Source organism: Manis javanica, chromosome 10 (genome assembly GCF_040802235.1).
Source record: "Manis javanica isolate MJ-LG chromosome 10, MJ_LKY, whole genome shotgun sequence".
Lineage (NCBI taxonomy): Eukaryota > Metazoa > Chordata > Mammalia > Pholidota > Manidae > Manis > Manis javanica.
In genome coordinates, this window is record NC_133165.1 from 18,875,688 (window position 1) to 18,936,635 (window position 60,948).

Below are 60,948 nucleotides of genomic sequence, written 5' to 3' on the forward strand. Positions count from 1 at the left end.
TTGCAAGATTTTAGATACCAAGTGATATAATTCTTCCTTTGGTCCCCACATACTTTCAGTGAAGCCCAGAGAGGTCACTAATGCCATGGAGGGAGTGTCTGTGTGTGTGCGAGTGTTCATAGATACTCTGTCTCTCCTTCCTTCCCGACAGTGGGTAAGATTTACTTTCCTTGGTCTGCACTTACAATTAGCTGTGTCTTGCACCCACCAATAAATGCGAGTGTAAGTAACGTGGGTCATTTCTAAACATAAGCTTTTAGTGCCTATGCGTGGCTCTCCACATCCCCTTCTCCCTGTCAAGGTTATTGGCCACACTCCAGGCAAGGGAATCTCTGATGGTTCACGTCCCTGAATGCAGGCTGCATGCAGCAGAGCTTACAGTCAACCTGTGGCGGACACAATGTTAGCGGGAAATAAATATTTGTTGTCTTAGGCTGGGAAAGTTAATAGACTGTTACGGCAACAAAACCTGGTCTTATCTTAGATGATTTGGAAACTGACAGCTTGTAGTGGAGCATTGCTGTATTAAAAAAATAAATAAAAACACTAAATTGTTTGGCACTGGATTAGGGAATGAGATGTAGATGGCGAAGAAAACATTATTAGAGCATGGAAAGATGAAAATCTGTTTTATATAGTGAAAAGCCATTTGGCACAAGGTAAAGAAAACAAAGACCTACAGCAAGTATGAGAATTGTGACCAGAAAAGAGCAGACCAATCGGTACACGGACCTGACAGAAATCAAATAGGAAAGAAGGCATCAATATTTTTGAGAGATTTGTACTGCAAAAGTACCACCAGTGTGGGCTAAAAATAACGACTATTCTAGACTTCAGACAACCATCCGTCCCAATCCATGAGCAGGCAGCGAGGCAATAAAGCTGCTTGTCCCCCTATAAGATACAACCTCTGATGCACACTTGAGTTACGATCAAAGAGAATAATGGAAAAAGGAAGGGTCTCTTGCAGGTAGAAGCTAGGAGCCATCAGGGCAAATGGATGATGGAGGGAGCCCAGTCAGGCTTTGATCTAGGAACAATCCCTACAGCCATACAAGGGGATCTTTTCCTGTTACCCAGTTCCTGTGTACATTGCATGTGTGAAAGGTAATATTTTAGTTCATAAGTCTCCAGACCAAAAGAGGCCACATCCAGGCTGATAGAGACCATTAGGCATTACCTCATTCCTGATGAAGAGACCATCACACATCACCCAGAGACCCTGGACTTTGAGTTGGATTTTGTTAGGCCATTGGAATTTTGAGTAGTCTCCCTTGGAGAGAGGACAATTATATTTTGAATGTAGAAAGAAGAGGGAACCAAATATTTGGTGACCAGAAATTAGTTCTTGGGTGATCACTAAGGTGTTTGCAAATATTCCAGACCTTTCTATTTCCAGGATAAAGGTAGGACTGTTCTTAATTTTTAGAAATTAGAGGCTATAGATATCTATTCTGCTATCTAAGTAGAAATTATATATACCATCTTTGTGACAATGCATTAAGAGCCAGAATATGATCTCCTTGTTTCCCTCCTCTAGTAGCAACCACTAAATAATTTTCCAAATGGGTGACACCCTGAAAGCCTGTATCCCTATATGAGGAAATCCTCAGCTGACCTACGGCAGAGTAAGCCAAAAATAAGATTCACTGTTGTAAACCACTAAGAATTTGGGGTTGTTACCACAGCAAAACCTTGTATATCCTGACAGATATAATGTGATTGGTTTTCTGAGTAAACCAGGGAAAGGGGTGAGTTCTGTACAGCATGGTACAGTGCCAAACAGAGCTGTCCTGTGAGGACAAGGAGAGAGATGTCTTCCTGGTTACATTCAGGATATATGCATCCATATCCATGTATATTCATTGTTTTCTTTTTGTGCTATGAATTTTCAGTTTTTATCTCAGAGTTATGCCAGTCTTAAAAATGGGTGGAACTATGCTTTGGTATGATTTCTCCCTTAATTACTTTAAATTCACCTATGAAACCATTTTGATCAGAGGAATTTCACTTGCAAGGGAAAGATACTCAAGTTAAACAAGCTTTGGTAGAAAAACAAATTTAAAGAAAATTACTGCTTCACATGTAGGAAGAACAGGAGCAGCACTAGGGATGCAATGTTGGAATCTTTTTCTTTTCTTTCTTTCTCTCATGGAAACATACCTGTGTCTGAATTCTGTGTCCGCAGGTGTGTGCCTATCTCTCTCAGTCTCCATCTCCCAGTCAGAGGTTCTAACTATGTCCATCAGCTGTCACAACACCCCTGCCCCCATCCTTTGCTTTCTCTCTTTCTACCTTTTTATCTCTCTCTCTCTTTCTTGTCTCTTATTGCAATTGGGCTTAATTTATGTGGGAGATGGTAGCTGTGGCCATATCCAGTTATAGGCTTACATCATCCCCGTTTAGCAAACCAAACGAGAGGTTTTCCCACAGATATGAAATTAAAATTACAGATTAGAACTCTGATTGCCTCTGTTTGGGTCACATGCCCCACCCTGGATCAGTATATATGAGGATATATGTCAATGTGGTTCAACATGATGGGTTTACGTCTGTGGCAAGAATCAGTGTACTGAGATTTCCTGCTATCATAGTATCATATAATTGAGATGGGGCAGGATCCATCCCCAAAGGGAGGGGTGATACTGACTGATATAATAAAAAGACAGAGAAACATATAGGGAGAGCTGTAATTGTTAGGCAAATAAGCATAGTAGATATCTAATCCCCCCAAAATGGGCTTCACTCTGGAGGGGACTAAATCCTTGGTGACCTTGTGTAACCCCCTTCACAGTCATTGGTCTATTCAGGTTCTCCTGACTTTGCTTGAGTCCATTTTGATAATTTACTTTTTTTTAGAAAATCACCCATTTTATCTGGATTTTCAAATGTATTGGCAAAAAGTTGAACAGGCTTTCCCTCATAAAGACCATCAAAATGAAAGTCAATGGCATAATGCCAAGGGCAATTCTGTAAGAGCAGTCCTCTGGGGAACTAAACCAAAAGTATTTCAGGCTATAGTTCTCTCTTGATTTGGTTTAACCCAGGAATAAAATTGAGTGCATCTAGAGATAGATGAACTGCATATCCTTTAGGCAATCCTCCATATATATTATTTTCCACACCTGAGCTTTTGATAGGTCCTGGACAGCAGATATTCCTAGGTTATAACCTCTGACAAGAACTTGGAACTTATTTTACAAGGCTCAATTTTGTATGTTTCCTTGGTCCCTCAAAATGGATAGGGTTGACATTCACCTAGGAAACTTGAGACATCTAAACAGGACATATATCTGAAGTGAAGACTCCTCAGGATCAAACACAGGTAGGTCCAAAAACAACTACTCATGGGTAGGGCCAACCTTTTCTCAGAACAACTAAACAGCTGAACAAAACACAGGACAGAATGACACACATGCCAAGGATGGAGGACTGTGGGGGCAGAGAAGAAACGTTATCATGCAAGTTTCATCAAGAAAATGGCCATGGAGATGGACATAGTGAGTGAGGGATTTCAACAGGCAGAAGGTAAACAGAAGGGCAAGAGAACTTCATGAGCATGTCTTATGAAACATATTTCTTTAAAGTTTAGGGAATGGATGAAAGGATGAAAAAAAGTCTGGATAAAAAAGCTGAACCAGAAGGAGAGGGCTCAAGATGGCGACATGAGTAGGGTGGCAGAAATCTCCTCCCAAAACCATATATATTTTGGAAAATACAAGAAATACAACTATTCCTAAAAGAGAGACCAGAAGATACAGTACACCAGCCAGGCTACATCTACATCTGCGAGAACTCAGCATCTTATGAAAAGGGTAAGACACAAAGCCGTGACCCAGCAGGACCCGAGCACTCCCCCCACCCCAGCTCACCCAGGGGAGGAAAAGAATCAGAGTGGGGAGGGAGTGGAAGCGCAGGACTGCTGAGTAACCAGCCCTAGTAATCTGCACCGGGAGCACAGACACACATCGCATGGTGTACTGGATATTAGAGAAATGGAAAAGTAAAATTCAAGACAGAGACTGCGAGTGGGTCCCTACAGCCTGCTCCTCAGGGACAAAAGAAAGGCAGGTGCTTTTTAAAAGTCTTAAAGGGACAAGGGCTCAACAGCTGAACAAAACCGTCCCAGCACACTCAGCCCAGCAGACTGGGAATCTTCAGGAACTTCAAGCTCCCTAACCCCTTGACAGGTAATACAGCCCCAAAGCCCCTTATGGTGATAAGCAGCCTGCCTTCATTCCCCCCAACCAGTGCTGCAAGCAAGCCAGCTGACCTACCATAGCTGCAGAGCAGCCAGAGAACAGCCCCACCCACAGCAACCACACAGAGTCTCCTCCCAGCGCACAGCTAACCGGGATAGACAGAGGAATCCAGGACAAGGTCAAGAAGGCAGGAAGGGTCACCATTCTCACAGGAGAACATACCTGGGGTGGCTGCAACCTCCTGCAGTGCACTAGGCTATCCCGAGGGCCACCCTGCCCATGGCAGCTCAGGAGATTAACCCAGAGATTGCTCCCAGTGTGCAGATAGATGGTACAGGCAGCAGAAAAGGGCAAGGTGGCCAGCAAGCAGGAAGGGACTTTGTTCTCCCAGCTGACACATGTACCACCTGCCTGCAACCACTTCTATCACCAAGAAAAGGCAGAAGAATCTGGTCCACTCAAAAAATCACTCAGACAACCCGAGGGAGAGGGCATGGTGAGATAGATATAACCAATCTTCCTGAAAAAGAATTCAAAATAAAAGTCATAACCATGCTGATGGACCTGCAGAGAAAAATGCAAGAGTTAAGGGATGAATTCCAGAGGGAGATAACAGAAATGAAACAACCAATAGAAGGTCTTAAGAGCACACTGGATGAGGTACAAGAGACTGTTAATGGAATAGAAATCAGAGAATAAGAATACAGAGAAGCTGAGGCAGAGAGAGATAAAAGGATCTCCAAGAATGAAACAATATTAAGAGAACTGTGTGACCAATCCAAAAGACACAATATCTGTATTATAGGGGTACCAGAAGAAGAAGAAGAGAGAGAAAAAGGGATAGAAAGTGTCTTTGAAGAAATAATTGCTGAAAACTTCCCCAAGCTAGGGAAGGAAATAGTCTCTCAGACCATGGAAACCCACAGATCTCCCAATAAAGGGACCCAAGAAGGACAATACCAAGACATATAATAATTAAAATGGGAAAGTCAAAGACAAGAACAGAGTATTAAAGGCAGACAGAGAGAGAAAAAAGATCATCCACAAAGGAAAACCCATCAGGCTATCACCAGACTTCTCAACAGAAACCTTACAAGCCAGAAGAGAATGGCATGATATATTTAATGCAATGAAACAGAAGGGCCTTGAACCAAGAATACTGTATACAGCATGATTATCATTTAAATTTGAAAGAGGGATTAAACAATTTCCAGACAAGCAAAATTTGAGGGAATTTACCTCTCATAAACCACCTCTACAGGATATTTTTAAGGGACTGCTCTACATGGAAGCACTCCTAAGGCTAAACAGATGTCACCAGAGAAAATAAAATCACAGCAAAGCTAGGAGACTAACCAAATACTAACTAGAGGCAAAAAATAAAATCAACTACTCACAAAAGCAGTCAAAGGAAACCCAAAAGAGTACAGAAAAAAACACTGAACATATAAAGAGTCAAGGAGGAAGAATAAGAAGGGAGAGAAATAAAGAGTCATCAAACTGTGTTTACAATACCTTAATAAGAGAGTTAAGTTAGATGGTTAGATAGTAAAGAAGAGAACCTTGAACCTTTGGTAAACATGAATCCAAAGCCCACAATGGCAATAAGTACATTATCGATAATCACCCTAAATGTAAATGGATTGAATGCACCAATCAAAAGACATGAGTAATAGAATGGATAAAAAAGCAAGAACCATTATATGCTGCTTACAAGAGACTCACCTCAAACCCAAAGATATACACAGACTAAAAGTGAAATGATGGAAAAAGATATTTTATGCAAAAAATAGGAAGAAAAAAGCAGGTGTTGCAGTACTTGTATCAGACAAAATACTTTAAAACAAAGAAAGTAACAAGAGATAAAGAAAGACATTACATAATGATAAAGGGGTCATCCAACAAGAGGATATAACCATTATAAATATATATACACCCAATGCAGGAGCACCAACATATGTGAAACAAATATTAACAGAATTAAAGGAGGAAATAGAATACATTGCATTCATTTTAGGAGACTTCAACACACCACTCACTCCAAAGGACAGATCAACCAGACATAAAATAAGTAAGGACACAGAGGCACTGAACAACACACTAGAACACATGGACCTAATAGGCATCTACAGAACTCTACACCCAAAAGCAGCAGGATACACATTCTTCACAAGTGCACATGTAACATTTTCCAGAATAGACCACATACTACACCACAAAAAGAGCCTCAGTAAATTTAAAAAGATTGAAATTCTACCAACCAACTTCTCAGACCACAAAGGTATAAAACTAGAAATAAATTGTACAAAGAAAACAAAAAGGCTCACAAACATATGGAGGCTTAACAACATGCTCCTAAATAATCAGTGGATCAATGACCAAATTAAAACAGAGATAAAGCAATATATGTAGACAAATGACAACAACAGAACAAAGTCCCAACTTCTGTGGGACGCAGTGAAGGCAGTTATAAGATGAAAGTATATAGTAATCCAGGCCTCTTTAAAGAAGGAAGAACAATCCCAAACAAATATTTAAAGTCACAATTATTGAAACTGGAAAAAGAAGAACAAATGAGGCCCAAAGTCAGTAGAAGGATGGACATAATAAAGATCAGAGAAGAAATAAATAAAATTGAGAATAAAACAATAGAAAAAATCAATTAAACCAAGAGCTAGTTCTTTGAGAAAATTAACAAAATAGATAAACCCCTAGTCAGACTAAAGAGAAGAAGAGAATCTATGCACATAAACAGAATCAGATATGAGAAAGGAAAAATCACGACAGACCCCACAGAAATACAAAGAATTATTACAGAATACTATGAAAATCTATATGCTAACAAGTTGGAAAACCTAGAAAAAATGGACAACTTCCTAGGAAAATACAACCTTCCAAGACTGACCAAGGAAGAAACAGAAAATCTAAACAGACCAATTATCAGCAATAAAATTGAATTGGTAATCAAAAAACTACCCAAGAAACAAAACTCCCAGGCCAGATGGATTCACTGCTGAATTTTATCAGACATATAGAGAAGACATAATACCCATTCTCCTTAAAGTTTTCCAGAAAATCAAAGAGGTGGGAATACTTCCAAACTCATTCTATGAGGCCAGCATCAGTCTAATACCAAAACCAGGTAAAGACCCCACCAAAAAAGAAAATTACAGACCAATATCCCTGATGAACATAGATGCAAAAATACTCAACAAAGTATTAGCAAACCAAATTCAAAAATACATCAAGAGGATCATACACCAGGACCAAGTGGGATTCATTTCAGGGATGCAAGGATTGTACAACATTCAAAAATCCATCAACATCATCCACCACATAAACAAAAAGAAGAACAAAAACCACATGATCATCTCCATAGATGCTGAAAAAGCATTCAATAAAATTCAACATCCATTCATGATAAAAACTCTCAACAAAATGGGTATAGAGGGCAATTACCTCAACATAATAAAGGCCATATATGACAAACCCACAGCTAACATCATACTGAACAGTGAGCAGCTGAAAGCTTTTCATCTAAGATCGGGAACAAGACAAGGATGCCCATGCTCCCCACTGTTATTCAACATAGTACTGGAGGTCCTAGCCATGGCAATCAGACAAAACAAAGAAATACAAGGCATCCAGACTGGTAAAGAAGAAGTCAAACTGTCACTATTTACAGATGACATGATATTGTACATAAAAAACCCAAAAGACTCCACTCCAAAACTACTAGAACTAATATCTGAATTCAGCAAAGTTGCAGGATACAAAATTAATACACAGAAATCTGTGGCTTTCCTATACACTAACAATGAACTAATAGAAAGAGAAATCAGGAAAACAATCCCATTCACAATAGCATCAAAAAGAATAAAATACCTAGGAATAAACCTAACCAAAGAAGTGAAAGACCTATACCCTGAAAACTATAAGACACTCTTAAGAGAAGTTAAAGAGGACACTAACAAATGGAAACTCATCCCATGCTCTTGGCTAGGAAGAATTAATATGATAAAAATGGCCATCCTGCCTAAAGCAATCTACAGATACAACGCAATCCCTATCAAAATACCAACAGCATTCTTCAACGAACTGGAACAAATCATTCGAAAACTCATATGGAACCAATTAAGACCCCAAATAGCCAAAGCAATCCTGAGAAGGAACAATAAAGCAGGGGGATCTTGCTTCCCAACTTCAAGCTCTACTACAAAGCCACAGTAATCAAGACAATTTGGTACTGGCACAAGAACAAACCCACAGACCAGTGGAACAGAATAGAGAGTCCAGATATTAACCCAATCGTATCTGATCAATTAATATACTATAAAGGAGCCATGGATATACAATGGGGAAATGATAGCCTCTTCAACAGCTGGTGTTGGCAAAACTGGACAGCTACATGCAAGGGAATGAAACTGGATCACTGTCTAACCCCATACACAAAAGTAAATTCAAATTGGATCAAAGACCTGAATGTAAGTCTGAAACCATTAAACTCTTAGAAATAAACATAGGCAAAAATCTCTTGGACATAAACATGGGCAACTTCTTCATGAACATATCTCCCCGGGCAAGGAAAACAAAAGCAAAAATGAACAAGTGGGACTATATCAAGCTGAAAAGCTTCTGTACAGCAAAGGACACCATCAACACAACAAAAAGACATCCTACAGTATGGGAGAATATATTCATAAATGACATAACTAATAAAGGGTTGACATCCAAAATATATAAAGAGCTCACACACTTCAACAAACAAAAAGCAAATAATCCAATTAAAAAATGGGCAGAGTATCTGAGCAGACACTTCTCCAAAGAAGAAACTCAGATGGCCAACAGGTTCATGAAAAGATGCTCCACATCGCTTGTCATCAGAGAAGTGCAAATTAAAACCACAATGAGATATCACCTCATACCAGTAAGGATCACCACCATCCAAAAGACAAACAACAACAAATGTTGGCGAGGTTGCGGAGAAAGGGGAACCCTCCTTCACTGCTGGTGGGAATGCAAATTAGTTCAACCATTGTGGAAAGCAGTAGGGAGGTTCCTCAAAAAGCTCAAAATAGAAATACCATTTGACCCAGGAATTCCACTTCTAGGAATTTACCCTAAGAATGCAAGCAGCCCAGTTTGAAAAAGAAAGATGCACCCCTATGTTTATCGCAGCACTATTTACAATAGCCAAGAAATGGAAACAACCTAAGTATCCATCAGTAGATGAATGGATAAAGAAGATGTGGTACATATATACAATGGAATATTATTCAGCTATAAGAATAAAACAAATCCTACCATTTGCAACAACATGGACGGAGCTAGACGGTATTATGCCTTTAGCCAGGTGGAAAAGACAAGTATCAGATGATTTCACTCATATGTGGAGTATAAGAACAAAGCAAAAACTGAAGGAACAAAACAGCAGCAGATTCACAGAACCCAAGAATGGACTAACAGTTACCAAAGGGAAAGGGACTGGGAAGGATGGGTGGGAAGGGAGGGACAAGGGGGAAAATGGGGCATTACAATTAGCACACATAATGTAGGGGGGTGGGTCACAGGGAAGGCAGTATAGCACAGAGAAGACAAGTAGTGATTCTATAGCATCTTACTACATTGATGGACAGTGACTGTACTGAGGTATGTGGGGGAACTTGATGATGAGGGGCATCTAGTAGCCATAATGTTGTTCATGTAATTGTAGATTAATGATACCAAAATAAAAAAATTTTTTTAAGTTGAACCAAACTGTTGTCCTGCCACTGTGATTTAAGGATGTCCAGGCTGAACTCTGAATGATGTGGAAAACAGCCCAAAGACTAAAGGTCCTGTGTGTCCCAGCGCCAGTATGGCTCGCAAGTGGATTCAGCCACATGAATGCACATAGATATAATCACATGACACAGGAAAAGTGCAAGGGAGCCCTGCCTGAATTCAAACCAACCCTGAGGAACTAATAGCCTGTTATGGTATTTTAGCCACTTTATTTGGCAAGGGTTGTCCTGTATGGTCAGGTCTGGAACTGCTTGCCCAGGATTGTGCTACCCTTATTATCAATTTTGCTCTACACATTTTGATACTTTATAAATCCTATAGTTTTATATATTTTGTTGAATTATGCAAATGTAGAATTAGAATTTCTTGTTGAAATAAGCATTTTATCATTACATTGTGATTCTCTAACAGTATTTTGTCTTAAAGTCTATTTTAATTCATATTAATAAAGAAACCCCAACTTTATTGGCTATTTTCCTAGTATTTAAAAACATTTTTTGAGTTCTTTTACTTTCGACCTTGCTTAGTCCCTCTGTTTCAGATGTATCTCTTATAAACTCAAATTGATTTATACTTTTATATCTAACAGTCTGTCTTTCAACTGATGAGTTCAGCTGATTTATAGATACTGTTACTTGGACTTGTTTTTATCATCTATTTGTGCTTTTTCCTTTATTGTTTGTATGTTTCTTTAGTCTTTCTTCAGGGAAATTACTGGTTTGCTTTAATTTAAAAAAATTTGAGATAAAGTTTTAAGATAAAAAGTGTTCTTAGGATTTTAGGATAAAATACATATAACATAAATTAGCCATTTTAACCATTTTTAGGTGTACAATTCAGGAGCATTAATTATGTTCCTAATGTTGTGCAACTATCACCATTATCTATTTCCAAAACTTCACCATCTCAAAAAAACACTCTATAACTGCTGAGCAGTAACTCCATCATTCTTCCCATCCTCCAGCCCCAGGTAGCCTAATCTACTTTCCGTCTTCGTGAATTTGCCTACTCTCCGTATTTCATGTAAGTCGAATCATGCAATCTTTGTCCTTTTGTGTTTGGTTTATTCCACATAGCATAAAGTCTCAAGGTTCATCCATACTGTAGCATGATCACAACTTCATTCAATTTTATGGCTGAATAATATCCCACTATCTGTGTTTACCCCATCATAAGCCAAAGAAGATCTGTACACCTACAAGTGGAATTGTGGTTTGATCTCTTATTTGCTTGTTTTCTTCTACTGGTTGGAGATTATAGACTCTGTTTCTGCTCTTTATTGGTTATATTTTAAATAATATCTGGAATTCACAATAACTAATGAAGTCTACAGCTAATATTGTAAGCCCCTCAGAATAAAACAAGGAGTTTAGAAACTTTATTCTCATATCTTCCCCCCCAACTTACATAGATTTCTCTGTCCTTTTTAACCCAACAAAGTATTTATTATCATTACTATGATTATTATTACTGGTATGCTGATATGCTTAAGTTAAGTAACAACTACTAAAAGAGTATTAATAGAGTGTATAACTTAAAAAACAGGAGCATAAAGAAGTGAAATCTTGATGTTTTTAATGTAAAAATATTCAGTTTTAAAAATCAGCCACTAATTAAAAATAAATTAAAATTTTTATTTCTCAAAAAAAAAACTTTCAGTACTGTACAGAGCAAACAAAATACCAGTCTGGCAAATTTCGGCTCAAGTTTGTAATCTGTGGTATAAGTTGACACATCGTCATTACATCTAACTCTGATTTGCTCATACCTATGTACTGACACAATATGCTATATCACTTACCCTGACTATACTGATGAGTTTCTGAACTACATTGTGTCAACTGCCCTAAGGTCCTTCCTCGATCCCTTTTTCAGCAGCCCAGGAAGGCTGAATCAGTGTCAGCGCCCAATCCTCGAGTGCCTACTACATGGCAGCCTGGTTCCAGGCACAGGGAACACAGTGCTGGGTATGCAGACAATGAATGCTTCAGCCTGAATGGGCATTTCTCCAAAGACAACATACAAGTGGGCAATAAGCACTTAAAAGTATGCTCAGTATCACTAATCATTGGGAAAATGCAAATCAAAATAATAAAATACCAGCTCACACCCCTTAGGATAGCTACTACCAGAAAACCAAAAAATAACAAGGGTTGGCAAGAATGCGGAGAAATTGGAATCCTTGTGCACTGTTGGTGGGAACGAAAAATTGTGTAGCCACTGTGGAAAACAGTGAGTGTGGCGGTTCCTCAAAAAATTGAAATAAAACTACCATGTGACCCAGAAATTCTACTTTTGGGTGCATGCTCAAAAGAATTGAAATCAGGGTCTTGAAAGAATATTTGTATACCCATGTTGAGAGCAGCAGTTTTTAAAGTAGCTAAATTGTAGAAGTTACTCTAGTGTCCACAGATAGATGAGTTGATAAACAAATTGTGGTGTCAATACATACAAAGGAATATTGTCCAGCCATAAAAATGAATGAAATTTTGACACATGAATTCAGTGTGGCGGTGTAATTGGTTTCTCTCAAGAGAATGTGAGCAGAAGTGATGTGTGCCTGTCCACTGTCTGCTTCCCCTTCCACTAGCTAGAAACAGAGGACTAAGGGACTGCCAAAAGAGACCGCAGAGCCACGAAGAGAAGGAACCTGGGTCTCCGAGGCGCCCCCTACAGGAAAGCCACCTGCCACGTAGGAGCACCATTATCAGGCTGTTACATGAGTGAGAGAGAAACTTCTGCTTTGTTATGCCATCGAAATTGTAAAGTTCCTCTGTTATCGAAGTTAACATTACCCTAACTAATGTGCTCCTAAACGAAGTGAAGGAGAGAGCTCTGCAGCTCTCTGGATAAAACACCCTGCAGGCAGAGAGAATATGAAATGCATGGCCCTTGAACAGGAGAGTAACAAGTCCAAGATTAGCAAGGAGCCAAGTGTGGCTGAAACACAGCGAACAAGGAGAAGAGTTGAAGATGATAAGATCAGAGCTGTGAAAGAGGACAGATCCTAAGACCTTGTAGACCATTTCAAGGACTCTGGCTCTTACTTTGAATGAGTTGGAAGACCATTGGAATATCTGGAGAAGAAGGAGATGCTGCCATTTTAATATGGATCACTGTAGCTGGTGCTTAGGAACAAATTACAGAAGGACAGCAAATAGACCAATTTTGAGATGATTGAAACAGTCCAGGGCAAGGATGAGGGAGGTGGAACCTGAAGGCTGTGCTGGGGATGGTAAGCAATGTTTGGATTCTGGATGTATCTTCAAGGCTGTGCCAAAGGCTCCTTGTCTGAAACTCAGGCGTAAATGATATCTATGCTTCTGGGTGGCTTCAGTCAGAGAACTATATATATGCATCAATAAATTGGCTCCCACATATCATAAAGTGCTTAGTGTCCTTTATAGCAAAAAGGGCTCTGCTAATGCATAATAGTACTATTATTTCATCACAGGCATTAATAATTAATGTGTAAAAAATAAATGAAGCCAACTGATATCTTCTGAGTGCCTCCTGAGTTACTCAGCCCATAAAAGCTTTTCATTGAGATGCAATGATATTAAAGCATATTTGCCTTTGATCCATCTTTAATATTAACCAGGACATTGCCATTGGCCTGACAGACAAGATTGCTCTGTGTTCTTTCAAACAGCCAACTGTGATTGTCCCAAACACACAAACAGAAAATCAGGCTACAAATTTCAACAGGAAAATCATCAAGATGTCAGTTTCACAGCCAAGAAATTCAGGAAAGCTCACCTCATGCACTATACAGAGACTTCCTTCTCGAACTTTCTAACAGCATTTTAAGCAAGAGAATCATTAGAAAATGGCGAGACCAAAATTACTTGCTTGCTGTTGTGAAAATTTTAATTCATCTCTTGCTTTTACTTTTCTAACTTCAGCCTTGTATTTATAACATACAGTCTCCACCACTGGCAATGTTGTCTGCTTTCTTCTCTACAATATGTCTCAGTTATGTTTCATTTAAGTTTGTAATTTTTTACTCCTTTAGCAGAGTCACTGGAAAAAAGGTGAATGATTTACATAATTGTATTGTTCTTCAACTGGCAACTTTGCTTGGTTTTTGTTGACACTGACTAACATGGAATCTTTTGAAACTTTTAATTATTTTTTAAAGAATCACAAGATTATATAAAGTTTGGGAAAAGAAGAAACACCATTACCCTAAGTGGATGGATGCTCTAGCATCATGTCACTATAACTGCAAACATCAATAAATTATTTAACAACCATGTGACAAGTAAAGAAATCAGTAAGGTGGGAAAACAAATTTCTGGAGGAATTTCAGTAAGCTTAAGAAAGAAGTGGCTGCCTGGGAACATAATTGAACAATAAGAAATCAAGTAAACTGGGTGTTGAAAACAGAAAGAAACCCTCCTTGAGTCAAAAAGATAGGCAGAATTTATTTTCATCAGCCAAAAAAAATGCTGGGTAACTGAAATAAAGAGGAATTACACACACACACACACACACACACACACACACACACACACACACACACCACACCACACCACACCACACCACACCACAGGCTATTAGACCAGTTTACAAAATACGTGTAGGCTGGGTAACTGAAATAAAGAGGAATTACACACACACACACACACACACACACACACACACACACCACACCACACCACAGGCTATTAGACCAGTTTACAATATACGTGTAGACCAAACAGAGGAGAAATAAATGCAACCAAATATTAGTTATTATTTGCAAAAAACAAAACACATAAGGGATAGGAAAACATTACTTTACTTAAACTATATAAAGTATAAAATAAAATAAAGGGAACTGTGCTCTTTTATGGATAAAGACCTACAACTTTTCAAAATAACATTGAACAGAAGAAACATATTTTTTGGTATTCACATTCACAATCATTCTTGAAGGGACTTTTATAACAGACAATATCTGGAGAAAAGAAAAAGAAAACTTAAACTAAGTGTGTCATTAAAATGTAGACCAAATGAGAGTGTCCTAATTTGTAGGGATTTAGCTCCCTGTGCTAAACGTATCATTCTTTATATGTTGTGCAGCTGAATATAAGAACAAAACAAAAGCCTCTGTCCATCTACCTGAGAAGTGGCAGTTTCTGTGGCAGGCATGCTCTAGAAAACAACTGCAGACTTTATTCAGGCCTACTAAATCTTTGACAAGAGTAATCACCCAGGGATCCCCAGCAATTCTATTAAATTAGTCACGTAAGCCACTATTTTCCACACTTCTTTCTGAATCCTTGTCCTTTTATTAGGAGATGCTTTCTCTTCCTACCCTGTAGGAACACAGATTACCTCCCATTCATGCCTCTCTCCTGGAAGAAGAAACAGCTCCTGTCCCCCTTCATTCCACTCGCATCTGCCCCACTCAGCTATGCCTGCCCTGAGTTCTTCTTCTTGGGGCCTTGCACCTTCAGGCACCTGTTCTCTCCAGCCACAGGTACATACACTTAGCTCTGAGTATGGGAAGGCCATCAGTAAATGCCCAAGAAGTGACCATCTACCTTTGAAACTAGAGTAGAGTGGAACATCTTGGAGATAATTCACCCAAAGGAACCAAAACTTGGTCCAAACACATCATCTCAGCCATTGGTGTAGGAGAGAACTTATATCACCATGACTACCACCCAGATTTGGCCACTGGCCAGGGCTCCATGACTGAATGCTTAGGGAAGGGGTGAGAAGTAAAAAATCCCAGAATTCACTGGGGAGGCAGGGGTGAGTTTCTGAACAAGGCTAGAAAGTCTAGTATGCTGTAAAAAGTATTAGAGAAATAATGTTTTGTACTTTAAGGTTAATCTCATTTTCACCCCAGGTATGGGCTGAGGAAAGGTGTTTTAATGTGCTACGTGGATGATGTTGTTCAGTGATTACTCTTTACAGTAAAGTTCACATTTTAACAAGGACTTCCTACAGACAATACCTTAACCTTTGTACGTGAAGATTTTCCCTAACTGGTTAGTGAAGGCCTGAGCTAATACATCTCTATTTGAGTTCAATACTCTATTTTTCTACTTTCTCTAAGATACAACACCCTGCATATGATGAGGTGGCTCTGGGTCAGGTAAACGTAATATTTGTGGTATTTAAACTTAAGTTTCCAGTCCCTGAGCTGCTAACACCAAACTCTCCTTTTCACCATCCCTAACCCCAAACTGCTCTTCTCCCTGCACAATGAAAACACTTTCATGTGGGCCTCCAAAGTATTATAATGAATGAATGCTATTAAAATAATACTACTAGGTATGAAAAATGACATTCGGCCATTTAATTTTGAGCTTAGAAAAGTAAAGGTCATAAGGGTCAGATTTTGGCCTCATATTTTTAGCATTCTCATTATTAATGTGTGTAGGTACATATATATATGTACATAATGTAATGTAATGAGTAGCAGTTTCACCAAATATGGAAATAAAATATTTATTTTAGCACTATTCTTACATATCCACACTAAGTGATTAGGACTCGGTACCAAGTTTTAAGAGGATATCCTAAATGACCAATAAGGATTTAGAATGACAGAAGTGGTAGGTTCTTTAGAGGTCTTGCAAATCAGCCCTACTACTTTCAAAAGAAAACCAAGGCCTGGGAAGGCAAAACCTTTGCCACCCTCCAAATTCATGGCCAAGCCTGGTCTAGAACCTCAGTCTCTCTACTCCTCAAAGTGAACTCCTTCCTTTCTGGGTACGTCTCTGATGATTAAGAGGGATCTGTCCCCCATTTTCTCCAGAATCTCAGTTCAAGGTGGTGATCAATCCCTATTTTTACATCCTGCCCACTGTGATCTCTCCAAAAACCCATGCCCAAGCTGCAACATAAATGCTGCACCGTATGAGGGGTGCCCATTACCAACTTATTTCTGGAAACACCAGCCAGTTCAGACTGTGTCCTATCTGGTGTGGTCCGGAGTGTCTGTCCAGCACAATCCTCTCCCCACACCCTTGCCTCCACCATGCACACACAAGGGCACATATGCACACATACACATATGTGTGCACCTAATGCTCTTTTCATTTAGTCAGAACACAAATCACATGATCACTGGGGAAACGACCTTGCTCCATAGAGCTAAGGATGACAAAGAGCCTGTAAAGATAAAGAATTCTTTCTGCTCCCTATGGGACATGTAATACAATTTAGGCACCTCCCTTTGAACAGCTGGACATCTGGATGACGTTTGAGGTGGGAGCAGTGACTGCTGTCTGATATTAACACGATACTCTTGTTGCTGTTGTTAAGGCTATGAGCAGGAGCCAGTCACTGACGCATTATCCTTCTGACATTGCTTGTGGTCAGCCAAGAATAAATTTTCTGCATTCTCTGAACTTGCTAGCAGCTAAAGAAACAAACTGATCGCATTCCCAGACCCATGAATGGCTAAAGACAAAAGCCACTTTAAATAGCAGCCTTCAGTTTAGGAAGAACTGTTAAACTGATCCACTCAAAGCAAATTGAGAATTTCCAGGATGTGAAGCCAAGGTCCCTGTTAGCCATGTGGTGAAAAATTAGTTTCTAATTCCCTTGTGTCACTGTACTTTCTGAGAACAGATGCTATCCCTGTATTTACAGTAGTGGAAGAACAGGAAAATGTCTGAGGAAGATTATATATTAACTGGACAGTTCAGACTGTCTGACATGAATTGCATTTCATGACAGTGGACTCCTGTAAAGTGTGATAAACCTTGGGATTTGGAATGCTAAAAGGGTAAAAGACTATTTGGAAGTTGGAGTTAAGTCTTTTGCACAGAGGCATGTCAGATAGCATCTGTGTATATGCTCCTGATCAGAGCCTTGCTGCTCCTCCTTCCGTGGTATCTCCACACCACCCACCGGATTTTCCTTCCGACAACCAGCAACAGTCCCAAACAAGCGAAACACAGCCCCTTGAAACCCCCGCACCTACTCCGGAGAGTAACACCCCACCTCACCCCCAGCTCTTCCTGTCTTCATTGATGGGACCCAAGGATCCATTTCTGGAACACTGAGTCAGAGCACCCAAAGGAATCAACAGATAAGCATACAATTAGCACGAGGGTGAGGAGGAGGCACAGCTCTGAAAAAGTGCTTAGCGCCCAACGCCAATTCCAGATCAACAATCTAGAAATCTCTGGTTCGGGTACTGCTATTTTAACAAATCTCTCCAGCTGATTCTAAAGTATTGACAGAGTTGAGAACCACAAGCCGAGCACAATGCTGAACCCCGCGGACTGTTGCTGTATGGGTAATACGATTCCGAAGTCAGTGACCTTCCAGGCAGAGGTCACTGAGATAAAACCGCAAAATACTTCAATCAGCATGAAACCTGGTGTGGCAGTTCTAAAATATGGCCTCCAATTCTTTGACACTTCTCCCATTGAAAGGCAGGCAGGGGTATGTCCTGTCCCTTTGCATGTGTATGGATCTCTGACTGCTTTATCCAAAATATATGGTAGAATTGGTACTATCTTAGTTCTGAGGCTACATGATAAAAAGGCAATGAAATTCCAACTTTGTGGTCCGGATCACTCATTTTGGAGCCCTGAGCCCCCGTTAAAGTTCAACTACCTTAGTCATTTTACTGTAAGGAAGACCAGGCTACACAGAGTATTCACATGCTTGACTCTCCTCTTAATGCCCCACCTGAGTTCCCAGCCACCGTCAGTGTCCACTGAGTAACTGAGAGATAGACAAATTATTTACAAATGTTGGTACTTGAAAGCATCAATGTAAATAATGGTGTTAGAATAATGTCTGAATCTGCCCATCACTCACTCATTTTCTAGTTTTCCTAAAACTGGTGTTTAAGTGTCTGAAACTACATATAGTGTTTCTTGTTTTGAATAGTGGTTACATTTGAATTGAAAAAGATAGGAAAAAAACTCTGAAAATGCTAGGGAAAGGTTTGCAACATAAAACTGCCTAACTTCAAAGAAACAACTACTATCATTTTGAAATATCAGAGAAATGAATGAACTTCAATAATTTGGATGTGGGTCTGGAAAGCTGAATGGTGGTCCCAGAAATGTACATGCACGTCCTAATCCCTGGAACTGATGAATGTGACCTTATTTGGAAAGTCTCCTTGCAGATGCAACTAAGTTAAGGATCTTGAGATTAAATTATCCTGGATTATACAGGTGGAACCTAGATTCAGTAACAAGTGTCCTTACAAGAGACACACAGGGCAGATTTATTCGTCAAGGATTGTTTATAGCCACCAGAAGCTGGCAGAAGCGAAGACAAGGCTCTCTCCTCTAGAGCCCCAGAGGGAGTATGCTCTGCTGATACCTTGATTTTTGACCTGGGGCCTCCAGAACTGTGAGAAATTTGTTGTTCTAAACTAACTAGCTTGTGGTAATTTGTTACAGCAGCCACAGGAAAAATATAGTTGGAAAAAAAAATGTCCTTGTCCAAATTTTCTCATTCTACATAAATACAAAACTTAATAAATTGAAATTTTATTCTTTAAACTTATCTCCTTATGCTTCTACCTACCAGATGGATTTGTTTTTCAGTTCAAAATATTATCTCTAATACCAAAAAGGCAAATTCCTATTTCTACTATTTTTTGTTTAATATTTTATGTTTAATATTTCCATGCTTGTCTTTTTAAGGTATGGGCTAGCAGTGATTGTAAGGCAATTTATCAGCAATCTATATAGAGTACAAAGTGAAGGACTTGACTGAATATTCAGAATTCTGCAGTAAGTTGGTTTAAAATATGTATATATTTGGGAGGCAAGGGGTTGGAAAGTGGCATACATGGTATAGAAGGGATAATAAAGAGAATGATATCCTTACTGTAACACATATGGCTTGTGAAGAAATCTCTGTAGACATGCTTTCAAGAAGGCTGTCTCAAATACCAGCAGCGGGACACCCTACAAGACGGCTTAGCGGAACTCCTCAAAAGCTTGGAGGGCTTCAAAAACCAGGGACATGTGAGAAATTGCTGCAGCGGTGAGGAGCCTAAGGAGACATGAAGTCAGGGTGTAAAGTGCTATCCTGGAACAGAAAAAGGACATTCGGCAAAGTTTAAGGACATGTGAATTAAGTAATGACTTCAGTCAAGAATAAGGTATTAATATCGGTTCATTGATTTTAACAAAATTACTACACAAACGTAAGAGGTTATTAAACATGAAACTAGGTGCCAGATATATGGGAACTCTGTCCTATCTTCGCAATTTTTCTGTTAACTTAAAACTGTTGTAAACAGTAACGCCTAACACACACACACACACACATACCTCTAACAATATTTATTTTAAGTAAGAAAATTGAAGGAAGTGAAACATGTAATACAAAATAGTAATGTTGAGGAACTTTTCTCCACTGCTTCCCAGCATGCGGCCCACATTGAGAAGAACGATTCTTAAAGGCGTCCCCACTCCCTCATCACCGACGACGTTCTGAGAAGGGGCCGCCGCCGAGAACCCCCGGAACAGAGAGCAAACGGCGGTCCCGCCCAGGTTCCCAGGCCAGCGGCGCGGTCTGTTCGAGCCCGAGGTCGCGCGGGGGTCCGGCGACAAGCCCGGGCAGCTCCTCTCCCGCGCAGGCCGCCCCCGAGCGCGCCCCTCCCTCGGCGGCCGTGAGGGCCCGAGAGCGGCGCCTCCTGCACAACAAAGGAGCCACCGCCCCGCGCCGCGCCGCCCGGCTTCCCGCGTCCGCCCGCGCCCGCGCCACGCCGGGAACAGGCTGGCGGGCCCACGTTCCCAGGTACCCGGAAGGGGGCGGGCCGAGGTGGCGGCCCCTGGGCGGGTGCGGGCGAAACGCGCGGCCGGGAGCGCCAAGCCCCGAGGGGGGCGGCCCGGCCGTGCCGCCGCGCGATTGGCCGGGCCGCCCCCGGCCGCCGCTGATTGGCGGGTTCTCAAATTCGGTCTCGAGGCGCCAGGAGGTGTCCTAGCGGGGAGCGCGGAGAGCGCTGGCGGGAGCGCGGCGGGCGGGCGCGGCGCTGACGCCGCGGGTCCCGGCGGGCGCTGGACTCGGAACGGGCTCCGCGCGCCTCGCTTTCCTCGCGCGATGTTGCCGCCCGGCCGCTGATCGCCTCGCCCCGCGGACCGCGCGCCGGCGGGGGTCGTGGAGGTCCCCGTGGAGGCAGGACGCCTACGAAGCCGAGCGGGAGTGAGTAGCGTGCGGCTGGCGAGGAGGCGGGGGCTGCGGGCAAGGGGCCCGTCCCGCCTGGCTGCCAGCCTGCCGGCCTCCGTCCTCCCGGCCGGCGGGGAACCGGGGCCCACTGGGGCCGGGCGCGCGTGGGGCGTCCTGGTTCCAGCCCCGCGTCCGGCTCCACGACTGCGGGAGTCGTTGGAGAGCTTGTCGGTGGGGGCTGCTTCAGGTGCCCAGTGGGTTTGCTCTAGCGATCAGGTTTCCTGCCCGATTCAACGCACCCTCAAACCCGGATTCCTGCCAGTTGTTTGCGCCAAAATTAACTGACCTAGGAGACCCTGTACTTTCTGACAGATTTGCCCTCCACCTTCCGGACTTGGTAACTTTATTTTGCCTTGTCGCTTTCCATAAAATAATAGTATTTTGTCGATTTTTTTTTCTTCCAGGTTTCCATTAATTACCAAGCACCTAAACTTTTAAGTGTTTGTGTTCATTCATGCGCGTTTTAGAGTTGGGGATGGCTACAGTCCTGGAAATTCTCGGGATGAGTTTTTAGGGAGGGGAAGTTCATGTTCACGAGCAAGTAATAAATAGATATTTTTGTTGGAGAAGAAAATGTCCCATTATAAAATCATTTTCTGATGTAATTGTTCATTGCAGATGGAGGTAAATTGTTTAACTCTAAAAGACCTGATCAACCCCAGGCAGCCCAGACTGGATTTTGCGGTTGAAGATGGGGAAAATGCACAAAAGGTAAGTACACTCAAATGCCTTAAGCTCTAACATGTTTTGAATGGTGATGTCTAATTCAGTTAAGTGTTCCAATATGCTGCTTGTATTTGTCTTAGAAACATAGTAATTAATTTTGATGAACACTGTAGAAATATACTTTGTCTTTTTTAATGGAGGTATCCAAACTATTACTGTTGAGTTTCTCATTGTGCAGTGGAAACACGCTAGGTGAAATGTTGGAACCAATTTATGAGTCAAAGATAAGCTGGACACTGCAATCAAAAGTTTGTAATACTTAAAGTGGTCAAAGTGGAATTAGCTAATGCTATGCAGGAATGTTAAGCCTCATTTCTTAGGAAATTAGACTCTTTTTGCTGGAAATGCTAGATTATTAAAGTGCTGTGAAATGTTCTTCATACCAGTGAACCACCTCCTAGAGGTGTTGCGTTCACCAAGATGATATATGGGAGCATATGAAGGGGTAAGTGACTGAGCCCACCCAGGTACCTGAGTATTGTCCAGGGGCTCCTGCTGGTTTTACACTGAGCCATTCCCTCCTTTTTTGCATTCCAGGTAATTTTATAAGACCATGGTGGTATCATAGCAGTATCTAAACTATCCCCACACCTACACCAGCACAGTGGCACTCACCTGGCAGGGCCCTACAGAAAATGTATAAATAGCTCATTAGTAGTGAACGCTAAGCATTTTTAGGCAGAGTCAAATAGATATAACAAACACAGGTGTAGAAACTTTGAATATAAATCTGGGCATAGCAGCTTCCGTGGGCACTGAACTTCTCTTGGTTCCTGGTCTTATTTTTAGGCTTAGTGTGGACAAAGAAACTGGTTGCAACACACCTGTTGTATGGGCCTTTGGAGAATCCTGGATGACCATTCATTTTGGATAGGGGATGGGTATGCAGTGGTATACGTTCTCTTGTAGGGTTTTTTCCCCCTAACATTTGGTGTTGTTTTTTGTTTTTGTTTTTAAGGATAAGATGTATACCAAAACATTATTGTTTTAAATAGGACTTTTTAAAAAATTACCTAAGACATGAAAATGGAAATGCCCAGACTTAAAATGTATATTCAGTTTTAGCTTTGGGAGTTGCAGAGCAAAACTTGTTTTCCTTTATGATTTGGACAGGACAGCTTTCAAAGAATGCACATACATTTATATAAAGCCTAAGTTAGTGTCCACTTCTGACCTTTTGGGTCAATGATTTTTTTATCAAATGCCTTCAATCAGGGCACTTCTGCCCTAGTTAGTGTCAGCAAGTGCTCCGTCCAGCTGAGCTTTGGCATTGTGCCAGGTGTGGAGAAAAACTCAAATGACTCAGAAGAGATGGGAAAGTGGTTCAGATGTTTGAAGTAGAATGTGTGAGCAGGAACTCTTTCAGCTCACAGAGAAGGCAAGGAATGAGAACAGAGCGCCTCTGCCCAGACACCCAGAGCCCCTGCCGGCTCTTTCTCACGTGGCTGTGGGAACAGAAGGGAAGGACAGAGGACATCTAGGGCTGGTGAGGACATGGGGTTTGGAGTCAAGAGATCTGGGTTTGATTTCCTGCTGTGCCACTCCTGTTACATAACCCCTGACAAATGTTTGTGTTCCAGATTCTGGGGGTATGATGGTTTAATAAGTCCTCTACCCTCTGTAAGCCTGTTTTTTTCTTTCACAAACTGGAGCTAATAAGCAGCACGTCCCCCTTTGGGTGTTTGCAAAGCACCCAGCTTCACATTACTGTTCTCTGTACTTGGGAGCTGACAGCCCAGAGGCAAATAGGATGCGGGCCCTGCCCTGGTTGCCTGAGAGACTTTCAGGGACTCAGCTGTTAACCTAACCAACTGTATCTAAATTTGGCAGGTGCCTTAATAGGAGCGAAAGCAAAATATCTAGCAGAATACGGGAGGAAGAAATTTGTGGGGAGTCTGGGCAGAGTTGGGACTTTTCACAGGGGAGGTGACATCTGGGCTAAGTGAGCCAAAGGACCTTGCAAGGAGAAACAACATGTCGTGTGGACATTCAGGAAACGTTCAAGACACCCAGAGGGGCCAGAGGCTAGTGGGGCGGAGCTGTTGCCTCTTGAAACCCTCTACGGGATGCCTAATACAGTATTCAGTGGTCTGTTGGCATTAGAGGATTTATCTTTCTTGACCATCTGCACATGTGTCAAGAACCAGAAGTACTATATAAAGTATGCATCATCTTACTACTCATGGAGAACTTTTCTTTAGAACATTTCTTTAAAAGTTGAAAGTTTTCAACTTCATTACCCAGATTCACTGTGCCCAATTGAGGGTTCCTAAGCAGGACTCCTCCTAAGTTGTTTTGAGGATGGTGGAAGTAGAAAATGGACCATTTGGGACAAGGAGGTGAGCAGTAAGGATTGAGCTGTTCCAAGGGCTTTGTGAAGGAGACAACACTTTATCTAGGGCTTGAAGAATGACTCCTAAGACTCAGACAGGGAGACGGAGGAAACCAGGGAAGAAGTAGAAGCAAGCATGGTGCGTTTAGGAACAATGCCTAGATTCAGTGGGTATAGGTTTTCTTCGAAGACCATTCATCTCTTTTGGTAGTGGTTAGAAAGGTGAGTTCAATGTGAAATATATATTTGTAACTGTAATTACAGCCAAATAAACACATATAGGAGGCAGTGGGTTGCCTGATATTGGAATAATGAAAGGTCCTAGCCAGATACAAACTTGGGAATTCTGAACATACAGGTTGATTTTAAGGCCATGGGCATGAGAGTGGGTGAACTATCCCAGAGAAAACAAATAGGCAGGTGAAGAGGGCTGAGCTTTGTGAGAGTAGAAAAAGGGGAACCAATGAAGGAGACTGAGAAGGAACAGTTAAAGAAGTAGGAAGAGAACCAAGGGAGAAAGTGTCAAGGGTTTTATAGAGCAAAACACAGTCAAGAGCAGTGACTGTAATGGGGTATGTGGGGGGCACTTGATGGGGGGAGTCTAGTAAACAAGATGTTCCTCATGTAATTGTACATTAATGATACCAAAAGAAAAAAAAATTTTTTTAATTAAAAAAAAACATAGTCAAGAGCCTTAACCATGGCAGTGGGGGCAAGTGAGATATTTTGCCACTGATTTGGCAACTGAGAGGTGACCTCAGTGAGTGCTGTGAGTCAGAGCAGACTGGTGGTTTGAGGAACCCCTGGGAGATGCTCAAGGAATGCCCATCTGTTCTAGAAAGTGTACCTGAAGGGAAGGGAAGTCGTCTGTCAGCCAGAGGAGAGCTTCCTGACAGGTCCTGCAATGAGCCATAAGGATGGGTCGGGTTTCAGTAAGCAAAGCTTAGCTGATGGCATCAATGACAAAGTGATGGTGTGAGCAGCAGCTCAGATGTGATAAAGTGCCGGACAGATTTGAAGTAAAGCAGGAGTATGCATGAGATGGACGTGGGAAAGTGGGTAGCAAAATATTGCCAAGGGCCTTGACCAGGCTCATGAGGATACACACAGTTCGAGGTAACAATACAGCGATCAAAGCTATGGCTGAGACAGAAACAGGACTAGCATCAAGAACTTTTACCTGCAAATCCCTCCTATGGCAGCCCCACCCACAGAGCTAATGCTGGTATAATTGATAACGATGAACATCTGTATAGAGACCAGCTGCCTTCCCCTCCATTATCTAACTGTCTCATCCTCTGCAACGCTGTACCTTATCCCCGCTTCCCCAGGAGAGCTGAGAGCCTGTTGTCTGGTTGTCTCTAATGGAGAACAGATTTCCAGGGTGTTGCGGCTGAGATTTCCTGGAAGCAGATCTGACACAGACTTGGTGTGCAGGTGGTTTACAGGGGAGAGCTCTGGGGTTCAGTGCCTGTGGACGGGAAGGTAGCAGAACTGGACGGAGGGAGAGGGGAGCTGCCACAGTCTCAGCCGGAGTCAGAGTTTACCCTGGCTGGGGAGGGGTGTGAAGAGCCGTTCTAGAATGACTCCCCAGGGTGGTGCTGACTCAGCATGACCTCTACCAGCCATTGAGGACAGTACAGGCGTCCTGGGGAGGCGTAATCCCAGCAAGTACTCTTCAACCAAGGCAGTCCAGTTAAGGGCTTCCTGTTGGCATTACTTCCAGCAGTGGGAGGCATGAGTCTTTCACTCCTAGAGAGATCTGGGTGCATCCCAATGTCCACCACACAGCTGGGGAGCCTTGCAGATAGATACTATAGTCGGAACCCCTATTTTATTGGTAGGGAAACTTGGGTTAGGCAGGATGAACAATTTGTCCAATATCAAAAAGGTAACAGAGCTGAGACAAAACCCAGCTTTCTGCATTCTCTTTGCCATTCCCTTCCTGCTGCCTTATTCGCTGTCAGGACTGCAGTACACACAGATGAATGGAGCAGGGTGTAGACTGCAGTAGTTGATTTTTTTGCCCAAGACCCCAGAAAACAATTTGCTTAGCGTTTTTTTTCCTTTTGGTGTAGAAAAACGATAACCTACCAGGTAACCTAACTCCCCTCCCTACCTGTTACCATGGGGATACCTTTTGGAATAACTATAGATAATCAAGGCACAGTGTTCTTTGAGCACCTGTAAGGGGCAAGGCCTTGTGTCAAACTGTGAGAAATAAGACATGTGGAATTTGCTCCCTGATCTCCAGAAGTACATGGTCTCATTAATGAGACAAGATAGATTCCCAGGAAGTTAAACAGCAATATGATGTGCTATATTATATTAGCTCTGAGTGCCAGAAGAATGGTAATAAAGAATGGGAAAGAAGGGCGAAGGTAACAGCTCAGTTTTATTGAGTACTCAGCAACTATAGACCAGGAACTATTCTCATAACTCTTGAGGTTGCTGTTTTTATGAACTTCATTTTCAGTTGAGAGAATTAAAATACAGCTAGGAGAAGCAACTTGCTGATAAATAGCAGAGGAAGGTAAGCCAGCCTAGAGCCTGCATGCAGAGCTCCTTCCTGTACCGCCTCTCTGAAGGTGCTAGTGGAGATCAGTGGCCTGTGGGATGCCTTTTAATGGAGCTGAGAGAAAGGTAACTTCCTCCTGATGTACACCCAGAACAAGCTCATTTCTAGATGCAGAATTTCAGACCCTTCTACTGTCAGCTATTTCTTGCATACCAATGACTTCTGTCCTGAGTAAAGGTTGTATGTGACCTCAAGCAAGTGATTTAACCTCTCTGTGCCTCTGTTTCTTCGTCTGTAGATGGGAAAAATAATAGTACCTGGTTCCCCAGATTGGGTCAGGAGTTAACATAGGTAAAGTACATAAGGAAGGGCATGGGACCTAGTAAACGCTCAGTACTTTCCCTGGAGCTTGCCTGTGTTAGAGGCTTTAACAGAATCACACACGAGTAGGGACTTGTTAAGAGGTTGAGTAGACGCGTTGCTCCAGGCTGGATGCTAACCGCGGCTGTGACATCAGAGACCGTCTCCCACACCCCATGCCCTTCCTTCCTCTTCCCTAGGCCACAGTCTCATCACTGTGGGCTGGGAGCTTCTTCTGACCCAATGAACAAGAGCTGACCTGCTAACACAAACTCCAGTTTCTCCCAATCTTTTTTTCCCTCTTCACATGTTACTAACTGATGGGAAAGCATTTTTTTTTTAAGCCATTGATCGGCCAGAGGCCAAGCACACACTAGCTGTAAGAGTGATACATGTACAGGAAAGCGAATGACACATTTAACTCATCCACTTTCCAGTTATATGAGGTACTATTGCCTGGAGGTGAATTCTGCCACAGAAAGCAGAATCTCAGTTTTCAAATGGCAAAACGTTATATTAGGGGAAAGAAATTTATTTTAATTACTTGATAGTTTCAAATATGTATACTTAGTTCTTTTTCATAATGGACTAATGAACACAATGACCCCATCATTAATATTTTCTTAGAATTATCTAACAGTCTACCCAAAGTATGGGGGCAGGTACTAGTCCACACAGTATTACTAAGCTGCAAAAAAATTAAGAACTTGAGTGTTAAAGCCTTAGGAACCCCTCTAGCAATTTGATATTATTCCCAGTGACATCTACGCCCGTGATCAGTGGTCTCATCCTGTTGAGCAGCCTGTAGGTCAGTTTGAGTGGCACATGCCAATGGAGTGTCATGCGTGATGGGAGTAAGTGCTATTAAGTAAGATCACATTGGTATGTGCAGTTTGGAAATAACCTCAGTCCTTCACCATGGGTAGTTTGAGAAGCACTGCTGTAGAGGAATAACATTAGCTCTTGAAGTTGGTTTGAAATGTGGCGTTTTCTTAGATGCTTTTACATTAATCATTCCTGAAAATTGCAAATTGCTGTATTAGCACTGGTGAACATTGAACTACAAAAGCATAATTGCACCTCATTAGTTAGTTCAAACTGGAAGATAGTGTTTTTTTTTTAATCTGACACTTAGAAGCAATATGGACTCAACCCACATTTGCCCTTATTATCATCCCCAACGATTATAAGCATCCACCACTAACAGATATCCTTATGACCTCTTTCACAGAGATGTCATGGAAAATATGTTTAATAAGAATGGTAGATTATTATCAGTTTCCCATTGGAGCCGCTCCAGTGTCCATGAATTTTTCTATTTTCATTAATCCTGCCCTGATATTTTCCAGCCCTGAATATGTGGTCTCTTTGTATATTCATGTCTTAGTGAATAATGGGAACGAAGTGTAATCTTAGCTGATACCTGCCTTTTTCTCATTACTGCTAAAAGGTCTCCTTTTTTAAAATAGGAAAATATATTTGTTGATCGCTCAAGGATGGCCCCAAAGACTCCAATAAAAAGTGAACCAATTGATTTATCAAAGCAAAAAATCTTCACTCCAGAACGAAATCCCATTACTCCGGTTAAGCTTGTCGACAGGCAGCAGGCAGAACCGTGGACGCCCACAGCTAACCTGAAGATTCTCATCAGTGCCGCCAGCCCGGACATCAGAGACCGGGAGAAGAAAAAGGGGCTCTTCAGACCCATTGAAAACAAGGATGGTGCTTTTACAGACTCCCTGCAGGTAAGCAGGCTGTGCCTCCAGGGGTCTTACAGAATTTTAAATTTTTTGCTTGATTATTAACAAGTCAGAAATCTCAGTTTTTCAGTGACTAGTCAGCCAAAAGCAGTAATAAACTTAAACTTATTATCTTGTTACTTATAGCGGAAATGGAATTCTCACTGTATCTCATTGTTCATAACAAATGCTTCCATTTCTTCTATATGATATTCCCTTGACCAGTACACATTTTAAGATAATTTTTTAAGCAAGACTGTTCAATAATTTTGATTTAGTGAAGGAATTTGGATCTTTTCAATGCTGCTGTGAACGGTAATTTTGCTGTGATTTTAGGTAATCTTAATCGAAATATTTTTTGCTCGGGAAATTTCATTTTCTTGTGTATGTTAATTTCATTGGTTTTCACTTTAAAGTTAAGTCATCTTTAAGTTACCTGTCATGTGGGGAATAAAAGCTATTAAATAATGAGCATATCAATACCTTTTTTTAGTAAGTCAATATGTTTTACTCTCTCCTCAAATTTTTTCCCAGACCTGCTAAGAAAAGGTACAGATTTGTGTGTTATTTCTCTTCCATTTTTCCTTTCAGTGGATTTTTCCCAAAATGAAGAAACTGGGAAGGGAGGAAAAAAGATGTCCCAAACTACAATTTGAAATTAGCAGAACAAAATGAATTAAATCTGCTATATACTTCATTGCAGTGATAAAACTAACATTCTTTCATGTAACCAAATACAAAGCAGGCAATACCTGGAAAGCCACTGCCTTAGAGAAACTCCTGTGTACTTACACCAAGAGACATGAACAAAGAATATCATGGAAGCCTAGTTCCTATTAGCCCAAACTGGATACAGCCAAATGGCTATAAACAGGAAAATGTATAAATAAATCATGGTGTATTCATGCAGTGGAGTATCATATGCAATACAAATGAGAGAACTACAGCTGCATTCAAGTATATGGATGAACCTTAAAAAATGTATGTTAATTGAAAAAAAAACAAGTCCCGGAAGAGTACTGTATAGTTTCAATTTTACAAAAGCTTAATGAAAAATAAAATCTAAGCTATAATGCACATATGTGAGATGTGACATGTATTACAGAGTGATTTTTTAAATGGCAAGGAAATAATAAACACAAAGTTAGGAGGCAGGTTACTCTGCAGGATGGGGCAGACGTAAATTAATATTCTGGTTTTGGGTTGAGAGGTAGATTCATGAGTATTAATAGTACATATATGAAAAGTATATTTTATAGTATCAAATATTCAATCAAAAGGTACTAAAGAACTAATTTTAAAAAGAAGATAATCCTCAGTAATTTTTAAGAATACAAAGGGATCCTGTGACGAGCAAGTTTGAGAACTACTGTTCTTGGGTGCGAACCTAGCCGTGGAACTGCTGGGTCATCAGATATGCAAGTACTCACAGGACAGTGCAAACTGCCTTCCCAAGTTTTTTCATCCACCTTTAAGGTATAAACACTTACTCATCCACATCTTCTCTGACACTTGAAATTGCCAAATGCATAAATGTCTGCCAGTCTGGTGAGTGTACAGCTGTCTGGTCCTGTAGCCCTCATTTGCTTTTCCTTGGTCACTAATAAGGTTAAGCTTCTTTCCACATGTTTACTGGCCACCGTGTTTTTTTCTTTTCTGTGAAGTGCCCGTTCATGTTCTTTGCTGATTTTTATTGGGTTTTCCTTTTTCATACTGATTTGTAGGAGTTTATTTTATATTCTAGAAACTAATCCTTTATCAGTTATATGGGTTACATTTCAATTTGGGGCTTGTCTTTTTCTTTTATGTTGCTTCTTGTAATCAGTTGACCCGGCACCATTTATATAGTCCTTCCTCTTCCCCTGAGTTCCTCTGTCTTATGTCAAAGTCCCATTTATGTGTGTATCTGTTTCTGGGCTCTTTTCTGTTCCATCAGCCAATTTGCCCATCCCTACACCAATAGCATGTTGTATAGCATTTAAAGCAAGACCCCCAACTTATTTTCCCTCAGAATGTATATGCTATCTTCCCCCTTTTCTCTTCCTACACACTTTAAATTGGATTTTAATTGGAATTGCATTGTGTGTAGATTAATGTAAGAATTAACTTCTTTATGGTAGTGAGTCTTCCTATCCATGAAGATAGTATAATTTTTCTAAGTTAGTGTAATTCTCTTAAGTTTTAACATTTTTTTTTTTTTTTTTTTTTTTTTTTGCAGTTTTAAGAGGCAAAGGTTTATTAAGCAAAGCAAAAGTACACGCACTCTAAGTTTTAACATTTTACACAGATACATTTTGCTAGATTTGCCCTAAAAAAAGTTAATCATTCCTGTTGATATTGTGATCTTTCACATAACTTTTCTGTTACTATTGTATAGAAATGCAGCTGATTTTTTAATATATTGTCTTTTTAGCTACCTTGCTAAATCCTCTCTTTCAGTAATTTGAGATTCTTAAAAAATTTTTTAATGCAAACAATTATGTCTTCTGCTGAAAGAAAATTGTATGTACTCTTTTCCAGTCCCTGTCCTCAGTTTGTTTTTCTTGTTCCCCTGCACTGGCTAGTATCTCCAATAGGATATAAAAGAGGAGCAGTGAAAATAGACATACTTATCATTTTCCTGATTTTTAAGGGAGTGTTTCCAGGATTTTCCCATTAAGACAGGGGTTTGCTGTTGGGTTTTTATGGATACACTTTATTAAAGAAGTTCTCCATTCTCAGTTTTCTAAGGGCATTTTTGAAAATTATTAATGGGTGTTAAATTTATCAAATGCTTTTTCTGAAACTATGGAGATAATCATATCACTTTTCACCTGGAATATGTCCACTTTTACATTTGCTTTCTCAGGACTTAAACTGAATCCTTTTCAAATGTGAGTTGATGAAACAAGGATGCTAGTTTAGGACTTATAATTAGAAAGAATAAGGAAGAATAAGATTTGGCTGCCCTTGTTCAGTGCCATCAACCCTTGTATAAAATTAAGCAGTTTGGTGACATAACACGGGCCAGTGCATCTCAAGCTATCACGTTACCAGGAATCACCCAGGATTTTATGAAAAGATGGATTCTGATACATCAGTGTGGGATGAGGCTTGAGAGTCCACATCTCTAACAACTCCTGGTGGTGCTGAGCTACATGTCCAATGAGCACACTAGGAACAAGAGTGTACCAACCTATAAATGACTGCATTTTTCATTTTTTAAGTTTTTAACCAGTAGATTCATCCTTAAGTTGCAAAGGGTAAAAAATTCAGAGAAAGCAATCAGTAAAGCTTTAAGAAAATTAAGCTAGGAAATGTATTTTAACCAGAATCTAGGATGGTATGAACTGGCAGGTCCCCCAGTTTGCCACCACTGCTCATTAGGGTGTTAACCATGTCATCTGCCCCCTCCCTTGTGTCTTGCCTTTGTAGCTTGATGTTGGGGATAGTGCCGTGGACGAATTTGAAAAGCGAAGGCCGAGCAGAAAACAGAAAAGTTTAGGACTCCTATGCCAGAAGTTTCTAGCTCGCTATCCAAGTTATCCCTTGTTAACTGAGAAAACTACCATCTCCCTTGATGAAGTTGCTGTCAGTCTTGGTACGTATCATCAGATCAGCCAGAGGCCTGTCTCCAGTCACAGTGGGTAACTACTTTCTGCGGGCAGACTGAAGGCATAAGGTAGCCTCTTTTATTAAGTAGAGAATGGGCCCTCACAAAAGTTAGGGACAGAGGGGCAAGTAGAGCTTCCTTCTGTCATCAAGTTTCTCATTGTTATGCACAGGATTCCAGGGAAACTTCTAGTCCTGAGGGTCAAACAGAAATTTGGGACTCACATTAAAAATTAATATCTCATATTTTAATTTCATCTTATTTCACACAGTTGCAAAAAATACCTAGAAATATCCTGCTGTTTATTTTTAATAGTGTTTCTAAGAGTTCAGAACTGCTGTTATTTCTGAGATAAGGCAAGATTTGAGAGCAAGAGCATGATGTTTGAAGCCCTATAGCATGATATTCACAGCAGGCCTGCCGAGCTAGAAGCACATCTGGACATTACTAAAACAGCTAAATCTTCTAACGAAGAATTCATGTATGCGCACGGCATGAGTGTATATAATAGCTCTAAATACGTAGACAGCCGCCACTGCATAGAGGCCCCTAGGGAGCATGGGTTGCAGTTGGGTTGATGATGAGCATGTTGTTGACAATCTTAAATAAGCAGAAGTGATTTGCAGGTGTGAGGTGTCCTCTTAAAGAATGGGGTTTTACATACAGAAGAAAAAGGGAAAAAGTCCCGAAGAAAACTGAATAAACTTTATGATAGATTATATATTTACTTTGTTGATTAGTTCTATGTCTTTTACATGAGGAATATTTTGTTTACTAGATGCCCCCTTCACCAAGTCCCCCCCCACAAGCCCCATTATAGTCACTGTCCATCAGCGTAGTAAAATGCTGTAGAATCACTACTTGTCTTTTCTGTGTTGCACAGCCCTCCCCGTGCCTCCCTCCACATTACACATGCTAATTGTAATGCCCCCTTTCTTTCCCCCCACCCCATCCCTCCCTTCCCACCCATCCTCCCCAGTCCCTTTCCCTTTGGTAACTGTTAGTCCATTCTTGGGTTCTGTGATTCTGCTGCTGTTTTGTTCCTTCAGTTTTTTTCTTTGTTCTTATGCTCCACAGATGAGTGAAATCATTTGGTACTTGTCTTTCTCCACCTGGATTATTTCACTGAGCATAATACCCTCTAGCTCCATCCATGTTGTTGCAAATGGTAGGATTTGTTTTCTTCTTATGGCTGAATAATATCCCATTGTATATATGTACCACATCTTCTTTATCCATTCATCTACTGATGGACACTTAGGTTGTTTCCATTTCTTGGCTATTGTAAATAGAGCGATAAACATAGGGGTGCATCTGTCTTTTTCAAACTGGGCTGCTGCATTCTTAGGGTAAATTTCTATAAGTGGAATTCTTGGGTCAAATGGTATTTCTATTTTGAGCTTTTTGAGGAACCTCCATACTGCTTTCCAAATGGTTGAACTAATTTACATTCCCACCAGCAGTGTAGGAGGGTTCCCCTTTCTCCACAACCTCGCCAACATTTGTTGTTATTTGTCTTTTGGATGGTGGTGATCCTTACTGGTGTGAGATCATATCTCATTGTGGTTTTAATTTGCATTTCTCTGATGACTAGTGATGTGGAGCATCTTTTCATGTATCTGTTGGCCATCTGAATTTCTTCTTTGGAGAAGTGTCTTTTCAGCTCCTCTGCCCATTTTTTAATTGGATTATTCGCTTTTTGTTTGTTTAGGTGCGTGAGCTCTTTATATATTTTGGATGTCAACCCTTTATCGGATCTGTCATTTATGAATATATTCTCCCATACTGTAGGGTACCTTTTTGTTCTGTTGATAGTGTCCTTTGCTGTACAGAAGCTTTTCAGCTTGATATAGTCCCACTTGTTCATTTTTGCTTTTGTTTCCCTTGCCTGGGGAGATATGTTCATGAAGAAGTTGCTCATGCTTACATCCAAAAGATTTTTGCCTATGTTTTTTTAATCAGGTCTTGGATCCATTTCAAATTTACTTTTGTGTATGGGGTTAGAAAATGATCCAGTTTCATTCTCTTACATGTAGCTGTCCAGTTTTGCAACACCAGCTATTGAAGAGGCTGTCATTTCCCTATTATATATCCATGGCTCCTTTATCATATAGTAATTGACCATACATGTTTGGGTTAATAATGTCTGGAGTCTCTTTTCTGTTCCACTGGTCTGTGGCTCTGTTCTTGTGCCAGTACCAAATTGTCTTGATTACTGTGTCTTTGTAGTAGAGCTTGAAGTTGGGAAGCGAGATCCCACCCACTTTATTCTTTTTTCTCAGGATTGCTTCGGCTATTCAAGGTCTTTGGTGGTTCCATATGAATTTTTGAACTATTTGTTCCAGTTCATTGAAGAATGCTGCTGGTAATTTGATAGGGATTGCATTGAATCTATAGATTGCTTTGGGCAAGATGGCATTTTGACGATATTAATTCTTCCTAGCCAAGAGCATGGGGTGAGTTTCTATTTGTTAGTGTCTTCTTTAATTTCTCTTAATTAAAGTGTCTTGTAGTTTTCAAGGTATAGGTCTTTCACTTCATTGGTTAGGTTTATTCCTAGGTATTTTATTGATTAGTTCTATTTCTTTACATAGCCCAGAGAAATGTGCTCCAGTAAAGTGACTGTCAGTCTGAATTATTCAAACTGATGGCTAGAAAAATTTTAGTTGCTGGGAACTGAAATAGTAAGGAGGCAATGGGCTGTGATAAGTCCAAGGACTGGTTTTGGGTCCAATAGGGCTAGATTTGAAACCCAGGTCTTCATTCTGTAGGCTATGAGAGAGAGCTTTAAAAAGTTAGTATTTTCTTGTCTATAACAGGGACAATAGAGCTACCTTGCAGAAACTTAGCCAAGCTGAGGATAATGTCAGTAATATGCCTAACTCAGGGCTTGGCATGGGTAATTCTCACTGTTTGTGGAACAGTTTCTACCTAGCTCTTACTGGATGTCTGTCCACCTTCCCCAAGCTGTCCTGAGAGCCTCTGTAGCTAGGAGGAAGAAGTGGAATGTTTGACTGGGGATCCGTTTTGGAACCCAGAAGTAAAACACAGTATCATCATCAGTGGCAGTGAAACAAAAAGGGGAAAGTGAACCAGCTGGGTCATGACTCAGTGTAGACCAACTTGAGGCACAGGGTCCTGTCAACTAGTCTTACAGAATGAGGGTTAGAACAGCAGATCATAGAGCTGGAGTTCATGAAGCCAGCTTCCTCTATACACAGCTTCCATCAAGGGGCCTTGCACCAGTGTCAATGCAGAGAACAAAAGATGAGGTATTGCAAGGCTATGTTACAGGATCCAGGGAGAATGGAGAAGTGGATTCCTATTCATGAGCTGCAGATCACTCTGCAGATCCCCATGTTATGACTGCTTGCAGCAGAACTCCAGAGATTTTTTGCAGTAGCTTCCTAATGCCTCATGATCACTCAGATCAGCAAAATGAACTTGCCATCTCTCCTCGTGTGAGGTCTAAAAATGGAAGTCCTCCCCAGGAGCTATTTCAGTGGTGACCATACTTTGAGGCTGCGTCTAAACTCCCTGCTACATCCCTGCTCACGAGCTGTAAGGCCATATTTTAACCAAGAATATGCAGAGCATTCAAATCACAGATTGTTTCTCAGACTCTGATCCCATGCATAGTTAACATAGATGCTGTAGGTAAGAGGTTAAAGAACTGGGAGTAACCTTAGTAAATGGGAAACAGCACAGCCTAAGGAACTATTTTGCTGGGCTAAGATACACTTCAGTCCATCAGGAACTGAGGGAAGCAGGGCAACAGTTAATACACCCTTGCGGACATAACCAACACCATGACAGTATTAATAGGAGTGCCTTGATACAAAAGAAAAAGAAGGCTGAGTGCCAGGGAGAACCTTCCCTGGCAGAGTAAATCCCAGAGTGACCTGCAGATCTTGAAATGTGAAATGGGACATTTTAGTGCACCAGCCAGTGGACAGGTAAGCTCTGTCCAGATTGAAAAGGTACGTGATTATCCATGCAAGCAACTGCCAACCTGGCTTTTGCCAGCATTGCCTACTAACCACCATTGTGCATATTAAGCACTGTCTTATTCTCCAAGTGGTCAGAATCTCCTTTGTTTTCCCTTCCTGGGATGTCTAGCCACTAGATAGTGCTTAACAGCTTGTATCTAATACGAAGTAACAAAACAGTGGGGCATATGGCTGGCCCTGGGGTATCTCGGTTGTGTTCACATGACATTTCTAATGGGAAGGTTTATGGAATATTATACTCTTAACAAAAATGTATTAATATATGAAAACAGACTGGAATAAAGAAGCGGGCGGATCTGGAAAAGGGACGCTGCCAGCACCTTCCATCAAGCATCTGGCAGTGAATCCTGAGCTTCTGAGGCTGAAGAGCCTTTTAGGGCCGTGAGCTGAAATGTTCTGATTGACTGTGAAACATCTTTCCATGCATGTGATAGGAGTTCCTCTCAGCTCCAAAGTTCTCATTGTAATTTGCTCTGTTTCTTGTGTTAAGCCTTTGAAGTGCCCAAAGCTACATTCAGTGAGTCTGCCCTGCTTATGGAACAGCTTCTGGCAAGTGAGCAGAAGAGGGCATGTTTGTAGCTGGACCAGTTTTCTGGGAGATGCCTGGAGGCTTTTGTTATGGATACAAAGAAGAGAGCAGAGGGGGCCAGTCGCTCCCAAAAGCCTCCTACACAACAAGATGAATCACAAGATATTTTTAAGATCTGTTTTTACTGTAACCTCTCATGCTAATAGAGATTTCAGGTTCTCCAGTGATGGGCAGAAAATATTTACAAAATAATACATAAACAGTAGACAAAACTAACACCTGCTGGAGACCTTTTATGTTTGTGGTCACATTTAATCCTTATCATTTTAGGAGATAAATACTCAGGACAGAAATGTTAAGTAACTTCCAAGGATCACTCGTGTAGTAAGACATAGAACAGGGATTCAAATCCAAGCAGTCTGAACCCGAAGCCCCCACACTTAACCACTGTAAATATTTTTGGTAAATTTGATAGCTCATAACCCTAGCTATCGGGGGAGTGTTGGGAAAGTGCATGGGGAGCTGATGAACATCATGGCCAGCCTGTGTTACACATGAAGGCTTTCCATGCTTCACCATTGGGCTGTTTGGCAGAATACAGTAAATGGGAGCACAGAGTGGTTAATAGCTGTGACGAGCGAAAGGAGACTCAGATGTTCTATGCCTGGCTGTAGCTTCCTTCAGAACCTGAGATGCCCAAGCTCTTGGCTTGTGAGTTTCCAGTGGAAAATAGGAAACAAAATACTTATGTTTTCCTTACTGAGTCATTAAGAGTTAACAAGGTAACTCCTTCATGTCATTTTTAAAACTCCAGGAAAAGAGTATTGTCCAAACAAGCTATCCATTATGGGTATTTTATAGTCTGCATAATTAGAAAGACAAGTCAGGGTGGACCACCCAGTGTCCATCAGGCGCCTCTTAGACATCAGCCACCTGCCTGTTTTCACGTGCTGCAATGCTGGTGCAGTTTACCTAACAGGTCCAAAGGAAAGACATACTAGTGTTCATGTGATAGAGATGGAACTGTCATGCATCTCTAGGTGGGTGTTTTATCCTTGACCTTGCTGAGGGTTGGATTTCAAAAAACACATTAATTTCTGTTGCTTGTGTTCTTATTCGTTTGTGGTCTGAGCATCCAGCTTCCTGGGCATTAATTACACTGGACATCAGGCAAAGTAGTTCACAGACACAGTCCAGGCCCTCAAGGGGTTTATATTCAGAAATGCTTGATATGTTATGACATATCATGAAGGATATATGATAAATGCAAAAATAATGATGGCTGGCTTCTGCTTTTCGAGCAGGTGTTGAAAGAAGACGCATCTACGACATCGTAAATGTGCTGGAGTCACTGCATTTGGTCAGCCGGGTGGCCAAGAATCAGTATGGCTGGCATGGATGGCATAGCCTGCCGAAGACCCTGAGGGCCCTCCAGAGGCTGGGAGAGGAGCAGAAATACGGAGAACAGATGGCTCACCTCCAACAGAAAGAGCTGGGTGTCATGGAGTATAAATTTGGGGAACGGAGAAAAGATGGCTCTCCAGATGCCCAAGATCAACAGTTACTGGATTTCTCCGAGCCCGACTGCCCTTCCTGTGAGTCCGTTGTGACCATGTGAGCAAAGGCAGAAAGAGCCGTGGTTTCCCCTGAAGAGGTTCACTGCTGGGATGGCAAGTGCCGGACTGGCAACCCTGGAGGGACACGTCCCCTTACTCTCTCTACCGAAGGAAGGGAGACAGATGGCTGCCCAACTGGGCTTCCCACTCAGCCTCACTCAAAGGCGGTCTAGTGGTTGTCCACCTGGTGTCTGGTGTGTCTGGACTGACGATCACTGACAGCACTCCCATTTCAGATTGACAGCTCCATGCTGGCTTCCATTTGTGAGCCTCTAAGGAAAGAAGCTATCTTTTCAAAGGATTAAATCCTTAAAATTATGTTTTGGAGTAGATTACTTAGAAAAGAACCCTGTTAGCAGAAAATGTTGATAAGATGGAGAGACAACCCCTGCTTTCATTTAGTGCAGTTTTTTTTTTTCAGTTAATCTCCGTTTTCTTCCCCTCCCTACTCATATTTAACCTCTTCCTGTTTTAACCAAGGATCATCATTATCCCCTCACTTCCTGTTGCTTGAATGATTAAGTGCAAGTACCACTCATATTTTACTTGCAAATATGAAAAACAGAAACAGAAAGGTGGGCCTGATTTTCATTAGATTCACTGCCTTGTGCCTGTTAGCTCCACCGCGTGAGCCAGTTCTCATCCTCATATCCAAGGGAGACAGCCATCTGTCAGGGATGATGTGCCTGCCATCTGACGGCGCACATCTGATCAGTGTCTCCTATATATTTATAGTTTATTTCTCCACCTATTTCTGAACAGCGATGAAGAGGTGGGTGCCCACTATGTTAAGGTTATATTCTGTATATTGTGGGCACAGAGAAATAAAAACGGAATCCTTGCCTTTGAGAGAAAAATCGATGTTTTGGAAACAATCTCTGATCCCACTCTATCATTTATCCTACATTCATCTCTTTAAAAGTTGCTTCATGAAAACCATCTCTCCTCATGGATTCTGTTCTATGAAGTATGAATATAAAGCATTAAAAGTAGCTTAAAATGCACATGTCAGAGTTTTACCTACTGTAAATTTTATACCCCACAAGAAAATCTGTTTTATTTCTCTCCAAGCCATCTTCTTGTGATGTGTGTCTGGTAGGCTTCTGCCTGTCACCAGAGTGATCTTTCCGTCTGCTCGCGCAGTTAAATAGTTCTGGCAAACTCTAAGGATGTCTTTCTTGTGGTAAATTGTGTGTTTTGGTGCTTTTGTTTCATTCTCTGTAGCATCTGCAAACAGCAGAAAAGACAAGTCTCTGAGAATCATGAGCCAGAAGTTTGTCATGCTCTTCCTCGTCTCCAAAACCAAGGTCGTCACTCTGGATGTGGCTGCCAGGATACTGATAGAACAACGCCCAGATACCCCGGACCACAGTAAATTTAAAAGTAAGCACCTTTACCTAAATCCACTTACTGATGGAAAAGGGTGGCATATCATGTGTTGATATTTCCTGCCTCTGAGATTAAAAGAATCCTGGTTTTTGAGAAGTGCGCCCCTTCCTGCACTCACATGATTGTTGGTGCTCTGAGAGGTGAGTTAGACACATACTGGAATTCCCAGTAAAGTGCAGTCAGATGCCTGTCCCTGAGCATGCATGGATGGTGGAAACAGAATGCCATCCCACAAGTGCAGGTCAGGGAGGGTATAAGATACTTTGCATTTCTCTTTAGTATCTATTTAGTAGCTTCGTCCAAGACGGAATGTCTGAGTTTTCTTTCCCTGTTTTCCTCGCTCCTTGCATACTCCTCTGATAAATGGAGATGAAAGTTGTCCACAGGGAAGAACCAGACGAATGGTTCTGTCAGGGTAGGTGGGGCTGATGGGATGTGGTTGCTGGACAAGGAGAGCTTCTGAGGGTCATACCCACTGCACCTTCCTTTTAGCCCAAGCCTGAGTCCTGAGCCAGTGCCTCCCACTGCCAGGAGCCCTGGGAAGCCGTGAGCTCAGCATCCTCCAGCTTTTTCTGTTTCCACCTGGAAATACAGCCACCCTGGAGGACAAATGACTGGATAAAATCCAGCTCTGTGAGGACTGGGAAGGAAGTGGTAGCAGGGGTGAATGCTTGACATTTCTGGGCGATAATCAAAGCTCCTTTGCTTGATCTTAGCTCCCAAGCTGGCTGGGTTTACTGCCTGTAAATCAGTATCTTGACTAGATACTACTTTGTGGGTGTAGTCCTGCCGGTGGACTGTCTTACCACCCCTTCTGCATTTCCCCGCCAGTAGCTGCATTTTCTAAGCCATGCAGGACTCAGGGAGTGCCCATCCCACCCCTGCCCACTGAGAAGCTGCCTGTCTAGCACAGCTGTACCTCATAACCTTGAGACCCGGACACTCACGCGCCCATGAGTGCAGCCTCACAGGGGCTCTGGGGAATCCCTGTCATTTTCATGAACCATCTACCTGATGGGGCTACGGCCACCTCCGCCTGCTGGGAGAAACTCAGGGCCAGCTTTTGATATGCCACATAGCAGAATTGCATTTACAAGGCCTCTGATTACAGCCTGTTTTCCTCCCCGGGTGGTCCTGCCATCACAGTGCACCCTGCTGCCTGCCTGTCACACCAGGTGCCTCTTGTGGAAGGTGAAGTTGTGGAAATGGAAGGACATGCTAACCTTCCTTTAGTATGTGTCTTTAGTCAGATCAGATTCACAAATCCCAGGAGGTTTCATGACAGAGCTGCTGGCATCTTCATCCCACCCCAGTGCTCTCCACGTGGCATTTATATATAGGTGGCTGAGAAAAGTGACCTGTCACATAAACTAAAATCTGGTGTCACAGACAGCGTAACCATAACTGTGCTTTACATATTCAAGCGAAGGTACGACGCCTCTACGACATAGCCAATGTTCTGACCAGCTTGGCTCTGATAAAGAAGGTGCACGTCACAGAAGAGCGGGGCCGGAAACCAGCCTTCAAATGGATCGGGCCTGTTGACTTCAGCTCCACAGGTGAGGCTGTGTGGTTTTGCTAGGGACTGATTTTATTTATAGTCTCTGATTCCTTTTCCAAATCATACATCTACTACACAGTGAAATTGATCTTTGTTTCCCATAACCCACGTGACATTCAATTCAAAATTAGACTTAGTGACGTCACTCCTGGAGCAACAAACATCAGCCCACGCACGGTCAGCTCACACACACAGCAGAAAGGGAAATCCTGAGAGCTTATACTGTAGGAGTTTCTGTGACTCTTAAATTACATCTCTTCAGCATATATTTTATTCCAACATTCCTGAAGTTTAGAATAAATTATGCTCAAGGATTAAACACTTACGGACTCTGGTTGCTTCTGCATTAGCAGAATAAAGCAATATTTTTCTCTGAAATTCCAGATAATATAAAAATGACATCAGTTACTATCACAAAACTAATATGTGGTAAGATGGCTTCTAAATATAGAATTGATGTAATGAACACCTCTTTTGTAATTTATTTAAAAGGTTAGGAATGTCATAATTTTTGCTCGAGTGAAAGAGGATATTATCTTCTTCTTACTTCACAAGTAATATTTGAGCAATTGGGGACTGAATCCTGCCGCACTCGCTGCCTTACATATGGCTGTGCTGCCTGGTAACGCTATTTTTAAATTACCCTTCCAATTTTGGTGTTGGTGGTATAAATCCCTACCACTTAACCCAGGCTTATAGAGGATACAGCGCTCTACCTCACTTGTAACACACTGTTCACTCTGGATCTAGATGAAACCTCTTAAAATCAGGTATAACTAATTCAGCTCAGCCAGTATTTACTGCATGTGGGCTGTTGGCAGTTACTGTATTAATGGCACGGGAGAATTAAAGGTGCGAATGACACAGTCCCTGCCTACATGAAGTACGTCACTTTGCCATTTTACACTCCTCTGCCTTTGGCTTCTTGACTTTTCACCTGGGAAGCCCTCTCCTCTGCAGCATGAAAGTATTCTACTCAGCCTTCAAGATCTGGCTCACATCCAACCCCTCTGTGACGTGCTCCCTGACCCCCCAAAGCAGAACATCTCATCCAACCGTTACGACTTGGTGTTGTGCTCTGGCCCTGGTGGTGGTGCCATTGTGCCATTACCTCTGTTCTCCACATTTGAGGCCAGACTCTGTCCTTATTCATCCATGGTTACTGCTAGCCTGGAGCATTGCCTTATGTTAGCTAATTAATGAGCTTCTATAAAGGTGTATAATTAGCACACTTGAAAATTAGACAACGATTAGGCACTGCACATGATAGTACTGGCTCTGTAGGCATTCAGAGAAGACATGGGTTCGGTTCTGCTGGACCCAGGTTTTAGAGGGACAGAGAGTTTTTAGTTGAAGGAACAGACACCTATGAACAAGCTGGTTTGTACTGGCGAGACCAGCCACCCTGATTTGGGTGGACAGCACAGGGTAGTGAATAATGAGAAAATGTAATCAATTGGTACCACATTTCAGAAGGTCTCAAAGGTTAAGCCAAGAAATTTATACTAGATGTAGCAGGCATAAGAGACCAGGGATCTTGAGATAGATTAAAAAAGAAGAGGATCACAAAGATGATAGTATCATTGCCGAAGATAAGATAATGGGAAATGAGCTGGTGTTGAGAAGTCAGGGAATTCATGGATTTCCATAGCCAGTGGACAGCAACTGGGAAAACTGATCTGATAAGGGAAAAGAGGGCCTGGAACCAGGTCAGGAACCTCCGAGCGGATATACTTCTCTACCCTTCAGACACCTGCACCTCTTCTGCATTCCTTCATTCCATTACTGACCATACCATCATTATCAGCCCGTCAAGTCTGGAATGTCACATTACCTTTGATTCCTTCATCCAGTCTTCACTCCTTGGTTAGCATTTCCTCACTGTTAGACCCTATAAAGGTCTCTTCACCCTTCTGTCTTCCCACCACCAGCCTTTTCTTCCTTTTAACAGCCTTACTGAGGAGGTATCATGACATACAATAAGTGGCAAGTGGTTATAGTTACAGTTTGGCAAGTGCTGCTTTGTATGCCCCTGTGAAAAATCACCACCCTCAAGATACTGGACCCATCACTCTCCAGTCTCCTCCTGGCCCCTTGTAGTTCTTACCCGCTTCCCCCCATCCCCAGAGCAACCACCGATCTGCTTGCTTTCTCTCTGCATTTGTATTTTCTATAACTTTTTATATGTGAATAACACAGTCTTTGCTCATTACTCACAGATTCCATATTTGCAAATTTATCTACTCACTAAAATTTTTTGTAACCAGAATCAATACTGAGCATTTTCTCAGTTATTCAGACATGGAAAGAGTGGCAGAAACTGAGTTGCCAACACCCCTGTTCCCAGCTGAGGCTGAGCATGGCGACTCTACCTTCTTGTGTCTCACACTTTCCTTCTGAATCTCATGCTATAATCAGATGTCCTTTTCGTGGTCTTTTTAATGCCATGTTTTCACATTTTTGTGCTTTGGGTTGGTGATTTTGCTCTTTAAAATGGTTCTCAAATGTCACACTGAAGTGCTGTCTAGGACCTTAAGTACAAGAAGGCAGGATATGCCTTACAGAGAAAGTACATATATTAGAGGAGTTTCATTTAGGTGTCAGTTCTGGTGCTCTTGGCTATGAATTCAGCAGTAGTGGATCAACAGTATAAAATAAGGTGTCCTTAAACAGAAACACACATGAAACAGGGTTATTCATCAGTTGACCAGAATGTTGTACCCGTAGGATTGCAGGAGCCTAGACTTCATTTCCTCTAGGACAGAGGCTCCTATTTGCTGATTCAGTGTTCACAGTGACTTTATGGAACTAACTGCCGCAAACAGCAAGATCCATCTGTAGTGTGCATACTCTTTAAATCAGGCTTCTTTCACTCAGCATAATTATTTTGAGATGAATCATGTAGATAGTTTATTCCTGCTTATTGCTTAGGAGTATTCCACTGTGGATAGTCTTTTTAGTCTAATCTGACAATTTCTGCTTTTTAATTGGGTTGTTTAGACCATTTACTTTAATGTGATTACTGACATATTTGAATTTTGGTCTATCTCACTATTTTCCATTTTTCCCATCTGCTCAGAGTTTCTTTTTACTTTTTCTCTCTTCTTTTTGAGTTTATTAACTATTTTTTATGCTCCCACTTTGGCTTTTATGCTCCCTTTATTGACTTATTAGCTATAGCTCTGTGTTGTGTTATTTTGATGGCTCCTCTGGAGTTTACAGCATGCATCTTATAATTTATCACAAGCTACCTCAAAATGTTATTATACTACTTGTATAAAAACCTTACAGTTGCACACTTTCATTTCTTCCTGCCTGGCCTTTATTCTGTTGCTAACAAACATTTATTGCTCTCTGTGTTATGAATTCCACCATGCACTGTTACTGTTTTTGCTTTAAACAGTTGATTGCCTTTTAAGGAGATATTAGTAGTGCAAAGGATTGATATTTACCCAGATAGTCACCGTTTCTGGTGCCTGTCGTTCCTTTTTGTAGGTCCAAGTTCCCATCTAACATCATTTTCCTGTGCTTGGTGAACTTTAGCATTTCTTGTAGTGCAGGTCTGCTAGCGGTGAATCCTCCAGCTGTTTTATGTCTGAAAACATCTGTATTTTGCCTTTTTTTCCCCCAGGTTTGAGATACTGATATACATCACTGTGTAAGTTTAAGGTACACAGCGTAGTGGTTTGACTTTCATCGTGAAATGATAACTGCAGTAAGTTTAGTCAGCATCCCTCCTCTCATAGAGAGATAATAAAAGAGAAAAAAAGAAACATTTCCTTATGATGAGAACTCTCAGGATTCACTCTCAACTTCCCCATAGGCCACACGGCGGCATTAGCCACATCAGCATGCTGTACCTCACATCCCAGGTACTTCTCTTGTGACTGAAGTTTGCGTCTTTTGACTACCTCTCTCCTTTGTTTTTGAAAGATATTTTCTCTGCATAAAGGATTCTTTTTAAAGGTTTTTGTTTTGGTTTTTTTTCCAGCACTTGATCCACTGTGGCTTCACTGTCTTCTAATTTGCATTGTTCTGACAAGAAATCTACCATTTGCTGTTCTTCCATATGCAGCGTGTCTTTTTTCTCTGGTTTGAAGGTTTTCTTTATGACCAGTTTGAAGTGATTTGATTAGTACATGTGCCTTGGCATACTTTTTTTCATGTTTCTTGTACTTGAGTTGGTTGAGTGTCTTGGATCTATGGATTTAAAGTTTTCACCAAGTGAAAACTATCAGTCGTTATTTCTTTGAATACTTTTTTCTGTCCCGTCCTCTCCTGTCCTTTAGTGATTCCAGTTACACTTACATTTGGCTGCTTGAAGATGTCCCACAGTTCACTGTTTTGTTTTCTTTTCAGTCTCTGTTCTCTCTCATTCTGGATGGTTTCTGTTACTGTGTCTTCAAGTTCACTGTTTTCTTCTGCAACATCTTAGCTGCCATTAATCCCATTCACACTAGGGAGTTCGATTAGTTATAGTTTTTCACACTAGGAGTTCGATTTGTGCCTTTATATTTTCAGTGTCTCTGCTTACCACGCTCAGTCTTTCCTGTAGTTTCTTGATTTATGGAATAATGTGCTTGTCTACTAATTGTATCATCTGTGTCACTTCTAAGCCCATTTGAATTGATTTTCCTCCTTACTATGTATTATATTTCCCTGCTTCTTTGTGTACCTGGTAATTTTTAGTTGTATGCCAGACACTGAGAACTATGTATTATTATTAGGTGCTAAATATTTCTGTATTCCTGAAAACGTTCTCCAGCTTTGTTACGAGATGCTGAAATTATTGGAAACAATGATCTTGTTGGGTCTTGCTTGTAAGCTCTGGTAGGTAGAACTCTACCAGCCTTTAGTCCTGAGTACATTGTCCCCACCACTGAGGAAACACCCTTTTAACCATTCTAACCATTAACCCGTGAACTACAAGATTTTTCCACTTGGCTGTCATGGCCATGATGCTATTCTATTCCCAGCCCTGTATGAGCTGCAGACACTTGACTCTTTATACTCATTTTGATCCTGGCTTCAGGTAGGTTTCTCACATGTGTGAGTACTCCACTGAGTACACAAGGGAGCCCTTTGCAGCTCGCCAGCGTTCTGTGTGGCTCTCCTCTCCAGTATTTTGCCCTTCAAACTCTAGCTGCCTGGGCTTTACTGGACTCCCAGCCCCATGCTCAGCCTGGGAAGATTCCAGGCTCTGCCTGGGCCCCTTGCTCCCAGGACACGGAAATGTTCTCCAGGCCCTAAGCTGGGGCTGCCACAGAGCTCACCTCACTTGATTCTTGTCTCTAAGGGGTCACTATCCTTCATGTCCTGATGTCCAATGTCTCAAGAGCCATTATTTTACATATTTTATCCAATATTTTGTTTTAAGAAGGAAGGTAAATATGACCCGTGTTACTGTCTTGACCCATTATATTTTTGGTTCTGTAATTTCTGATTTTCTAAAAAGAACATTACTGGATTTTTGTTACAAGAAAAAAAACATAAGGTGGTTTACTTTTTCAATTCTTGTGTGTTTTAGAACATTAAGTCTAGCTGGGCCTTTCAGCTTATTTAGCTAATCATTAAAATGTGCATGCTTTGAATTTAGAATTAAAAAACAGCACAGATGAACAGAATAGAAATGACTGAGCAACAGGGACTATTTCTATAGAAATATAGGCCTGGTTCTATATAGGGAGTTCTGTCCTGATTTCACACAGGCTCCTTGAAGCATAAAATGGGCCTCGAAGACCTAGCATCCTGTTATCCTCACTGTTCTGCAGCATTGTGACCATGAGGTTTCTGCTAACCTTATTCTTTTGGTCACTTAGTAACTAGGCGTCCTACTGCATAAGAAAGAAATAATAAAGCATAACAGAGAATAAAGATTCTTGTACTTATTGCCCTAGAGCTGTGGCATAGAGGCCCATCTCAATTAAGGTTATTATCTCTAAACGTGCATGTTGGGCTGAGCAGGGCTGGGTTTTCCTTTGATGTCTCTGCCCAAAGACACCATCTGAAATGTCAGGTCCATTCTAATTTGGGGTGAAGAGCATCTTGCTTTACTTTTGTTGCAGTTTAGGTAATTTTAGAATATTGGATTCAGTCTCACTTTATATTCATCTACTAACTCTTAAAAAATAAAAGTACATCAAAAAAACTGGGGTTTGAGACAAGGCTCATAAAATTCCTTTGATTGTGTTAGTTTTTAATTTATAGACTAGCTCCATTACAATTACAGGCTCTCAAAACTATGTCTTAAAAAGCTATATAACAATACTGCCAATTCTCTCATTTATTTAGATGAAGAACTAGTGGATGTTACTGCATCTGTCTTACCAGAATTGCAAAGGGAAACATATGGCCATATTCAGTTCTGTGCAAACCAGAGGCTGGCTCGACATGGTGCCTTTAACACAGCTCATGCTTCTGAGAGGATCCCGAGGAACGTGAACTCAGAACCCAGCAGCCCATATGGAGAAGAGCAAGGTAACTGCCTTTTCTAAATCCATGGAACCCGTCAGTCACCATGCTATTGTCACCCCACCCAGGCACTGGCATTTTAAAACAGCTCTTGAGGCCCTGCCTGTTTTCTCACTTACCTGAAGTGGAGTGGTTGTTAGAAATAAAGAGTTGCAGACTTCACGGGGAATGGCATGTCCCCCTGCCTGAAACTGATCCTAGTCAGCCTTGAAGATCAATTGGTTTGCCAAGGTTAGTCTGTGACGTATCTTAGAAATTCATCAGACTTACAAAGCAATGCTTACAAAACAAATCAATGCTTTGTTTTGTTTTCTTGCTAATAATTGAAGACACATGAATTCACCATTAACAGCTAGCTTCTGAAAATTGCTTGCTTTGAATCAAAACCAGAATGGATTTGAGGTAGTACTCTGATCCCTGAGTGGTGAATAATTAACTCTGCTGTATATAATTGGTGGCTCTATTTGCAGACCTTCATTTTTCTTTTCAGGATCAGGTGGCTACTCCTTAGAAATTGGAAGTCTGGCAGCTGTTTACCGACAGAAGATAGAAGACAGTTCACAGTAAGTGGTCTTTAAGAACTCTGAGTATATTCTTTTCTGTTTCCTAGTGTCAACTTTGACCAAATTGAAATGCCATCCATCGATGGCAAACTTCAGCAAACTTGTTTATAAGTCAGCCATTTGTTAAGAATTGTATAAATTTCCCCTTTGTGCCCAACACTGTGAGGGAGGTAACATCAGAGACACAAAAAGTATGAAAACCTTTCTTGGTTTCACTGGATATGACTGGTAATTGTAGGTTTGCTTTTGTTATGTAGCTGTATTCCTATTCTGTTAATGTGTGTATGCAACTTAATTAGTAATTTGTTAAAACCTATACATGCTTTTGTTACTCTACAAGAGGTTATGTCAAAGAAATAATCAATCTTCCCATGTTTTCTTCCGTCTGCTACTTCTGTAGCTTTTCTTCTTCCTTCCTAATTACAGCCCTTTAGTAGAATTCGTGCCTCATATCGAAAATTACCGAGTATCATAATTCTTCCGAGTGGTAAAGATACCTCAAGACAATTGCTAGGCATAGAAGCCACAGGGCATAAATCTGCAAAGAAGTAAAAAGCTAACCTTTTCAAAGAATATTGCTTCTCTCTCACTTACCAACTTTACATTTCCCTGTATGGCCCCGGAAGACGGCTGGTTAGCCAGAGACGGGTAAGATTCCTCAAGGGGGGAACAACCTAAGACAGGCACAGTCGCAGGGGGGCCATCAGGTGAGAAATTGGGGACCAACAGAGGTGAGGCTTAGAACCTCACCCCCCCTGTTTTAAGAGAAATCTTCTGCATCTATGGATGTTTCGTTGCCCTTGTCTAGCTTGGATTAATACTTAGTCTATAGGCACAGACCTGATCATCTACATTTGCCCTCTTACAGCACTAAATTATGTTTTCTACCTTTCTCTTGCATCTACCTACCACTTCAGCAGTTCATTTAAAAAAAATAATAATAAGGGAGAAATGTGGGATTCACATATAAATCAAGTATAAAAATCAAATTAATAATCATATCTGACTTGATTGTTTATAGTTCATGATGCATGATCAAAACCGAAAGTTTCTGTGATATGACTGCCCTTGCACTGTTCACCATGTAAGAACTTCACTATGTAAGAACTTGTTCACCATGTAAGAACTTGTTTGTTATGCTTCAGAAGATTGGAGACTGTTGAGAATTAGGCTTGGGGTTGATTAATGATTGTGCATTGAGTCCCCTATACAGAATTTTATTGTTGTTAACAACCGTTTGATCAATAAATATGAGAGATGCCCTCTCAAAAAAGTAAAAAATATGAAAACCTTATCTCCTAAGCTATGAAAATTTACAGGGGAAGAAGACAAATACACTGAAAAAGACAGCTCAGCACTAACAGCACTGTGACACTGCATGATAACCCATGAATCACTCTGTCGTCATCACGGCTAGCTCTGTGGACAACCAGGCACTGTTCCAAAAGTTTTATGTATATTAACTTATCTAATCGTAACAGCAGTCTTTTGAGGATGGTATCCCTATTTTACAGAGAGAAAACTGAAACCCAGAGAAGTTAGGTAACCTACCCCAGGTCACAGTGCAAATAAGTGACAGAGCTAGGATTCAAACCCAAACCTCCTGACTCAAAGTCTGGGTTTGATTTTGAAGGGGGTTATATATTATCAGAGGAAGCAAAGGAAAAGCTAAAGAGGTTTAAAAAAAAAACCAAGAGAGGTTTTTAATGACAAATGTGGGAAGAAACAGATTGTGAGGCGGATGGATGGGGTGGGGAGAGCCATAAGCTGATTAATTTGGCCATGATTTGTCCGAATAAGAATGTAAAAGGAAATATCATTCCTAAGGAGGGCTTAGGGTGTTGGAGCAAGTAGGGCAAGTTGGCAACACTCTGTGAAAGCCAAGTGAAAGAATCTGGGTTTATCAGACAGATGGTAAAGGACCAGGATGGGTTCACTGGAGACCACGCGGCTGCGTGAGGCAGGATGGGAGCAGATGACAGCAGCGCGTGTGAGTCACTCTGGCCCGCAGGGGCTCAGGCCTGAGCTGAGCCAGCCAGACACGGGAATAAACGGAAATAGTGTAAGACAGTGAGTCGGCAAGACCCACCCGAGGGACAGGGGCACTGCAGGGTGCCTGTGTTTCAGACGGTGCTGCTACTGTGGAGAGAGGGAGGTCAAAGGTGCAGAGGTGGGACAGGGCACACTACTCTCGGGGCACAAGGCATTCCACAGAGCTGAGTGCCAGCGATTGCTCCTCCAGGGGAGCTGAGATGCAGACTTGCCCCTGTAGCTATTGTGTTCCACTCTGTGTACCTGCAGTCAACTCTTCCAGGGCCCAAGAGCTCACGAGCAATAGCGCTATCAGTACCATACTAACACTTTTTTTTTTTGAGAGGGCATCTCTCATATTTATTGATCAAATGGTTGTTAACAGTTAACAACAATAAAATTCTGTACAGGGGACTCAATGCACAATCATTAATCCACCCCAAGCCCAATTCTCATCAGTCTCCGATCTTCTGAAGCTAACTAACACTTTTGAACACTTTCTGTTGTTACTAGATGTTAAAGTTGACTTTTCTTGTTATCTCAATTTCTGCTGAGACCCCAAAGCCAGACAAGTACGTGAAAAGAGAGGCCACATTCTAAAGAGAAATGTAAGAGTATATATCAATTTGGGCACCAGACCGTCTCTGAGCTTCAGTTTTCCTCCCCAGTAAACAGAGGAAATGAGAATTGCTTCCATTACGATAATAATATAAATCATTATAATATTAGGCTCATCATCATTATAGCACCCACGGTAAGCATACGCTGGTAAGAGCTATGTACTGGGTAACCGGTAACTATCGGATGCGGAAGAGGCAGAGGAGGAGCATTAGCTCTAACCTGAGGTGCCCCTGAGAGCTCATCCCCGCCGCCTCTCAGCTCCTCATCAGCCCTAATCGTCCATCGGGTTATGTGGCTGTCTGCCTCTAGGGTCAGCTACCATGTGCTTGGGGAGTGGACCTTGATACCAGCCTGAGCAGTGTTCTCTCCGCCTTCCGGAAGTCTCCCTTCAGAAAAGCAGAGTTAGGAGCCACTCCAGCGTGGTAACTGGGTGATCCCCATTGTGTTTCTTTTCATCACAGGGGGGAGACCTTTGCCAGCAAGAGAATGACACCTCTGCCACGCAGCCTGGGCCCCACTACCCCTTGCCCCACCCCCTCTGTTGACTCAGAACATTGCGTTAGCCCTTTTGCCCACCACGTATTCTCTGTGGCTCAGACGGACTCGCAGGCCTCCCAGCAGAGTGGTCTGGAGGGACAAGCAGGTGTGTCAGCCGCTTCTGTGGCCTCAGACGAGGAGACCCTCACGCCGGCCCTGCTGGCCGGCCAGCCCTTGGTATATGTGCCCTCCACCTCGCTGTTCATGCTGTGCAGGAGCCTGCAAGAGAGGCCGGCCCCAGGGTCAGAGAGGGACAGCGGAAGCTTGGAAGTCACAGCAGCACAGCCGTCATCCCCACCCTCAGTCCAGAAGCGCCTTGGCGAGGAGAGGAAGCCCCATGAGGAGGAGCCAGTCACTAAAAGACAAAGTAGGGACAGAGAAAGCCCTCTGTCCCTCGTCATACCCAAGGTAAGGGAGTTCAGGTGGACGGGCTCTGGCGTCCCCACAGCCCAGAGCTGCTTCTTAACAAAGGTGCACAGATAGGAATAAGCTACTGACTCTGGAATATGAGGAGTGTCGAACTCCACTTGTATGAAGCCGAGGGCTGGTTCTCCCAGAAAATCTTGCCATCAAGTATTACTGAAAGAAAAGTAAGCAATTTTTATAAAAGTCACACTTTGCATAAAACTCTGAAAAGTATAAAGAAAAAAACACTACCCATAACCACACCACATGGAGGCCATCACTGCTAACGTGTACACAATCCTCCCAGTCATTTTGCTGTCCTTAAATAATCATCTTAATCCAAGAGGCACCTGACTTGAGAGGCAGGACATGAGTGCTGTGGGCATCAGTGCCTGCCAGTTCTCTGCTCAGAGATCCCACTTCCTTAGCTATGAAAGGAAAAGAACGAAGAGGAGCTGCCCATGTCTCCCACTTGGTAGCCATTCAGAGGTTAATGGGATGTGACCATGAAACTCGCAGAAGGAGAAGCATTGTCATTTCGGCCGTTTGCAGGAGTTCAGCTAGGCATGCTTCACGGACATCAGTCCATTCATCTCAGACCCTTTCTCTATTCCCTTCGCTTGCCAGAATGAGTTTTTCTAGTTTTGTCCCTAGCCTGAGATTGCAGAACAGAAGGGAAAGACCGATGGTCTATGTCTCAGCCACTAAGGTGACTTTGGGCTGGTGCCGCAATCCTTATTAGGCCCCTAAACGATTGTGACATCAACACCCTTTATATGTTAGTGACTCAGAAGTTTATTTCACAATCTGAATACCATGGCTAGTTCTCCATTATGTAAAATCTCCATCATCTCTGTGCTTAAGAGTCAGAAGCCTACAGAAGTACATGATGTGACATCGATTTTCAGACCATTCCTCTAAATATGACTGATACACAAAAGTCAGTGTGGCACATAGCCACATGTGACCTTTCTGCTCATGTTAGCTCTTTTGAGAAAGCTGTTAAGATTTACTACTGGGGTTTTGACTTGCTTTTCTGGTTCCTGGTTCGGCTGTGTTTAGAAACCCTCAGATCCCACCAACACTGCCTTTCCCAAGACCATGGGTGATGGGAAGTCCGTGCACCTTGGTGATGCTCACATGAGTGGCCGGCTCCCTGCTCCAAAGGAGGCTTCGGGAAAGGCCACAGCAGATGGCCTCATTTCTTCTGACTGGGGAAATCCTTCAAGAAATCCTGAGATTGAAAAGTCTTCAAAAGATGGAGAAGACATCAAAGATCCTTCTTTGCTGCAGTACCTCTATGTGCCGTCGCCAGCTGGTAAGGGATGGAATCGTGTCTCAGAGTCCCTTAGACCAGGCAGATCATAAACTGGATCTTAAAAAGTTTTTGTCCGCGTCCTCTGACCAGAGTGGGCCCTTGAGCTGCTGTGTAGAGCCTCTGAGCCGCTTTGACCCCTTGTTTCTCCATCTGGGAGGTGATGGTGGAGGCTGCTTTCTCTCTCATCTGTCTCAAGGATAATGGGAAAATAATTGGGGCAGGGCTTGTTTGTTTTTAATGCATGAAACTTTATTTGGTAAAAAGACAATGAATTCAAAAGGTGATTCTGTTTCTATGGTCCAGCTGAACCTAGCATTGGCTCGGTTTAATAATATGAACCTGTTGGCAACTGTGTTGCTATAGCTCACTGATCTCTTGAATATCCAGAAATACGGTGCATGTCATTGTGGGTCCAGACCTGGAGTGAGAAGGCTGGATGTTCAAACCACTTACTACCTGTGTGAAATTAAGACTCAGCCTCCTCGCTGGTGTAACAACTATAATAGCAGTAATAGCACCTGCTTTATGTGGATGCTCTGAAAATTAAATTAAATTTAATAATACATCTAAAGCACTTAGAATAATAGTGCCGACACTTAGTAAGACTCAGTAAATGCTGTTACTATCTTGAAATAAAGCAGAAATATAATAGATACCTAATTTTTGAGATACGCAATGTGTACATGAAGCTGCTCTTACTGCAACAAGACTTAAATCAACTTTTTCCAATTCCTTTTCATTTGACAGGTTAGGTAGGTACTTACTACTCACTTATCTAGAAAACACTCTTTATTCTTTTAACAAATATTTTTGAGGGCTTAATCTCAGCATGATATGAGTGTTGTGGATACACCAGCAAAAACCAGACTCACTCCTGCTGACGGAAAGTGAGAGCCCAGCGCAGGGACTGGTGGTTTCTTCTGGGGTGGGGACCCTTTGACACTGTGGTGAGGCCCACAGATTCCTCCTCAGAATGTTTACAAAATACATAGAACTAAATACATAGGATTGCAAAGGAAGCCAATGTTACTGAAATTCAGGTAGAGAAATAAGTGTTTTAATTATAGTGATATAAAGATCTGACAGCGAGCCTAGTAACCTCATAATTTTGAAGTCTCTGTGAGCTCAGCAGGCCGTGAAGAAGCCTGCCACAGCTGTAATGTTGTGTGAACAGATCTGCTCTCTACTCACGACAGTCAGGATGCTATTGATAACATTGTAATTTGTTGCCTGTGATCTGAAGGGGGGAAATAAAAATTCCAGCTGGAAATGCTTCAGATTAGATATGACTTCTCTTCCAAGTTGACTTTCCTCCTCAATTTGGGTTCAGCGTAGCTCACATTCATCAAACCCTCTAAGGAGCCACCAAATTATCCCACAGGTGAATGTGGAATTTCAGGAGTAGCCGCTGCTATGGAGCAGCAGCGTGAGGCTGGGAGAGCATGGAGAGGGGCTTGACCTGGCTGGCTGGGATGATTGTTGGGGCTCCCGTGGGAAGGGGCTGTGAGGAACCTGAGCTGGAATGAGATCTTCATGTGTGTTGACATGCACCTTGTTCTGCTCTGTTTCAGGATTAAATGGTTTCAGTGTGCTCCTGCCAGGCGGTCAGACCCCCCATGCCATGGGGCCGTCTTCAGGCCAGCCGCCGGCCCTTGGTGTTCCTTGTATGGTCTTGCCGTCCCCAGCACTGGGCCCCTTCCCTGTCCTCTATTCTCGCACAATGCCTGGGCCAGTTTCTGCTGCCCACGCCACTCTCCCAAACGCAGGACCTGTGAATTTTGGCTTGCCTGGCCTCAGATCAGCAGCTCATCTCCTCATCAGCCCTGCAGCCATGGTTAATCCAAAATCATCTCCACTCCCCTCTGCAGACCCTCAGCTACAGGGTTCATGCTCACTTAACCTGAGTCCCATAATGTCAAGATCACACACTGTCATCCAGCCCGAATCCCTCGCTTATGGGGCACATCCGGTCTCTGCAGTAAAATTACAGCAGGTGAGTTCTCAAGTTTATTTCACTTTGGCACAACCAGACTTGTCACTCTGACGGGGCATGCCTCCAGCTTAGCTTCTATTTTAGTCACATGACTGGGACAGGCTGTAGGTCAGGCTCTATGCAAGTTCTGCTACAGACCCAGAATTGTCTGATCATTTTGTAAAGCACAGAGACTTATGGTGGAATCTTCTGTGCTTTGGAGGCAAAAATATTCCTTGGTTGTCAATCTGTTAATTAAAATTAGGGGCACTTAATTCAGGCATGGTTCAGGGGGATTTTTGCTGAATGCCAAATATTCAGATGATTTCTCCAACTTTCGTTGCATTAGGTCAATAAAGGAGACCACCCTGAATTTTAATTGTATAGGTATTGAAAGAGTCAAGGGAAACGAAAGTCTTGATACTAAATGCAAAGATTTCTAGCATCTGTCTTTTCTTAAAATGTAATGTTTAGGAGGCAATGGATATATATATATATATATATATATTCATATAAAATATATAAAACCTATAATCAGTATAATCAGTACTATATTTCTCCCCCATTTGTAGTTCAGTAAATATTTGTTGAATTCCTATTATGCATTAGGCATTTATTCAGAGTGATTCTTTTCTTTCCCAGAAAAAGTTACATTGGGCCCTAAAATGTTTTAGACAAGTTACTCAGGCTCAGGGTTTGCTAGACATTGAAAAATAAACATGTTTGTTTTTAAACAAGGTGATCATACCATATCATATGCTTTTTGATCACTAGGCAGTGAGGACATAACAGTAAACAGGACCATGGTCCCTTCCCTTTTAGAGAACATTAAAGGGATAAATACTTAACATTTAACAGGAGAGGATAAATATCAGCAAGTAAACAAGAGCCAAGACCCATACACTTACTATCTGCCTAACATGGCCTAATGTGCTTCATAAATATTACCTCTTTTAATTCTTACAGCCATGGCTAGTTGTCCTTTTCCATCCCCGGTGTGTGGGTGTAGAAACTGAGGATAGACGGGTCAATGTGCCAAGTCACCCAGCTAGTCCCGGCACAGCCCAGACCCTGGCCCAGGAGCCAGCGCCACACTTTTAACCTCTTTGCTGGGCTGCCTTTCTGCATGCAAAATGAGTGAGAAGTCATTCCCAGTTGTGTTGAGTGTTGTGAAGGGGACGAACCAGTGGGAGTGATGGAAAAGCAAAGGGGGGGCCGTAATGACACAGGGAAAGAGGCCGCCTCTGGCTCAGCGTCAGACCGATTTGACTTCACCTGTGTTTGTATTCACTCTTGGTGTGTTTTCCAGTCACCAGTTCCAGTGACCCCGAAGAGCTTCCAACACACACATCATGAGACGTTTTTCAAGACACCTGGCAGCCTCGGAGACCCCGGCCTTAGAAGAGAAAGGAATCAGTCACGGAATGCCAGCTCAGCGCAGAGGAGACTCGAGATCCCAAGCAGCGGGTCTGACTGACCCGGCACCTTGCCAGCTGGGATCGGACCACCTGCCTTTCCCCGCGTTACAGGGGCTGCCCTAACGTGAATGGAAAGCAGAATGCAAACCGCCCAGCTTCACACATCCTTCCTCTCTCATCCACTGGTTCTGTTAACTTCCCATCATCATGAATCATCTATTTTCCTGAAAGTAACTGTTATTAATTGTGCATTTAATACCAGTTAGAGTCCAGACTCTGCACGGTGTCACAGTGAAAGCACCGACTGACTTTGTGGTTTTGATTCAAGAATCATCTTATTGCTGGAAATCGACCAGAACAGGCTGCTGGAGCCTTGTGGCTTTCTAAAGGAGGGGCCTGTCTAGCACTTAAGGAGGGTGAACGTTCTTGACACGTATTTCCACTCACTCTGAGTAGATCTGTGGTGGAGAGAGACTTGCTTTCTGCAGTTTCAAAAAGCTACTGCTTCCTTAGGCTTCGTCAGGAAGCCTGCTTCAGTTGTGAATCCTATGGTATTATTTATTTTGTTCCTGAAGTGGGATTTAGTGCAAAAAGTTTACAACTACAGCAAAACACATGTTTTTCAGGGTATGACGACTTGAATGTTTATACTTTTTTCCTATGACTTGCCCTGCACTTACTTTACGACCTAGTAATAATGTGGATAAATGTATGTACATGACAGAACGTCAAAACCAAAACAACTGTGAATGGCACACCTTGCTCCAATGAACTCGCTGGCCCTCTCTGGGCATGCGAACTAAGGCGACCTCCAGGTCCCCACAGCTGCTTCTCAGACAACTGTGTGAATAGTGAGGTTCTCCAGTCCATTTGTGAAAATCCTACCGTGTCAGTTTCCTTCACTACATGCCCCTGAGGTGTTTTATTTAAACATTAATGGTAGAGTATCAGGTATGGATGCCTTCTAACAATTGCTGTTTATTGACGGAATCAGGATGGTAGAAAGTAGTCATATGGAAAATTGGAGCCTGGATGGGACCTTTCAGTAGAATTCTGAAGAGTACATAATGTAGAAAGTGATAAAGGATGATAGGTGATACTTTCATTTTTTCTTCTGCTTGTTTTCTTTGTATTCAGAAGAGTAAGAGGAAAAGTGGATACATTACGTTCAGTATCCAAGAGTATTCAAACCAGTTATTTTTCAGAGAACTTACAAAAAACAAAAATGGTGAGTGCAGGGGTTCACTGTTCTGGCATGAATACAATTCTGGAAACTGTTCTGCAGATCCCTTTGTTAAACCATATTCTTACCTTAGGGTTTCATTAAGTAGCCAAACTAGATCTTTGTGTTCTTAGATTTATTAATATTTACCTCCTTTTTGTCTCTTCAGAGTAAATATCTTTTTCCTTCCTTGCCTCCCTTCTTTTCTTCCTCCCTTTCTTCATTTCTTTCACTTTTTTTTTAAACTTCTGTCTTAGGTTTGGAATCTTGGTGTAGGGTTTTGTCTTATTTTTATTTTTGGACCCAATATAATGTTATATGAAAGAATAAAAATATTAATTTAAGAGACTCTGGGAGTCTGAGTAAAGATGCTTTATATTAACTACAGGATAATATTAGCCTTATTACCCCCACAAGATTTTTTAAACTTGAGGTAGGTAGCCAGATTAAATAAATTTGTTATATAAAATTTTTATCAACACTAAACTTTTAAAGTTTACAGGATGGGGTTTTTTTATCTTTTTCACAGACTTCTCCAAAGTTCAACAGATAAAAACGTGGCCCTAGTTGTCAACAATTGCATGTTAATGATTACCCTGAACTAATATGATGGGTTCCCTGTTGAGACAAATAAAATGTGCCTTTTCCGGGTCGATTGTTACAGGACATGCAGTTCATATGAATCTCCGCAGGGTCCATGCATTTTAAATACACCATACTTAAGAACGTCCACAAAATATTTTCACTTGAGAGGTCTGCATTTAGATGAAAACACACTGATTTTTCCCCTCACTGTTCTGGGATACTCCCCCCTTATTTAACTCCTTTGCTATCTTGTTAATTCTGTTTATGATACGACCTCATAAGCCTCAGAGAATTCACGGTTCTTGAGGGGTGTTAGGAAGCAACCCCCAAATGAGAATTTTATGACTCTGTAACCCAAATTAGCAATAGCAAACAACAAACCCCTTTTGTATTCAGCACCCGCTTTTTAATGTGGCTTCGTGACATGCAAAAATCCAATGCAATGCTTGTTTCTAGACGGAAAGTGAGTCTTTTACCTCCAGAGCAACTACCAGTTATGCTGTGGCTGATCTAGACTTGGTACTTGGGGAAGTGAAGACGCAATGGCAATTTTGAGTCTACCCTTGTATAATTTAGTGAAAGAAAATAAAATTGTTCGTGATCCTGCTAAGGAAACGAGCTCTGAGTTGGCACAGAGTAAGGCGTGTGCCCTGCGCAGTCCAGGGTTTGTGAAACCCTTTCATTCTGGTACAAGAGTTGGGGGTATAACTTTTATACTTGAATTGACCTACCAAGTTTACATTTCTCAATATCTTTTTGTAAGGTGCTATTTCTGTATTTAAATACTTTTTTTTTTTCAGTGTAAAGCTGCTTTCTGCTTACCTTGTTGCACTGCTAGTTTTATGTAGGTATTTTATTGCTGCTTACTGTTTTTTTCTTCATATTACTTAGCTCTGCTCTTTTTTCTAGTGGCTGTATTATCTATAGCTGTCTGCTTATAACTTTACTGCAGGTAAACTGATGTTCTCCTTTTAGGAAAATATTAAGCTTTAAAAAGTAGCAATAAAAGTTAATTCATTTAAGAAGTGTTGGTTGTGTGTGGGCTTTCTGTGTGTACAAGTTTCAGTAAGACCATTTCCAGCTGCAGCACAGCCCCCCAGGCCCTCATAAAGCCTGCTGAGACCTCCCACTGGCCTTCCCATACACCAGAACTCACCGTGTCAGAATTGCATGGGAGCTTGAGAGGACAGAGAGGCGCCTGAGCTGCTGGGTCCCACTGAGTCAGCGCCTCTCTGGGTTTGGAGCTTCTGATGCTCAACTTCAGGAACCAGGTGAGTGCAGACCTCCCCGACTTTCGACAGCAGCCAGGATAGGTGTCTCTCAGGCTAGCCAATGCCCACCTGTAGTTCAGAGCCAAATTCCATTGTTCACACCGTTAAACTAACCTCCAGGATAATCTGATTTTCCCTAGCTGATCTCTCTGAGTCACTCACACTGCATGGTCCATAGTCCCCAGCTAACTCGGGAGGCACTAGGGACAGCAGCAGCCTCATGACCCTGGTATCAAGCCCTGCGCTTGGTCCTCTGGGAAAGGCCCCCAGGTGGTGACAGGACCTGCAGGGCTTGGGCCTTTTGGCGTTCAGCTGCATCTAGCCTATGCCTCCCTCATCCTACTGGGACCTCTTACTTCCAAACATCACTCCCTGGCCCAGTCTCTGTTCCTCTCACAAGACATTCATCAAATAACCCAGGATAAATTTGCTTCTACACACACACCAGGATTAGGATTTTACTGACTTACATTCAGAGGCATATTACACCTTAATAGGCACCTACCAGTAACTTCTCATGCCCGCCTCGGTTATCTGTAATGGTGTAAGCAGTGTGTTGAACAAGCAGGACTCGGGACCATCCCAAAGCACCTTTGTGTTGTCTCCCAGTGTCCCTTTAAGCCTGGCAACCCATCCCACCCTTGTTATGAACATTAGGTCCTACCTGACTTCTCCAGGTACTATAAATAACAGAAGTTCTGTGCTCATTTTAAGTTACAAAGACAGTCTCAATTCTGCAGAATGAATATTTACCACTTCTGCACCTGGAGCTCACTGGAGAGAGGGGGGCTTGGACCTCTGTCTCTGGTGAGCACTTCTCCCTCAGCATGCTTGCCTAGAGTTCTAGCCCCAGCAAGGTCCGGCACGGCCATGGGACAGGAGAGGCCAGCAGGGCCTTGACTGCTCGCCAGGCCCAGCCATAAACAGGCTTCTCTTGCTGTGGGGCGTGCAGGTGTACAAGCCGTTTCCGTGGACAGGTCGTCCAAGGCCTCACCTTGGGATCGTCTGCCTGAACTTTCGGT

At 42.0% G+C, this 60,948-nt stretch overlaps 1 protein-coding gene across 2 annotated transcripts; it reads left to right on the forward strand.

Annotated features, from left to right (window-relative positions):
• The first annotated feature begins 20,913 nt into the window (after window positions 1-20,913).
• On the forward strand, window positions 20,914-59,680 carry E2F7 (E2F transcription factor 7). Of its 2 annotated transcripts, none has more exons than XM_037010756.2 (13): window positions 20,914-21,116; window positions 21,759-21,851; window positions 28,546-28,821; window positions 32,230-32,395; window positions 38,251-38,541; window positions 39,787-39,945; window positions 41,376-41,510; window positions 47,804-47,989; window positions 48,474-48,546; window positions 51,660-52,143; window positions 53,203-53,458; window positions 55,030-55,451; window positions 56,740-59,680. In XM_037010756.2, exons 2-13 carry the CDS (start codon window positions 21,759-21,761, stop codon window positions 56,905-56,907), a joined length of 2,709 nt encoding a protein of 902 aa, XP_036866651.2. In that variant the 5' UTR covers window positions 20,914-21,116; the 3' UTR covers window positions 56,908-59,680. The 2 variants fall into 2 exon arrangements, with proteins under 2 accessions (XP_036866651.2, XP_036866652.2); XM_037010757.2 differs by having other exon boundaries at window positions 51,951-52,143.
• The last annotated feature ends 1,268 nt before the right edge of the window (window positions 59,681-60,948 follow it).

Excerpts from the sequence above, each read along its gene's own strand:
- E2F7 (XM_037010756.2), top strand. The coding sequence starts at position 21,759 with ATGGAGGTAAATTGTTTAACTCTAAAAGACCTGATCAACCCCAGGCAG. Across the intron at positions 39,946-41,375 it reads GGACCACAGTAAATTTAAAA|CGAAGGTACGACGCCTCTAC; the intron begins GTAAGCACCTTT and ends TACATATTCAAG. Across the intron at positions 52,144-53,202 it reads TGTCCCTCGTCATACCCAAG|AAACCCTCAGATCCCACCAA; the intron begins GTAAGGGAGTTC and ends GGCTGTGTTTAG.